At 42.0% G+C, this 72,089-nt stretch overlaps 1 long non-coding RNA gene and 1 other non-coding gene across 3 annotated transcripts, besides 2 other annotated features; both read left to right on the top strand.

Moving 5' to 3' along the window:
• The first annotated feature begins 1,609 nt into the window (after window positions 1–1,609).
• Window positions 1,610–7,986, top strand: LOC124904945 (uncharacterized). Of its 2 annotated transcripts, XR_007067688.1 has the most exons (3): window positions 1,610–2,898; window positions 3,564–3,690; window positions 7,111–7,986. It is a non-coding gene; the product is annotated as an uncharacterized LOC124904945 (long non-coding RNA). The 2 variants fall into 2 exon arrangements; XR_007067687.1 differs by lacking the exon at window positions 7,111–7,986 and having other exon boundaries at window positions 3,564–4,452.
• An 8,901-nt stretch (window positions 7,987–16,887) lies between these two features.
• MIR548AG2 (microRNA 548ag-2) lies at window positions 16,888–16,951 on the top strand. The gene has a single exon (NR_039653.1). It is a non-coding gene; the product is annotated as a microRNA 548ag-2 (primary transcript).
• Window positions 31,445–32,352: an enhancer, noted in NCBI's record as "OCT4-NANOG-H3K27ac-H3K4me1 hESC enhancer chr20:59154177-59155084 (GRCh37/hg19 assembly coordinates)". NCBI's record gives its function as "activates a minimal SCP1, AML or CMV promoter by ChIP-STARR-seq in primed H9 embryonic stem cells {active_cell/tissue: H9 hESC(primed)}" and the evidence as "EXISTENCE:reporter gene assay evidence [ECO:0000049][PMID:30033119]".
• Window positions 42,024–42,224: a silencer, noted in NCBI's record as "peak4292 fragment used in MPRA reporter construct". NCBI's record gives its function as "represses an SCP1 promoter by STARR-seq MPRAs in K562 erythroleukemia cells {active_cell/tissue: K562}" and the evidence as "EXISTENCE:reporter gene assay evidence [ECO:0000049][PMID:32103011]".

The following is a 72,089-nucleotide window of genomic DNA, read 5'->3' on the forward strand; positions in this document are numbered from 1 at the left end:
TCTGGGTGATCTAGTGTTGCGTGCATATATATTTACAATTGTTATATCATCTTGCTGAATTGACCCCTTTATCATTATCTAATGATATTCTTTATATCTTTTTATAGTTTTTGTCTTAGAAACTATTTTATCTGATATAAGTATAGCTACTCCTGCTCTTGTTTAATTTCCATTTGCATAGAATACCTTTTTCCATCCCTTTATTTTCAGTCTATGTGTGTCTTTATAGGTGAAGTGTGTTTCTTGTAGGCAACAGATAATTTGGTCTCGTTTTTTCATCCATTCAGCCAATGTTTGTCTTTTAATTGGAGAGTTTAATACATTTACATTCAATGTTATGATTGATAAGTAAGGACTTACTCCTGTCATTTTGTTATTTGTTTTCTGGTTGTCTTGTGGTCTTCTCTTTCTTCTTTCCTGTCCTCCTTTTAGTAAAGGTGATTTTCTCTAGTGGTATGTTTTAATTTCTTGCTATTTATTTTTTGGGTATCTGTTGTATGTATTATGATTTGAGGTTACCGTAAGACTTCCAAATAATATCTTATAACTGATTATTTTAAACTGATGGCAACTTAACACTGATTGCATAAACAGGCTAGCAAACAAGCAAAGAAAAAAATGAATAAACACTCTACACTTTAACTTTATCCCCTGCTTTTAACTCATTTTTGTTTCTATTTATATCTTATTGTACTGTCTGTGTCTTCAGACGTTATTGTAGTTATTGTTTTTGATTGGTTCATCTTTTATCCTTTCTACTCAAAATGTGAATAATTTACCCACCACAATTGCAGTGTTATAATATTCTGTGTTTTTCTGTGCACTTTCTATTATCAATGAGTTTTGCACCTTCAGATGATTTGTTATTGTTCATTAATGTCCCTTTCTTTTAGATTGAAAAACTCTCTTTAGCATTTCTTACAGGGCAGGTCTGGTGTTGATAAAAATCCCTCAGTTTTTGTTTGTTGGGGAAAGTCTTTATTTCTCCTTCATGTCTGAAGTATATTTTTGCTGGATATACAATTCTAGGATAAAAGTTTCTTTCTTTTTCCCTTTAGCACTTTATGTTATGCCATTCTATCCTGGTTTGCATGTTTGAAGCTCCATTTTGTAGTATTTTTTTCTTTTCTTTTGCTGCTTTTAGGATCTTTTTAAATTATTTACCCTTGGAAATTTGATTATTGAATGTCTTGAGGTAGTCTTCTTTGGGTTAAATCCTGGTTTTCTATAATCTTCATATTCTTAAATATTGATATCTTTCTCTAGGTTTGGGAATTTTTTGTTGTTATCCCTTTTAATAAAATTTCCATCCCTATATCTCCCTACCTCCTCTTTAAGGCCAATAATTCTTATATTTGCCCTTTTGAGGCTATTTCCTAGATCTTGTAGGTGTGCTTTACTCTTTTTTCTTTTTTGTTCTCTGACTATATATTTTCTAATAGCCTATCTTCCAGCTCATTAATTCTTTTTTCTGCTTGATCAATTCTGTTCTAAAGAGATTGTAATGCATTCTTCAGTATGTCAATTACATTTTTCAACTCCAGAATTTCTGTTTGATTCTTTTTAATTATTTTAATATCTTTGTTAAATGTATCTGTTAGTGTTCTGAATTTCTTCTTTGTGTTATCTTGAATTTCACGTGTTTCCCCAATATGGCTATTTCGAAGTGTCTGTCTGAAAGCTCACATATCTCTGTCTCTCCAGGATTGGCCCCCGATGGCTTGTTTAGTTCATTTGTTGAGATCATGTTTTCCTGAATGATCTTGATGCTTGTGGATATTCACTGGTCTCTAGGCATTGAATAGTTAAGTATTTATTACAGTCTTCACAGTCTGCACTTGTTTGTACCTATCCTGCTTAGAAAGGCTTTCCAGGCATTTGAATGGAGTTGGGTGTTGTAATCGAAACTGCAGTTTGATCACTGCAGTCATATCTGCATTAGAGGGCACCCCAAGCTCAGCAACGCTGTGGCTCTTGCAGACTCATAGAAGTACCACCTTGGTGGTCTTAGACAAGATCTGGAAGAATTTTCTGGGTTACCAGGCAGAGACTCTTGTTCTCTTCCCTTACTTTCTTTCAAACAAACGGAGTCTCTCTGTGCCAAGCTGCCTGGAGCTGGGGCATGGGTGAAACAAGCCACCACTTCTTGACCTCTGTGACCACCATCTCTGGGACTGCACTGCATCAGACCTGAAGCCAGCATGGTACTGGGTCTCACCCAAGGCCCATAGTAACCATTGCCTGGCTACTGCTGATGTTTTCTCAAGGCCCTAGGGCTCTACAATCAGCATATGGGAAAGCCAGCCAGGCTTGTGTCCTCCCCTTCAGAACAGCAAGTCCCCCCTAGCCCTGGGTAGGTCCAGAAATGGCATCTGAGAGCCAGGGTCTGGAGTCAGAAACCTTAGGGATCTAACTTGCTGTATTATACTAAGGCTGAGCTGGCACATAAGCCACAATACAACTTCTTTCCTACTCTTTCCTCCTCTTTCCACAAGTTGAGAAGTCTCTCCCTATGGCCACCACCAGCCCAGGCCTATGGCAAACACTGCCTGGCTACACTGATGTTCACTCAAGGCCCAAGGACTCTTCAGTCAGCTTGTGATGAATGCTGCCAGGCCTGAGTCTCTTCCTTTAGGGCAGTGGGCTCAATCCTGGCCTTGAGTAGGTTCAGAAATGTCACCTACAAGCCAAGGCCTTGAATCAGGAACCCCCATGTCCCTGCTTAGTCCTCTACCCTACTGTGGCTGAGTTGGTACCTAAGCTGCATGACAAAGTCCCCTTTACTCTTTGCTCTCCTTTTCTCAGGCAGAAGAAGCCTCTTCTCACAGCAACCATAGCATGGGAACGTGTGGATCACATTTAACCCAGCATGTCTCTGAGTCTTACCCAAGGCTCACAGTGAGTACTACCTGGGTATCACTGCTGATTATTTAGGGCCCAAGGGTTCTCTTGTCAGCAGATGATGAATCTTTCCAGAACTGGATCTTTTCCTTCAAAGCAGCAGTTTTCATTCTGCCCCAGAGAGTATCTAGAAATCCTGTCATCCAGGAGCTAGGGCTTGGAAAGTGGGCCTCAGGAGTCTAGCCGGTGCCCTGTCCTACCATGACTGAGCTAGTATCCAAGTTTTAAGAAAAAGTCTTCTTTATTCTTCCCTCTCCTCTCCTCAAGTGGAGGAAAGGAGCCTCTCCTGAAGCTGTGAGCTATGCTGCCTGGGATGGAGAAGTACAAGCACTTCCTTAGCCACCCTGGCTGGTGTCTCACTAGGTCACGTGTACCCCAACTTCACTGGCTCTGAGCCCAGCATAGCACCAAGACTTGCCCAGGAATTGCCGTCCTTGTGGCCTAGGTTGCCTTTCAAGTTTGTTTCGAACCCCAGATCAGGTTAGCTGTCAGGAACTCAGATTCTCACTGCTAGGACGATGATTTCCCTCTCACTAAGGCTAGTCTAAATGCTTTATCCATGACTGCTGGCCGAGTTCTGCCCATGTTGCTTTCCACTGAGCCAGGAGAACACTGAGGTCCAACATAAAGTCCTACAATCACTGCACTCTCTCTCTCCCAAGCACACAGATTCTGTCTCTGCGCCACACAGCCACTGCTGGGGGATGGAGGAGGGATGCTGTCAGCAATTCAAGACTGTAATTTCTACCCTCTTCAGTGCCTTTTTCTGTGATACACAGTTAAAATCAGGTACTATGATCACTCACTTGAGTTTTAGTTCTTATGAAGATGATATTTTTTGTGAATAGTTGTTCAATCTGATGTTCCTATGAGGAGGAGGATTGATGGAGGCTTCTATTCAACCGCCTTGCTTTCCCTCTCCCTAAATCTATTTTAAACATTTTATATTTCCATGTCTGTTGTAAATATGACCTTTCTTTGGTCACATTTTGTAACTGTTTTGGTCAATACATGGTAGAACTATTAATTTTTATTTTTCACTTTTGTAACTCAATATATTAGCGGACACTAGTTATTTTTATACTGTGGTTTTACTGGCCTTTTAAGATGCACAATGTGATCTGCAAAACTAATTTAATCTTCTATTCCTGATAATTGTACCATATTGATTTTTTTTTTATTTTATTGTAAGGGATAGATTTTCCAAATGCTGTAAGGTAGTAGTAGTAACAATGGGCATCATAGCTTTCCAGTTCATGTTCGAACTGAAAACATGGCACAATATGGCACAGATCAATCCAGGCCTAAAATTGGAAGTCAGATATGGCATCAACTGGCTGTGCATCAAGATTTAAGTATAGAGTATTATTTCCATTTTATTTGTAGTAACTGGAAATAGGGAACAATCAATATCAGATAACAATGGTTTGATTAAATTGTTGTGTAGCCATAAGATGAAAGTTTTTGTAGTCACTGTAAGTATGGCTTTCAAAGAATTTGTCATGGCACAGGTAAAATTTCTAGATTTGCAAGAAAAATTGAAATGTGAGCTATGACATAAGACCTTGAGTTCTAATCCTGTCCAGTCCTCAACAGCAGTCCACTTAACCCTCTGTGACTCAGTTTCCTTAACCCTCAGTTTCCTCATTTGTTAAAAGGGGATAATAATACTGTGTATAGTCTATGGTTTTCACAGCTATAAAATAACACACTGTGGGTATACCTGACACATAGTAGATGGTCATTAAATCATTAGTTGATAACTATTCTTACCATCCTGTAATATGCTTCAGGTCTATGACAGAAAATGCAGTAACCTGGAAATTGAATTTTGTTTTTCTTATTGGTGGACTTTGAGGCAATTCCAAATATTCTCCTTACATTTTCTTCAGTATTTTCCACAATGTAGCCTTATTTTTAAAAAAATATAATCTGAAAAATAAATAAAAGCAAAAGCAGATACTTTTACTGAGTGAAGGCTCTATGTCAGGAGGGGTCATGGGAGAAGAAGGAGATGGTTTTGAGTCAGAGGAAGGGGCTGGGACAAGGGGCAGAGTGCAGAGTGGAGAGGGTGAGGGAGACGTACAGTGTGGATGTTGAGGCTTTATTCACTGGATGGCCTGAGACTCAGCTTCCTGGCTTCAGGCACCCAATCCTGCACAGGGTGGGCAAGTCCAGCAGTTGAGCTCCAGAGGTCAGCAGGACTTCAAGGCACAGGTGGAGCTGAGCAGGGGTGTGATTAAAGCCCCAGATCTGGATGCCATGCCCCAGGCTTAGCATGGAGAGTATGGAGCTGCAGGATTCCAACTCCCCAAAAGCCAATAGATGGATATGCTGGATGATAATATTATCTGAATCTCTGTATTTATCCCATTGCTGACATTTTGTCTGTGACAGAATGCTTTATGTTCTTTTGAGATTTTTTTTGCATCCTTATTTGTCTTTTTCCTCTATTTATCTTCCCGTAGATGATTTCAGAAGTTTTTTCCCCTCTAAGAGTCATTCTGCTTTATTTTCACATTTCCATTAATTATTTATCAAATATATACTTTTATACAACCAGTTTCTTCATTTCTATTTGAATAGTCTTGTTTCTTTATAGCATGTTTTTCAGTTTTGCAGAATACTGCATTCTAAAAGGATATACCAAGTAAATTCACACATATCCAGTATTTATCCTGTTTCATCAGATATGGTTGCTTTGGAAACACAGGAAATGACGTGGCAGATGCATCAGAAATCTATTCGGCATCATTGCACTTAATGATTCAGATGCTGTGAAAAATGAGTTGCACTGATTGCAAAACCCAATCAACACATACAGCGTTGTTTTAACTGTATTTCTAAAATACTTAGTTCTTTTCGCGGTAATGATAAAACATTTTTATTGAAGAAAATATGTGGTGCAAAAAATAAATAAGAAAAAGTCGCTTATTATCCCAACATTCAAAGATAACCACTTTCATTATTTTATAAATTTGCTTTTTCCCATTCAAAAATACTTTGTTTGCGTAAATATGTGTTTGCAATTTTTACATAATCAGAAAGCATCCACAGTCTTTGAGAGATCTGTGTGCCAGATTGAATGAATGTTTCATACAGAGTTTCAGTCATAGAAATTTTGCTAGATCTTAAACTGGTTCAAAGAGAGTCCCCACCCCCTGCTCCTGAATAGCAGCTAGAGCAGTGCCTGGCTGATGGTCAGGATTCAGGAAATGTTTGATGGAAGAATGAATGAATGAACCATGACACTTAAATCAGTAAAAGCCATGCATGCTAGATATGATCAGTAATTTGTCAGTGCTGCCTTAAAAAGAGAGGCAACCCTTCAGAAAAAGCTGGCCTTTATCTTAGGAGAAAACATTAAGGTTAGTGAACAATGCTCGGACTTCCATAAAAGGCAGAGACAAAGGTTCTGAGGGTACCTCTGCTCCTGAATTTATGTCAGAGACGCCTGTGAGAACACTGAGAACAATGGTCTGGCTACTTATTGGGATGAGGAGTCCGAAAATATGAAGAACAAAATACAAAGTAATATCTCAATAAATTATCTGGCCTCAGCAGTTCTCCAAGCCAATTTGGAATCTGTTTGTTTGAAGCTACGGGGAACATCACAGCTTCTAAACTTAGGAAACAGTGCTGAGTTTTGGAAGCGGATCCGTCTTGACAGGCACGGTCCCTGCCTTGCTGGGATTCCAAAGAAGAATTGATGAAGTTGACAACTCACTTGGCCATTTGCTCCTGGAGGAGCTGGTCCTGCTGTACGGAGAAGATGAGCAAATGTAGACTACATTTGCTCAGAAGGAGGCTGCCGTGTGAAGGCTTTGGGGTTAGACTGACCGGGGTCACATTCAGTGATGTGTGACTTTGGACACATCTCTTGACACAGTCATACCTCAATATTCCCATCCATGAGACAGGATGTGCCCTTACGGCTCAGGCAGGATTCACGGGTGACGTATGGTTTGTAGGGCACATAGCACATTCTTCAAAGACCAGTTCCTTCCTTCCCCTGAAACTCCTCTGTTTCACTTCGCAGTGGTGGCTGGGTTAGGGAAACTTCCTCGAGAGCTTGTGCTTTGTGATTTAAACCATGAACTCTTGCAGACCTTCCAAATTGTTTTGCTTTGCAGGTACAACAAGATAGATAGATTAGGTTTAATTTTGTTTACAGCAAATAATGTGATGACTTTTTTTTTTTTTTTACAGTGGGTTTCAAAGCCACTTCAAACTGCCTGCAAATGGTGGACCCCAATCAAAGAGTTAGTGAAGTTTTTCCTTAAAATAAGACTCCCAACACATCCCTCACTCTGTGTGGGGATTAGGAGTCTTAGTAGAAACTGCGTATGACATTCAGCCAGCCACGCTAGATTCAGAGAGATTTCACAGCAGTTGAACTCTCTCCTCCTGACATCTATGCCTGAAAGCACAGATATCCTAGCTGGTTAAAGGGCAGTATGCATTGCTTCTTCCAGGAAAAGGCCAACACCTCCCACTGTTGAAAGTATCTTCACACTCTCAATTCATCCTAATGCAAACTAGGACGGTGGCAGAGAATGCCAACAGCCCGGCCGTCTTCCTGGAAAACTGGTCTGCATGGAAGGAGCATGATCTCCCCTCTTGTCAGAAGGGCTCATGGAGGTCAAAGGTACTTGGAGTTTGTGAGGTTCCCATGATCCTGTGTAAAGCAGGATGCGAGTTCATTCCCAGTAAACCAAGCCTGAAGGCATTCTGTGCCCTGTGTCTCCCTGCCAAGACAAGAGAGCTGAAGCCACGTGGTGGTATGGGTGGGCTGCTGGCCATGGCTGAACCAGTTGTCATCAGTGCCATGGTCTTCATCATTGTCTTCGAAGCAGTCGTTCATGTAACCAACTCTACATCAGATACTCTAGTGTTTTGCAAAATGCTTGGGCTCGAAAGCCCAACTCCTGGTTAGAGTCCTGCCTTTGTCACCTGCTGACTATGTGACCTCAGGCAAGCTACTTACCCTCTCTGTGCAGCAATGCACTCATCTGCAAAATGGGCAAAGTAATAGTAAGTACTTAATTGGGCTGCTATGATGGAATAAATGATACGAAGCCCACAGAACATTTAAAAAGAGGCAATACACTAAACAGTGATGATTTCTATAATCTCACACAATCTTATAATAGCCCCATGAGTTAAAGGCTATTTTTATTCCCATTTAAAAGGTACGTGCTTAACACACTTGATTCTAGGGACTGGGGATCCACTTAAGAATCACACCAACAGTCTTTGTCCTCATGGACTTTTCATTCTAATCCATGAGAACAATCATCAACAGGAAGGCAGATGAGCTCATGGCACAATTTCAGCTCTTAAGAGGTGCCAGGAAGGAAGGTGGGGCAGGCGGTCTCCTGGGGAGTCACAGGAAGGGGGACCCATCCAACAGTGCAGTCAGAGGAGGAATCTGAGGGTCATCCATGGGGCTATCAGCAACGAGTGAGCTCCAGGTGACAGGAGTGACAGAGGAAACAGCACATCCTCTGTCCAGGTCAGGGGGGCCCTGGGGCTGAGCTTGGGGACCCAGGGGAGAGTCTTGGAAAATAAATGGGGACACAGGCCAGGAGCAGATCAGAGAGTTCCCACCCAGGCCACAGCATGCAGAGTTTATTCTGTGAGTGATGGGAAGCCACTGGAGGGTTTGAGCCATGGTCAGGGGTGTTAAAAAGAACCCCGTGTTTTCTTGGGAATGGAGGGCCTGAGTGATGCCTGCACCAATAATGGTGGACCCTGGAGAGGGAAGAAAGACTCAGGATTGAAGACACATCTTAGCTGCAGAACTGAAAGGTCTTGGCCTTTACTGGATGCAGACAGGAAGGAAAGGTGAGGCTTCCAGAGTCTTCCCAGCTTTTTGCCTTCAGCAGGTGAAACACTTCTGATCTCCTCCACGATGGCCTTTGCTCTTGTTAGAGGTTTCAGCCACAATCCAGGATTGTGTGAAAGAGTTGATATATATGTAACAAAACATTTTGTAATGCCCCTTCTCTATCCTGAGATGAAATCTATAGGTAATGCTCAATACCTATTACGTGTAATTTAAAAAAAAAAAATTAAAGCCCTAACTGTGATGTAAGGAAGAAATGAAAGGAACATAATAGGTATTCAATATTTAAATGCTTGGTATGAGGGCATGAGAATTTTAAAATGCACCCCCCCCATATCAAAATCACCTCCCTGGGATGTAACACCCCACTGGGAACGGTTGATGCCAATGAAGGATAAAACAGCAAAGCAGGAAACCCAGGGGGGTGAGTACCGCATCTGATCACATTCAGGGCAATGAAAGCCATTGCAGCAGCAGCTTCCACAGCTCTGGGTTGCCCAGGCCTCCCTGCTCACTTGCTTTAGTGGAGGAATGGCTGCCTCCGACCAATTAGTGTATTGAACGTGTTCTGTGCCCCGCAGGATGTGTGGATGACAGGCATGGCCGTGGCTGAGAGCATTGGAGAGGTTTGTTCACAGCGCTGCTCTCAACCTGCATCCTCTCCTCAACTGAATGTGGAGGGTTGAAGAGTAGAATGTAGCTCTTCCCACCACCCTGGAGCCTCCCTTGTGTAACAGGGAGCTCCCACATTTTCAAGATAGAAAGACACAGTCCTCTAATGCCCACCCATGCTGGGGGCTTCCCCTGTGTTCTGTCAGCTGGGTCACAGAGAGACTCAGTCAACAAGACTCCATCCAAAACATCCACCCGGGTCTCTGCCCACTCAGGAACATTGTTCCCCTGATTTTCTCAGAAAACCTTAACTTTTTGGGTTTCTTTTTTAAAACCTTGTATCAAACATCCCTTTTGTTCTCAGTCAATTCACATGTGTTTATTCAGGTTCCCGTGTTGTCTTGTTGATTATGTTCTGCTTAGCAAATGTTTACTGAGTGCTTATTCTGGAGGAATAAGGCAAGCACGGACCCAGGAGCAAATAAGGAGATGTCTCCTCACTCAAGGGGGGTCACAATTCACAGGCCAATCCTGGCAGGAATGTGCAGCACAAGGAAGGATGGCTGAGCGCTGAGTGCCGGCCGGGCTCTCCAGGTACCAGCTCCCACATGGGATGTGCCTGTTCCTGTGAGCAGGTTTGCCCCCTTCCCATCCCGACACAGGATGGCAAGTCTTTTGGGGTTGGGATCAAGGAAGCAAGTGTTATTTTTATACATATATATATATGTATATATATATTTTTTTTTTTTTATTATACTTTAAGTTCTAGGGTACATGTGTACAACGTGCAGGTTTGTTACATATGTGTACATGTGCCATGTTGGTGTGCTGCACCCATTAAGTCGTCATTTACACTAGGTATATCTCCTAATGCTATCCCTCCCCGCTCCCCTAACCCCACAACAGGGCCCCAGTGTGTGATGTTCCCCTTCCTGTGTCCATGTGTTCTCATTGTTCAATTCCCACCTATGAGTGAGAACATGCAGTGTTTGTTTTTTTGTCCTTGCGATAGTTCAAGGAAGCAAGTTTTAAATGAAGTGGCCTTGCTCTTTCTTCCTCTCCCTCCCTCCCTCCCTTCCTGTTTTCCTTCCTTCCTCCTTCCTTTATTTTTTCCTTAGAAGCATAATTGAGTTTATCAGATTCTTCAGCTCATATCATCTTTACCAATTCATGAAAGTCTATTTTTATTTTATTATCTCTATCATCTAAGAACCCCGCCTCTGTCCCTCTTCTCCTTTTCAACACCCCCTCTAATGTGTTGGATGCATGCCCATAAACTGGCCATGCAGCCTTATCAAATATAGGGGATTATTGTGCTGGGGCATTGTGCTCTAAATCTCATTTTGTTTCTGATATTTTTCAATCAGCACAACATCTTAGAACAATACGACATTGCTGCTGCGTGCATATCTATTCTGCTGCTCCTAACTGCTGCATAGCATTGCCTGGTATATATCCTCTACATTACATAACCCCAAAAATGGATCTCTAGTTCACCTTCAATTCTCTAGCACCCCAAACAATGTGGACGGAGCACCTGTGTGACTTTTTAAGAACCTGTCTGTGACAGCCAGTTTACATGTGATCCCAGGACAGGGGACAAGGGAGCAAATTCCATCTCAACTGGAGCAGGTGGCCCGGAGGGAGCAGGCATGAATGTTGTTGCAGCTGCTTTCGCCTCATACTCATGCTATGCTGTGTCTGTTTACTTGTGTGATCCCTGCCCTCCCAAGATGAAAATGTAAAATTCCATGAGAACACTGACTTCAGTGGTTCACAGTGGATAAAGAAAGAAACTTCAATTCTTTAGAAAGCAGGGATCCCTCTAATAAGTGCCATTTTTAGGAGCTGAGCTCTAAATCTCATTTTGTTTCTTCAAAGAAATGCCCCAGTACAATAACCCCATATATTTGATAAGGCTGCATGACTTGTTTATGGGTATGCGTCCAACATATTAGAGGGGGTGATGAAAAGGAGAAAAGGAACAGAGGCGGAGTTCTTGGATGATAGAGATAATAAAAAAAGACTTTCGTTAATTGGCAAAGATGATATGGGCTGAAGAATCTGATAAACTAAGAGAATAAACATGAGAGGATCCTGGTGTGTTGCTCTGATCTCCAATGTCTATCTTTGAAGAAATGAAGGAAGAAATGCATGAGGGATCTGGGGAACACTTGTAGAGGAGGCGAAACCTTGAGAAAAGCCAGCTGCACTCCTGAGTCCACCTCCTTGGAAAGCATTCTTGGAGCTGACCTTGCCCTCCTTCACCCACACCCACCCACCCTGCAGCACAGAGCGCAGAGAGCCCCGTGGGCTGGCCTTGTGCAATCCTCTCTCCTTTGTGAGGAGGGGAGCCCCTGACCACCAGATCTTCTTCTGACACATCTCTTGTGACTCCAGCATAACCTCCCACCGAAGCACGGAGCCTTTGGGCCAGTTAGTGCCCCTGCACTTAGGGAATTTTAAAAGAGCTGTTTGCATGTGTTTTCCAGGTTGCCAGGAGCAAAGCTACTGAGGCCCTGAAGAGCTCATCAGGTGATGACAGCGCCTGCTGGGATGTCAGGGAAAAGAGGAGCTGGGGCCACTGGGCCTCTCTGACAAACAGAAAGCCAGGCCTGAAACCCGAGTAGCGTTTGTATCCACCTCCCTCAGTCCATGTGTGGCCGCCTGGCCGGCTGCTGTCTTAGTTCCTCCACGTGGCACTTGTTGAGCACCTGTCTCTGGCTGGAATGCCGGGTGCCAGAAGAAACTCTGCAAGTAAAACTCAACCATCCCAGGACACTGGAAAATCACCACTGTGATGGGCCAACTCTGGTTCCCAGTGACATTGTAAGTTGCTCCCGAATCGCCTTTTCCAAGGCTTAATCGGCTGAAGTCGATGTGCAGAAACTCATCAACAGAACTTTCAGAAAGGAGAAGCGAAAATGGGCTGCCCCGAAGATGAGGTCTTGCACCTCGCCAAGTGGCTCCTAAAAGGCCACTTATTGGAAGGATCCCTGTCTTCTAAAGAATTGAAATTTCTTGGCCGGGCATGTTGGCTCACGCCTGTAATCCCAGCAATTTGGGAGGCCAAAGCGGGTGGGTCACCTGAGGTCAGGAGTTCAAGACCAGCCTGGCCAACATGGTGAAACCCCATCTCTACTAAAAATACAAAAATTACCCGGGCATGCTGGCAGGCACCTGTAATCCTAGCTAAGGAGGCTGAGACAAGAGAATTGCTTGAATCTGGGAGGCGGAGGTTGCACTGAACCGAGATTGTGCCATTGCACTCCAGCCCGGGCTAAACTCTGTCTCAAAAAAAAAAAAAAAAAATTTATCCACTGTGAACAACCAAAGTCACCATTATCATGGAATTTTACATTTTTCATTTTGAGGGGGTGGGGCAGGGATCACACAACTAAACAGACACAGAATAAAAGGAGTATGACAGGAAAACGGCCGCAGCAAAAAGCTAAGCAGGATCCAATGCTAGAGGGTGACAGGCGGCCACTGTCCCAGGACGTCTAGGGAAGACTCCTTCAGAAAGGCGAGGTTGGAGCAGAGGCTGGGAGCTGAGAGAGTAAGCCACGAATCTAGGGCAAGATGCCCCAGAAAGGAGAAGAGATGTGCAAAGATTGGAATGTCAGGTACTGGAAGGAAGCCAACACCGCTCGACAGGATGAGGGAGAGGGGCCGGCAGGGCAGGGAGGGGTCAGGGGCAGCCAGATCACTGGGAGCCTGTGGACCATGGCTTGGGTGTCGGATAGGGTTTGATGAACAGCCCACTGAGGGTCCCGAGAAGAGGGTGATGCTGGACTAGCTGCTGAGTAGTGGGATGGCTGTAATAGCATGAGAACATTTCAGGGAGCTGTGGAAGCACAGGGCACAGATGATGGTAGCTCACACTAAGGTGGGGAGAGCAGTTGGATGTAGACGACTTTTGAGGATAAATCTGATTTCAAGAGAGGAGGAGATAGGATGTCTTCATTTCTGCAGAATCTGCTTTTAGAGACAAACAGCAAAACAAGGCCAGCTAGATGGTTCTGTAACTTGAAAGGTAAATCTCTGGATGCTGGGGTCCATGGCCCAGATCATCCCTTCAAGACCAAGCCCCTGATGTCCCTCTGCAGGGCTTCTGGCTGCTGTCAGCTGACAGCTATATTTCTCTAGGCATTGCACCTCCCCAAGACAATGGCCTCACCCTAGCCTATATCCCCTCCCCGGGACAACACAGGCTCAGTGGCTGGTCTACTCAGTGGTAAAAAGGCCCAGCCATGCTGCCTCAATTTGAATGAAAAAGAAGTGCCTTCCATCTCCAGGGTCCCCTTGGAGATTGGCGAGGCCTCCTGGGCAACTGCACTGCACTTTAGCTTCTCCCTTTGCCCAGCCCTTCTCCTCCACTGTCGGGTGTTGCTGAGAACACTCCCTGTGAACCTGCCACAGGAAAATATCCACCTCCCAGTCTGTTTTCCTGAAACCTGACTTCAGATATAATCAACTCCTCAGCGGCTACAATGCAGGTAGAGGCCCATCTAATTACATCTTCTGATGGAAGGTGTTGGTGGGGAGCAGGGGGAGATTCACATTTCAAATGGCAAAATCTAAAAAAAGAGGAAAAGCATCTCATAGCTATAAATGAATAAGAAGCACCTAAGATAAGTTTTCAGATGTGATTCAGTGGTAGAGAAGAACAAGCTGTAGAACTTTCTAGTACATGGCTAGCAGGGCTGAGTAAATAGGATGACTTGTAACAGAGCCAAAAGTGTTTGGCCATCACAAAGCTCTTTGACAAGATCTGAAGTCCAGATATTTGGCCACTCATTTCTGAGTCATGAAAATCCTAAATGTGGTTGAATGTTCCTGTCCTTTATCCCTGCTCCCAGGAGCATCTTCCTTGTTCCTTTTGTAGTATTCTTCAGGGACTGACTCTCCACCCCCGAAAAATGGTGTGCCCTGTATCACCAAACCATGTGGGCAGTGTGGCCTCATTGGGTCTGGGGGTCTTGTTGTCCTGTAAGTGGGCTGGGGAGCTCTTGGGAGACTGAACATGCCAAGCAAATGAGAGTCCTGCTGATCACAGTGGCATGGATGTCCCCAAATACTCGGTGGAGAGCAGGAAGAAGGAGTTGTTCATAGAGATGTTATTTTCAATAACAGAGAATAGAGGGGGGCAAGAGGACAGGTAAGAAGCACCTGTCAGTGACAAGGGATGGGAGAGCATGGGGAGAACACAGATATCAAGGAAAATCAAAGATCTGCAGGGAAAGCATTAATGCTGAAACCCAAAGCCGCCTCCTCCAGCTTGTGGCTCCCAGCAGAGAGCAGGTCAGTTTCACACCACTTTTCTTCTCTAAGCAGCAGTGATCACTGGTGCTAGAGCCCTTGACAATGGCTTGTCCAGGGGAGGCCCTGCCCTTGGCCTTAGACGAGACCCCCAAGTGCTATTTGGAAAGCTGGGGATTTGGGTTTCACATCCAGGAGAAAGGGCCCTGTTCAATGGCCATAGTTGGATTAATGCTTAGGGCTGTGGTGATGGAGGGGAGGAGCCAGCAGTGTGCCTGACAGAGCAAATCACCCGCCTCAAGGGATTCTGAAGGAAAGGAGAGAGCCGTTAAAGAAAGCACGGGCAGCATAGCCTGTGCTGGAGTCTCCTGGGATCCAGACCAGGAACACACATTTTTAACAAGATCCCCAGATGATTCTGGGGCACACCACGTTCGAGAACCGCTAGATGAAGGGCTCTCTCCCATCTTGTGAGTCTTCACCTCTTCCCATAAAAAACCGAGATTGTTTTGTTCTTCTCTCTCTGCTCTCCCTATTAGGATTACCTTAAGCCACGGATTTTTGTCATAATTTCTATCCAAGGTACACCACCCCTTTGAGAATTTAACCAACGAACGAAACCCCCAAATTCCATTTCAAATCTTTCTTATTTATTTGCTTCAGGAAGGTAGGCCCCAATTGGCCATTAAGAAAGTGTGGTGTCATTTACTTAACGGGTCCTCCGGATTTATCTAGCTGGCTTTCCAGTTAAATGCAACCAGAGGTTTTCATTCAATGTCACAGTACATTAAGCTAACAGTTTCATTTCTTCCCAGACCTAAAGGAACAATGTATTTATTAAAGCATTTTGATCCTTTGGAGACAGATTAATCAGAAGCTTGTGTCAGTTTTGTATGATAAAATGAGTCAATAAGCAGAAATGGGCATTGACATTACATAAACTGAACACGAGTGGTACAATGCATATTTGTGGTGTCACAGAGAAAAATTAGGAAAAATTTTGCAGTATTCCATTATCATTATTAAACGATTACATCTCAGTTTTCAGGCTGTGTGCAGGTGGGGGTGTGTTTGTTTGTATGTATTTGTTATGGGACAGATCTATTTTTTAAAAAAGAATAGTGGATGAATTTGAACATGGACTTTGGAACTAAAGGCTAATGCTGTAAGACGTTTCTCCTTAGCTTTGCCATGGCTTTGACGGCCACAGTTTCAGTCACAGTGTCAAAGCAACCACAGACAACACCTAAACAGATAGGTGAGGCTACTTTCCAATAAAACTTTATCATACTGAAAATAATAAGCAGTCAGCACATTGGCCTAGAGAAATGAAACAAACAAAAGAAGCTGACATCTGTTTGTCTCCAAAGGAACAATCTGGTTTTGGATCTCCTTATCACAAGTCTGTTTATTCACTGGCAGTCTATTTTCACCTTGGATTTTAGTATTTTTTAGTATTTTGAGTATTTCAGTATTTAGCATTTAGTATTAGTTCAACTTTCAGGAATTAATTCGGGAAATAGGTTTTTTGTGTTACACTTCTTGTAATTAGAGACTCTTCTGGGCAGATGTTTCATTCTAATGTACCCCTGTCCTTCTGGGAAATCATAGAGATGGTAGTTTACAGCCAACGGCTTCATAGTGGAGAACGGTCATTTGTTTTAAACACTAGTCAGTCCCTGACATTTTTCTCACTTTTTAAAAAATTAAACAATTTGAGTAAAATTTAATTGTGTTAAAATGGAGATTAGCATGATCATTTAATATAAGTAGGGAAAGGTCTTTTATTTTGACTAGGGAACTCTGAAATTCAATAAATGACAAAGCTAATTAGATACCAAGGGCGAGTGTCTGATTTGTTAATCCTGTAACTGAAATGAGACTTGCTGGGAACACTATCAAACTGGCGGTTTTGAACTTCCAAAAAGCGCATTCCTCCTGTTCCTAACTTAAGGAAAAACAAATTCAGACCGAGTGTTACTATAGAAAGCCGAATCTCTCTCTTGTTCTGCTAATAATGAATTATTATTCATGCTCGAAGCCAAAATTATTAACCTCTTAAATTATATGCATCAAAAGGAGATGACTCTATCTAAAACCAGGAACAAAATTAGATATGGGTGATAGTGTCTCTGGCTGTCTAATGACAACCCGCTCCCTTCCTAATTTAATTAGCCCACTCTCCGGAAGCAGGAATCACCAAGCTGAAGAGCTGTGTGTGAAGGCTTCTCCGTAAATGTGAGTCAAACAACGTATTCGGTTGGTGCAAAGGTAATTGTGGTTTCTGCCATTGAAAGTAAAGGCAAGAACCTCAATTACCTTTGCAGCGACCTAATACACGCCCACCATGGGTTTCCTCCTGGGGACACACAGCTGTTTAGCAGCCCAGCCTTCGCTTTTAGTTAGGAGCTCAGGGAAGGAAGTAGGAGAAGGCTGGGAGAAACAGAAAGAGAGAGTTTAATCCATCTGGAATTCAGGCAGCCCCTTCCCTTTCTATGGATAAACCACACTGGTCCTCCCTCTGCAGGTTGAGGCGGAATCTGTGCACCAACGAATAGTGACAACAAATATCTGGCTCGCAAAACGCTTTCACAGATATACTGTTGAAGGCCCATGAACACTTCATCCAGGAGTTATTATTGTGCCTAAGTTACAGAGGGAGAAAAAGAGGCTTAGAGAGTTTGGGGAGTTTTTGGGGGACCATAAAGAAAATCCCAGAAAATCTAACGCAGCTGGGTGCAAAGACACTGGGTACATTTTAATCACAATTGGGTTTGGCCAAGCGCTCCCTGGGTTCAAGTGTGCTGGTGACAATGACTTAACAGAGTCTGCCTGCTCATTTGCTTGTTTTCCAGGCAATTGCTTTCATGGTGTCAGCAGCTCTCACATCAGCGCTCTGGGCCTTTCTTTTTCCTCTTGGTTACAAGGCTGGATGCATTACTGTCCTGGACTAAATTGGAGTTGCTTAGCAAGCAGGAAGACAAGGGCGGGGAGGGTTCCTATCCAGCCAGCAGCTCTCAGTGCTTGCCAGAACACAGCACCAGCCTTTTAACCTGAGACGGTGTCGTTGTTGGAAGCCTTGGATTGAAGCCACTTCCAACAGCACACCATCTCCTGATCACAGGAAGCATCTGTGGGCTAAGGACTGAAGCCTCTTTGGCACAAAAGTCACAAAAATGCTCTCCAGTTATGATGTGCGAAAGTTCTATATTTTGTGCAATATAAAGCAACAGACATAGGAACAGGTTTACTGAGACACAATCTCTTTGAAGAACAAGTTCCTGAAAGAAAGCTGAAAGTTTGCCATCAAGCAAACCAGCAGAATTTGTGTTTTTATAGAAATTACATATCTGGGCAGAACCCGAGGAAGAGCAGCAAAGTCACTGCATCCCTTGGCTCCTCCCAACGGGGCTGGTTGGCAAATTAAAAACGAGATGAGGAAGGGTTGGGACACCACATACTCCATCTGTTCCTCACAGTGCAGGGCTAATATATGACCAGGCTTTGGTGGGAAAACAGCCCAGGCACACGCTGCCTGTCATGTCCCTCTGTGGGCAGAGGCCAACAAGGATCCAGACCTCTGGACTGGAAAGGCAGATGTGGAAGAAGTGGAAGAACTGTGACATCCTCCAGCGTTTTGTCCTACAGGGCTGGCTGTCTCTTTCCCCTGTTCAGTGCCCATGGATCAGACACAGGCTCTGTATTGACGACGCTGTGAGCACGTAGGCTTCATCATCATGTCAACAGGTCCCTCTTTCCTCAGCTTTTCTTCTTTATTTGCTGTAAGAGCATAATTAAAACAATAAAATGCCTCCTGGATATTTAATGATGTGACACCAACACTGGTGATACATGGTGTTACAGATACTTATTAGAGACCACACGCTTTACACCCCTTTCTTTATGTCATTGGATACTTGAAAGGGCCCTCTGAGGAAGAGGGCGTATCATAATCATAGGACTAACCCATAGGACCCAGTTAGTCTGGAACCTGTTTCCACCTTTTGCCGTGACATAATGACACATTGTCCCTTTGTGCTCTTAAAAGCACCCCAGTTTGAAAAACAACATGCATGGTTACCCTATTGTGGCCACACTTTGTGTGCCAGGAAGTTGAAGACCAGAGGGGATAATTGCCCAGAGATTCACAGGGTAAGAGGGGCCAGGCTTGCAGTTTAGCTCAGGGGTTCCTGGTGTCACAAGCAAGACCCTGAGCCGGGAATTGTGCTCCCCTGCATGTCCCATGAGGGCGTGTGAAGCAGGGTGGCTTGCAGACGATTGTAGACATCCAGGAAGGCCCACCTGCAGATGGCGAAAGACAAGCCAGAGGGTCCTGAGAATCCACATTTCAACAGAACTAAATAAAAAGCAAATGACAATTTTGAGAAATTGTGATAGCGTGCAAAACACGAGCAGCACCCACCTGCACGGCCTCATCCTTGCCGTCCCCCCATCTGGCTCTGCACTGGGCTCGGGGCTGGATTCAGCCATAGGGGAGCTACACCTGCTCAGACTACCAGCCAGGTGGAGAAATGGGGGGGAAAAGTGTTTTAAAGGCTGTTCCTCTTTCACAAAACACAAAGTCCTACTTAGGAGAAAATAAAACTTTTGATGGACTTCCTTAGGTTTCTTTTATGGTTTTGTCTTCTTTAATTTTGAATTGTGTATGGATGAGTGAGGGGTCCTGTGTTCTTTCCCTACAGTGCACATTCTGTAGGTCTTCATGAAACCCAACCTGTATCTCAGTGAAGGGAGAAAATCCTAACAAGAGGAATTTGTACTCCACAGAAGGTTGCGTCTGCGTCAACTCAAGTCAGTTGGTGAAGGCTCCTCAGCCCATCAACAGTGAGCATGGTAGAGCTCTGTGTGCCCCAGCTGCTCTGGCTCAGTCTGAGGACTGCTGATCCAATGGCCGCACTCAGCGGGACACGTAGCCGACCAAAGGGTGTGGAGGAGGCTCCCTCAGGGTGGGGCCCCAATGAGAAAGGCTATCCTTTAAGACAGGACACATAAAATAACAGAGTTATCAGTGGCAATGGGGCATCTTGCCTTGGAGTTTGTATGTTTGAGTCCATAACTGGCCTTTGAACAAGGCAGGGTCTCCTGCTTTAGATTGTACCTGCCTAATTCAAGACAAATCCAGCTGAGGTGTGTCAGGGCCTCCTGCTTCCCAGCTGGGGCAGTGACTACACAAATACAGGTTGCAGTTTGCCAACTTGTGCAAAACTATGTGACTTTCAACTACATTTTAACTAGGAGAAATTGGCAACGTTTTGAATTCTGTGCCTAAACCTGGAGTTGACTTACTGTTCCACTTGGCATTAACGCTGCATCATTCAAATGCATGGGAACACCTACTCTGAGAGACGCTATACATTTTTAAGGTGTTCTATCTGGAAATGTCAACACAGAACTACATGGATTTTCTCTAAGTAATTAATTTATTACCTTGACTATTGCTCAGGAAAAAGCAAACACTAGAAAGGAGCTGATTAAAAACAATTTCTTCTCAAGAAAACATTGAGAAGCCAGAAAGAGAACTCGATGCATTCCTTGAGCCACTAAGAACAATCCACATGATCTGTCAGACACTACCAGGACACCCCAAGTGTTTCCCAGGGAGGGTTTCTCTGGACAAGTCTGAAGGGCCTCTGGGGTGTCCACCATTGCTCTGACACATGCATATGTGATTTCCCGCAGGATCCCTGACATGCCACTCCTGTCTCAAGACCCCAGATGATAGACACAACTTCTTTAGCTGCTGCTTTCAGCTGAGCTCCAGGTCCACAAATCTAAGCTCATGTTAATTTGGAAACAGAATGTGTGATAGTTCATTTCCATAGGTCCACTCTGCTGGGCCGCAGCACCCAGATATTTGGTCAAAGGTTATTCTGTATGTTTCATGAGGGTGTTTTGAAGGGGATTAGTATTTAAATCGCTAGAGTTGGAGTAAAGCAGATATTACCCTCCATAATATGGGTGGGCCTAATCCAGTCAGTAGTGGCTTTCATAGAACAAAGTTTGGTGTCTACCCTGGGCAAGGAGGAATTCTGCCAGCAGATGGCCTTTGGCTCAAACTGCAAGTCTTTCCTGAGTCTCCAGCCTGCTGGCCTATTGTATAAGATTTTGGACTCTCTAAGCTTCCACAATTGAGTGAGACAATCCCTTAAAATACATTTCCCTGTCTCTCTCCCTCTCTTTCTTTCAAGGTAGAGTATGGCAAGAGGAAGGAGTTACCAACTTTGCAAAAAAAGTCAGGAAAGTCTCACATGAGTCTAGAATGTGCTTATTAGACAGGGAGGAAGACATCCCAAGCCAGGATACTGAGGCATGATTAGGAAGCTGTGAGACCTTTGGTGGTTGATAGGTGGGGAGAAGGTGGAAGAAATTGTAGAAGTTAAGGCATGAAAATCAGCTGAAGCAAGATCTTGGCAATCCTTATATGTAGAAGACAAACTCATCCTAATTTGCACTGGAGTTTTCTGTTTTTAGCCCTGAAAATCCCATGAACGAGAAGCCCCTTGTACCTGAAACTGTCTTGGTTTTAAAGCAGCATCCCACATCCCGGGCCCCTGTCCCCGATTCCTGGGGCACTTGGCCACCCCATCTCCATGTGATGTGTATTCAGTCAACAATCTTTATGAAGTACCTACTGTGTACAAGAAACTATGGATATAGGCCCAATCCCTGCTCTTTTGTTGCTGACATCTACAGACTTCTAAAATTATCTGTTTATGGGTGTATGGGAAAAATGAAAGGAATCCCATGGGGAGGAGAGTAGTGTGAGGTGAGGCAAAGACAAGTGCACTGCCTCTGAAGATCATGGCAAGGATTTAGGTTTTTATTCCCAAGGAACTAGGAAGACAAGAAGGGTGTTAAGCAGGGATGTGACGTAGATACTTATCAGTGTTGTGGGTGGGAGTGCTGCCCAGTGCCCCTGTCCCAGTAAGCAGGAGGGGAAAGGGCCCTTTGAGTGGCCTTTGCATGGAATGATGGGTGATGAGATCCACACTCACTTCCCCAGTGTAGGGAAGGCTGTGGGGAGGATGGAGAAGAGCGTCCTGGTGTGTGTGACATGGATGAACCCAAACCTGGAGGTGATGAGGCCCCGATCTCGGACTTGCTGGACCGGGGCTCTGAGCCAGCCAACCTTCTCGGGGCTTCATATATTCCACACAGAGGACAAGGCAATGGAGCCAAGCAGGCCTGGGTCTAATTCTAGCCTGGCCACCTCTTGCCTGTGTTGGTTCACATTTCTGACCCTCAGCATTCTCCCCTACCCCACAGCCCTGCTGAGAAGCCCAGACTAGTATATGTGGAGACCACCTACACAGCAGCTCTCCTTCTGCAATCCTTCAACACACCGCTGTTTTATCATCAGTAACAAAATGGCCCCTATGTGGCCTCTCACCACGTTCTTCTATGGCATTATCTGACATGAGGCTTCCAATACTTTGCTGAGTTTTAAACAGATGATTATCCTCATTTTGCAGGAGGGAGTGAAAACTGTGGCCCTTGGTAGGTAAGTATCTGTCTGGGTCTTGGGCGTAGCAAGATGGGAAGCCCCCAGTTTAGCTCTAACATCAAAGCCTGGGCACCTTTCCAGAGACTAACCATGTCTCATGATAGAATCCATGGAAATAATTTGCAGGGTTTCAGCTACACAGGGGATGAATCTCATTTTCTAGCCACCATAGGTTTTTCCCTGTGTGTGTGGAAAGATGCAAAGCCAACTGGAGCAAACCATCCATGCTGTACTGGGGCTGGAAGAGTTCTTCATGGCAATCAGTAGATTCAGGGCAGGGGACCCTGGCCCTACACAAAGCATTTCTTCAGAAACAACCTCCCTCTGAGTGTCTTTCTCAAAGGCAAAGGTTGGAAGGGCAAGAACCCACGTACTTACTACATCCCCTTTTTGCCTCTAAACATTCATGAGGACTTTTATTTAAAAGAATTTGGAATTGAAGGCAGGTATTCAACCCAAAATGTGTGCATGAATGCTCATAATAACACTATTCACAAGACCCAAAAGGTGGGAACCAAAGGGTTCATCACCTGATGAAGGGATCAACAGTGTGGTGTGTCGGTAGGACAGAATAATGGCCATGAACAGGAATAACGTCCCAGTGCATGCACATCATGGGTAAGCCTCGGAAACATCATGCTGAGTGCAGTAAGCTGGAGGCAAGGGGCCACATAATGCACGATTTCATTTATAGCAAATGTCCAGAATAGGCAAAGCTTTAGAGTCAGAGAGTAGATTAGTAGTTGCCAATGGCTAAGGTAGAGGGAGGATTAGGGAGTGACTGCTTAAGGGATACAGAGTTTCCGTTTAGGGTGATGAAAGTGTTCCGAAACTGAATAAACATGATCGTTGCACAACAATGGGAATGTACTAAATGTTTCTAATGGAAATTTTATATTATGTGTATTTTACCACAATGAAGATAAAAGAGTATTGGCCCGAGGTCCAGGGTAACTCTGAATATCCAAGGCCATTTTTTATGTATCTCTGAACTGGGTTGATTGCATAATTTAATTTTTAATTTTTGTTTTTCTTTACATTAAAAACCCATCTGTGAACCTCAGGCCTATTTTCCTTTGAAAATGACTAATTTCATATTTTATGCATGCACAATGAATGCTGATGAGTCTTCATTTGTCACCAGGCGCCTGTGACTGTCACAATGGTTCCCCTAATATACCTTGCAAAAGAGCCAATGGGATCACTAATAATGCTTGCACACAAAGGAGGCTCTTCCGCACGCCGCGTCCATCTGGCTTAGTGACCTCCTTTGTGCTGCAGGTGTGCCAGTGTGATTTATGCTCACACTTCATGCAGTCCTTTGCCAATCTAATTGCCTGGCCATTAAAGAGGATGAGAAAATTATGTAGACACCCAGACACATCCATCTCAGGATATATGGCCGATCAGCTGCTGGTGGCTAAAATAATGCAGATGCCTAATACCATTTTGAATATTAATATCCACCCCAACTTTCGGCAACATTATAATTTGGCAGTGCTCAGTGGCACTTCTGCCTTTCCAGCCAAATGACATTTGTCACACTCAAGTAGGAACAATTATTAATAATTTTCATTTCATTAGAAGCACTACAATAAAATGTCAACAGCCTTAAAAGTGCATCAGAAGTGTACAAATTAATTTTGATTTTCTGAAGTGTAATTACTTTTGTAAGTACCAGACTGTGTAATCACGTTAGGCGTTATTACTTGTGCAATCAATTATACTTAAATGCACTTATCTGTTTTCAAACACGATTTTCAGAGGTCACCTGTTGGTGGGGTTTTTTTTTTGAGATTATAATAGGAAGAGCCTATCATTCATATTGGACATGCAGTGACTAAAAGATAGGTAAGGCAGTGATAAGTTAAAATATAATAGCAAACGTTGTTTTAAAAGAGACCACTCCCTTCTTCCTATGAATTTTGGGCTTAATTGGTTCTACTTTAATTGTGGGTGGGGTATTACACACAGTGACTAAAAAATATTTTCACATGGGAAGAGAGTAGGGACGTAGTTCATATCTACTTTAGATTGTGGGTGTTAAAATCTTGGGTTCCCGTATCCGACTTTCTGCCTAGCTAGCCATGTACCATTGCTTGTGTACAATTTGTGAACCAAAAACTTGGGTTCCCGTATCTGACTTTCTGCCTAGCTAGCCGTGTACCATTGCCCCACGCCTTCAAGCTGCAGTCTGTTTCATTCCCATGCAGGTGATACAGTGCCCGCTTTACGGAGGCCATGGCCTTCTTTCCATCATTGGTTATTTCATCTTTATTGTGAAGCACAGTGCAGAGTAGATGCCTAATAAATATGTTTTGAATGAGTAAATAAGCGTTGTCATAAAAATTCAATGATAAGATGTAGATGTACTCATTAACTGTTAGCAAGTATTGTTGTTGTTAATCATCCCACTCAATCTAGTATTAATAATAATCATTAAAAGCTTAGAAAAATCAATGGATTCTCTTCATTTTGGCCAGGAGAAAGAGCAAACTCAATAAACCCATGGAAAGATTCTACCCACCACTAATCATTAAATACATGCAAAATAAAGGATGAAATGAATACTTTCACTGCCTAAATAGCCAAAAAAAAAAAAAAATCATTAACCTCCTGAGATGTCAAGGGGTGGGGACATGGGTACCTGTGCACACAGCTGGCAGCAGTGTAAATCAGCTCAATCCTTCTGAAGAGTGATTCGACCAAATGTATAAAAATTAAACATGTACAAACTCTGTGACCAAGGAATTCTACTTTTGGTGTCTAAGTTACAGCAATGACAACTAGGCAGACAAATATGTATAAACAAAAGATTCTTTTCAGTATTGTTTGTTTATAAAAGGAAATCACCATACATGCCTTTCAATAAGACACTACTAAATAAGTTATGATACATCCATAGAACATAATTCTATGTAGCCTTTAAGAAGAAGAATCTTTATGGATTGACATGTAAAATTTTCTAAGATACAGTCTTAAGTGATAGAACAAAATTACTATCCAACATATATAGCAGGTCTGTACAGCATTTTAAACAAATAATAGACTAGATGGCATAAACCTAAGAAGAAATCTAAAAAGTAAATTATAGATCAAACATAAACTGAGTTATGAAAAAATGTAAATTATATCTTTTGGGGGATGGGCATGAAAGGAAATGGTTGTTACTTATTTCTTAACATATTTTAAGGCTGGCATTATGTGTTTTGATTTTTTGTGTTCATAAGAAATTTAAATAAATGCAACAAACTTATTTAAAAATGGTTTTGAATGTGTGAGAGCTCTCTTGGTAAGTAACCAATCAAGTCAATAAATGAAGGATAGCCAAGTCCATCTGACTCAACCCCCTTTCTCATTTGGGCTGTGTTCCCAGGCTTGCCACTTAATTGGCTACTAGCTGGAATTGATTAGCAAATGTACCAGTATAAATGGAAGCCTCAGGAAAAGGGATTGTCAAGTTCATATAATTTATATGAAGTATCATTTTCTTAAATTTCAACATTCTCAGGAGCTTCCAGTAATATAATTCTAATAAGCAGGACTGATTGACTTTCCAAAAATATGGACAAAGTCAACAAAATTACGTCCTTGCCTCAGAATGATTTCTGTAGCTGTTAGCTAAATGGCTGCCAAAAAGTTATAATGAAATGTTGAAGGCCTGCTTCCATGGAGATGAAAATAATGACTCTAGCTCTTTGGAACTAGGAACGGAAGTGGTGTTTTGTTTTACTTTGTAGAATCAATTCCATTTGATGTCCATGAATGAGGCGTCCGTCTCACTTTTACTGTGTTGACTTTTAAGGATCTCATTTTAAAACATCATATCAGTAAGTAAAATTGTAATTATAAGAAAAATGATGAAATCATAGAATTAAAAAGTAAGCTCTATTTAAAAAAATTAATCTACTACTTTAAAATAAAAACTTGCATTGACCTGACAACTTGGTTAATGAGGGATTTGCCAAATTGTTTAGTTTTATCGCTTGCCAAGTGTGTAATTACTTTGCTTGGCACTTTTTAAAAATGTTATTATAAACTCTTCTTCCAAAGAAAATTATGCAACATAATTATTAACTCTAAAATTACACACACATTTATCTGCTAGTATTTGCTTTCATGCTTCAGCTGTCATTTAGACATCGGCTGCTTGAATCATGCACCTGTTCACAATGATGTTTTCAATGTGTTTCTACTAATTTCCCATTATATGGTAGAAAGCCAAACACTGGGAAAGATAAAGTAACAAAAACTGGGCTTTAATAGGAAATCACTTCTCACAAAATTGGAGACCGTGATCACATTCACATGGAAGGGGCCTTTTGGATCTGCATCCATCTAGGTCGTGCTACTCACGGCCTGTGCGATACATTTTCATCCATGGTGAATATTTCAACCAGAACCACACTTCAAACCTGGACACACAACGGCAAGCTGGCCTACATGCAGGTAGATTTTGTTCTTGCCTTCTCTTGGATGTTGTCTTTGAAAAGGGCAAAAAGAATACCTTTTGTTTAATAGACAGAAGGAAGATGTCCATGGGAAAAAGCTTCATGAAAATGAAAACCTGTATTTAAAGGTGGTCTTGACTCAGATTTCCTGCTTTGATTTCCTTCCATCTAATGCATCTGCTGTCTGCTAACCAGGAAGCTCCCAGAGCTAGGCCTCACGACTGCCCAGCCTCCACACCTGCACAATACTCTGCTCCGAAGATGCCCGTCAGCTATTCATAAGTCGGCTGAATTACTGTATTCTCTTTTCACTTCAGCTCATCAGTGAAACAGAATGGAGGGACTCTATGGGCTGAACTGTGTTCCCCCAAATTCATATGTTGAAGTCCTAACCCCTAGTCCCTCAGAGTGTGGCTGTAGTTGCAGAAAGGACCTTGAAGGAGGTGATAAGGGTTAAATGAGGTCATTAGGTTAGGCCCTATTCCAATTATCACTGGTGTTCTTGTAAGAAGAGCAGATTAGAACAGAAACATATACAGAGAAAAGACCATGTGATGACATAGGGAAGAGACGGTCTCTGCAAGCCAAGGAGCAAGGCTTCAGAGGCACCTGCCCTGGAGATACCTTGATCTCAGCTTTCAAGCTCCAGAACTACGAAAAATTAAATCTCTATTGTTTAAGCCCCCCAGTCAATGGCTCTTTGTTATGGTAGCCCTAGAAAATGAATACTTTGCTCTACTTTATAGAGACCTCTTTATGAGAAGCTGTGGGATAAGTTGAACTAACTCCATGGAACCATCACTCAGAATTCCAAGACAGAAGAGAATGGATTTAACTGTGGCAGCATGGTGGAAATCATCCATAAAGCAGTGCCAGCTCCCAAACTCCTGGAGATTCTGGTTGCCTGGATGACCATCCCCAAGGAAAATGGGAAATGCATAGCCCATGGATCAGGGTGATATGGTTTGGCTCTGTGTCCCCACCCAAATCTCATGTCAAATTGACTCCCAATGTTGAGGAGGGACCTAGTAGGAGGTGACTGGACCATGGGGGTGGATTTCCTTTTGCTGTACTCACAATAGTGAGCTCTCATGAGTACTAGTTGTTTAAAAGTATGTAGCACATCCCCCCTTTGCTGTCTCTCTCCTGCTTTGCCATGTGAAATTTGTGCCTGCTTCCCCTTTGCCTTCTGCCATGATTGTAAGTTTCCAGAGGCCTCACAGCCATGCTTGCTGTATAGCCTGCGGAACTGTGAGTCAACTCAGCCTCTTTTCTTTATAAATTACCCAGTCTCAGGTAGTTTTTTATAGCAGTGTGAGAACAAACTAACACATGGGGCAACCACAGCTTTTTTTGTAAGAGAATGTGCTCACCTGGACAACTTAGACAGCTTTGTGGTCATATACTGATCCCTCTCCATGGATCAAACCTCTCAAAATGTCAAACTTCCCAAAATGTCAGATTAAAGATCTGCTGAAATTTTCTGGAAATTTTATAATTATTGGGCACAAAAGAATTCTAAAAATGCACAAATCTATGCACATTGGTCTTGGCCTCCCAAGACTTGAGAAGCAACCGTTATCTTCTTCTAAAGTATCAAGCTCCAGATGTTGGATTAGTTGCCCTCCTTTTGCAGAAGTGTGATGGGAGGTCAAACTCCAGCCCCAGGAGTGTTCCATGTCGACTGATCATCTGAGGCTGAACAGGAAAGTATTTGCACTGAAACAGGTTTTACTGAATCTTTAGATATTGAACGAGGATGTATATCACTCAAACAAAATAAAAAAAGCAAACAGTATTAGAATTCTTGAGGCACAGTGCTGAGTTATTTTTACTTTTACGGAACCTACACTTCCTAAATTGATTGCTTCGTTTGCCTCTGATTTAGCAGTAGAGATTCATATTTACTTCTCTGGGGGAAAAGGACACAAAGAGGCTTTGAAAACATAACCTTTTCTTTCCTGTGACAAGTGCGAGTTTATCAATACAGACCCACTGTGACCAGGCTCTCTTGTGTTTTCTAAGATATTATTTTGCTTTTTTGCTGTATGCCTCCACAGATAATCCAATGAAAATCACATGCAAATCTGCATGGTGCATTCTTAGAAAACATTTTTAGGTCCCATTTGAAGAAAGAGAGAGACATATTTTCACTTTTACACCTTCTGTTCCCAAATGAAAACATTGACTTGAAAGCCAGCCTTGCAAACAGCTTTCCACTTAAACAATAAAAATGCACAGAAATCCTTCCAGTGCTACCAGAAGTTATGTATCCGCTATGTAGTTCAGGTGTTTGTAGCCATATAGGATATATGAAAATACATAAAATAAAATCAAAGAACTATATTACTTTTCATATTCAAACTGATGTAGTAAATAAAAATATCAAGATTTTCTATTAAAATATTCCCTTAGCACTTACAGAAAAACCAAATTAGCGACAAAGAAAAAGATAATTCTGCTTATTTGCCGTTAGGTAATGAAAGCAGACTGATGTAAGAAAATCATACATCTCTCTACGTTGTATTCACAAGGGGGACCTGCATTTTTCCAGAAAGAAGTCACCCTTTTAACTGTAGGCAAATGTTAACAGTGACAGTACTGGTTCATAGGAATAGTGGAATATTCAAATAGCGAGTCTTAGGGCCTCATCATTGGAGATCTGAGAGTGACTACAAACTATAAACCATGAGTGTGCATTTCACTTTGCCAAATATGTTATTTTTTTAGAGATTAACTGGAAAAAAAGATAAAGTCAGGCACATATTAATTTCTGAATTCAAATAAAGTGGTATAACACTATACCTGGAACAACCTCATTTTAATTTCCACTTGGTTAGACAACATGCTCTTAGACTTGCACCTTACAGTTCTCTTTTATTATAGCTCAAATCTCACGATGAGCAGAGAGATCATGCTGCTCATCAGATAGAGCTGCTCTAATATCATCCCAGCTCTGGAGATGTCTCGCATTAACACTTCACAAGACTCATCAGTTTCTGCTATCTAGTTCAACTCAGGAACAAAAAGATATACCATTTCTTTTAGTTCATATTTAATAAATTTACTGTAAAACTCACTGTCTAAAAGAATGCAGAAATTATATCATGTGCTTATAATTCCTGGAAAACTTTTTTTTAAAATCAGCATCATATACTTCAAGTTACAGATGGAGAATAAATGGAGTCTGGGATGCGACAGGAGCATTTGCAGCTGCTTTTTCTCAAAAGCAACATTTTCTGAAATTTTTCTGATTTTCTAAATTGTTGTGATCACACAGTTTTCAGGTAAGACAACAAACCTTCCTTTTCACTAATAACTTTTCCTTTAGGAGAAACAATTCTGGGGATATATTATCCCATTGTTGCCAGAAAGGGGTCCCAATCCAGACCCCAAGAGAGGGTTTTCGGATCTCGCACAAGAAAGAATTCAAGGCAAATCCATGCAGCCTTGTGAAGGCAAGTTTATTAAGAAACTTAATAAACTAAGTTGAAAGCAAGTTTTTTAAGAAAGTAAAGGAATAAAAGAATAGGTACTCCATAGACAGAGCAGCAGCATGGGCTGTTCAGCTGCTTATACTTATTGTTACTTCTTGATTATATGCTGAACAAGGGGCAGATTATTCATGAGTTTTCCAGAAAAGGGGTGGGCAAGTCCTGGAACCCGAGGATTCTTCCCCTTTCTGGACCATACAGGGTAACTTCCTGATGTTGCCATGGCATTTGGAAACTGTTATGGCACTGGTGGGAGTGTCTTTGAGCAGCTAATGCATTATAATTAGCATATAATGAACAGTGAAGAAGACTATAGGTCACTTTCATTTCCTTCTTGGTTTTGGTCGGTTTCTTTACTGAAACCTTTTTTATCAGCAAGGTCTTTGTGACCTGTATCCTGTGCTGACCTCCTATCTCATCCTGTGACTTAGAATGCCTAACCTCCTTGGAACACATCCCAGTAGGGCTCAGCCTTATTTTACCCAGCCCCTAATCAAGATGGAGTCGCTCATGTTTAAATACCTCTGACACGAAGAGAAATTACCACAGTGAAGTTCCATGGTATCAGAGAGGGGTGTGAGAATGAGAAAAATCTCATCAAGATGGTGCCCAAGTCCCTGGGATGGAGAGGAGTACTTTAACCTATCGACAAAAGAACCAAACTCTGTAAAATAGTAAAGAGATTTATTCTGAGCCAAATATGAGTGACCAAAGCCCATGATGCAGCCCCAGGAGCCTCAGGAGGTCCTGAGAACATGTGTCCAAGGCGGCTGGGTTCACCTTGATTTTATACATTTTAGGGGGGCAGAAGTTACAGGCAGACATAAATCAATCCATGTAAGGTGTACAGTGGTTCAGTTTGGAAAGGCAGAACAACTCGAAGTGAGGTGGGGCAGGGAACTTTTAGGTCATAGTAAGGGAGGAGACCCCCTCTCATATTGCCTTATGCCCAATTTCTGCCTCCAAAGAAAGAAGAAGTAAAAACTAAAAGGCAGGAATGAAATCCACAGGCAGACAGGCTGGCGCTGCACCCTGGGCCTGGTAGTTAAAGATCGACCCCTGACCTAACCGGTTATGTTATCTATAGATTCCAGACATTGTATGGAAAAGCATTGTAAAAATCCCTGTCCTGTCCTGTTCCATTCTGATTACTGGTGCTTGCAGCCCCCAGTCACGTATCCCCGCTTGCTCAATCAATCACAACCCTCTCACGCAGACCCCCTTAGAGTTGTGAGCCCTTAAAAAGGACAGTAATTGCTCACTCAGGGAGCTCGGCTCTTCAAACAGGAGTCTTGCCGATGCTCCTGGCCGAATAAACTCCTTCCTTCTTTAACTCGGTGTCTGAGGAGTTTTGTCTGTATCTTGTCCTGCTACAATAGGTGGATTCAAAGATTTTCTGATTGGTAATTGCTTGAAATAGTTAAGTTATTATCTAAAGACCTGGAATCAATAAAAAAAGAAGTGTCTGGGTTAAGATAAGGGGTTGTGGAGATCAAGGTTTTTATTATGCAGATGAAGCCTCTGGGTAGCCAGCTTCAGATAGAATAGAAGGTAACTGTCTCTTATCAGAATTAAAAGGTACCAGACTCTTAGTTAAGTCTCTCCTGGTCCCAGAAAGACCTGAAAAGGGAAGAGGATTCTCTACAGAATGTAGATTTTCCCCACAAGAGACAGCTTTGCAGGGCCATTTCAAAATATGCCCAAGAAATGTATTTTGGGGTAAAATACTTTGATATCTTTTAGGGCCTGCCATCTGTCATGTGATGCTATACTAGAGTCAGGTTGGAATTTGATATTTTATTGCTACAAACAGTCTGTTTTGTCAGCCTTAAGATCTCTTTTTTAATGTTAATGCTGGTCAGTTGTGCCTGAATTCCAAAGAAAGGAGGGCATAATGAGGCATGTCCAACCCATCCTTTCTATCATGGCCTGAACTAGTTGTCAGGTTTACTTTGGAATGCCCTTGGCCAAGAGTGGGGCCCATTCTGTTGGTTAGGAGGTCTCCAATTTTATTTTTGGCTTATAAAGTCAAAGATGGACAGAAAGTACGCTAGAGGAGTGGGAGGGCTGTGCAATGCCTTGAGGTCTGAAACAGGCATCAGGAGGATCCTCTCTTTGCTGTCCCAGAGAAGAGTCTTCTAAACATCATCCCTTGTCACTGAACCCACTGAGTTCAGGAAATGAACCAAGTGAGGAAATGTGGAGTGAGGAAATATGGAGTAAGCAGACCCCCACTGGATAATACTTTTTGTCCATTTAGTGCCTTGCTCCTTGTCAGATTCAAAACAGCTTCCTCAATAGGGTCAATGATCCACTCAGCCTGAACCAGGATGTGTGATGAAGTGCAGGCTTTTGCATCTGCATATGAATCACTTAAACTTGTTCACCCACTGCTTAGCAGGAAATGGACTTTCCAATTAACACTCACTTTGCTCTCCCCAGTTAACTAGCTGCCTCTGCGTCCCTCTCATGAGAACACTCAGTTTTCAGAGTTCAGAGCCTTCCGCTTTCCTCCCCCCATGGCGGTGTCTGGGGTGGACAGGAGCTCCTGGCAGTGGGGAGAGGACACTGCTAAGGTGTGTGTGAGTCCTGAGCCACCCCTGGGTCTTGGCTGCCTGGGGAATTGCTGTCTCTTGTGCTTGGCCAGGCCGCTGTCCTGTCCCCACTCCTCTTTGACTGCTGAGGCTACAGCCAAAGAACTCTCAGCTGATTTTGCTCCACTTCCTAGAGCCTAGCCATCCTTCCCTTGGCCCACTTCATGGGCCCCTTTGGGTCTGGCTGGGGCTCATTTTCACTTCCTCGCTGGGTGGGTTACTCTGCACGTGTCACAGCATCGCTTCTGAATGTCTGCCACCCTCCTGGGACCCGTGGAGACCCCAAGGGGAACCTTGACCCTCCTTCTGCCTCACTTTGCCACTCAGATGACTTAGTGTGGATGTGGCCACTTCTCCTGGGGCCAGGGACACCTGTGAAATGGTGTTCTTATAGAATGCCCAGTGGGGATTACATTCTCTATATCAAGGCAGCCTAATTTGGTGGGAGAGATCATGGATTTAGATTTCTAATTGCCTGTCTTGGAATCTGACTGCTTACAAATCTCTAAGAACTTGGCCTAATTGCTTAAATGTATAATGCCTCAGTTTCCTCACTTGCAAATTGAGAATGATGAAAATAGTAGCTTCTATCTCTTGGATTAGTACTCTTGCAGCACTTAGAGCAGTGAATACCATGTTAAGCCACAGAAAAATTACTGGCTGTCATTATTAATATAACCTTGAATTTATTGTGGTTAATGAAGTACAGTGAGAAAGTAAATGTCTTATTGCTGAGCCAATAAGATTCCGAAGATACTTCAAAGATGTGCCACTACTATGACTATTTGCTATGTGCCAGGTATGGTGATAACCGAATTATAATGCCTAGAAACTGGTCTAATTTAGACCAATTCTACAGCTAGGGAAAAAATAGATTAGAGAAATTGTGTTACCTGCCCTGAGTAGAGAAATTAATCTTAATTTTAATTTGTAATTGTCTCAGTATCTTCAAATTAAGTTGTGGCTAACTTAATGCACATGTATGTATTCATTTATTGAATATACACATGTATTCATAAATATGTACATATATACATATGTATTCAAACTGGTATTCTGCACCGTTTATACTGATGTGTAGAATATAAATGGAAGTTTTAAAAATAAACATATTTCCAAAAGATTATAAAGTACAATGGCATGTGTACAAGTTATCTCTTACTGTGTAATAAGTGATCCCCAAATATAATAAATGATCCCCTCTAGCCTTAGAATGTCAGAACAACAAACATTATCTCATATGGCTTCTGAAGGTCGGGAACCTAGGAGCAGTTTAGTGAGTTGATTCTGGCTGAGGATCTTCATTCAGTGGCTGCATACCTGTTGTTAGCCAGGGCTGATGTTATCTGAAGGTGAGACTGGGGCTCGAGAAGCCACTCGCAAGAGTCTCACTCACTTGTATATGGACTGGAGGCCTCAGTTTCCCCCCATATGGGCCTCTGCACAGGACTTCTGGAGGGCTGTCATGGAATAGCAGCTGGCTTTCCCTAGACAGTGATCCAAGAGGGACAGAGCATGAAAAACAGAGCAGCAGTTTGTGATCTAATCCCACAAGTCCCCAGTGGCTTCTTTTGTTTCTTAGAAGTGAGTCCATAAGTCCAGCTCATACTGAAGGGGAGGAGAGTTAGGCTCTGCCTCTTGAAAAGAAGATATGGATGAATTTGTGGATGTTTTAATATTGCTGCACACTGCGTCCACTTCCTACCCCCCTGCAGCAAAAGAGTGCTGTGGTTTGCAGAGCTGCTTCCCTGGGATGCTTTGGGTGCAGCTTCAGGCAGTGGGTGTTTTCTATGCACATTATTGCCAGCAGCCACCACCAAAGGAAGGGTGCACACTTGGAGAGCTGCTGTGAAGGAGGCACCTTGCTTTCCACCATCTATGCATGCCCAAAGCGTTCATACTGTGAAATGATCGAAAACATTAAGGGGCATAATTTATCTGGAGGGAGTGTGCAGAAAAGCCAAATGATCCTTTGGTAGTAAAAGCCTTCTTCTTTGGCCTTCAATCAGTCATGTTGGCTTATGTTCATTCCCTATGAGTGCTTCTCTAAGAGGTTTTCTCTAAATATTTAACCTTTCTATGGCTTTAGATCTCTTTCCATCATCAAAGTCTTCATCTTTGCAGTTACCTGCATCTGAAATGCTGTCACTGTCTCCTTACGGGGGCTGACTCTTCATTGTACAGTCTTGGTTTAAATGCTACCTCCTCAGAGTCCCCTTGCCAGACCAGTCTATCCCCAAAGAACCTACGATCTTTTAGATTATAGATTATGCTTTGGTTTTATTTTCCTTGATAGAACTCAGCACACTTTGCGCTTACATGACCATTTGCAGGTTTGTTTGTCTATTGTCTATCCACCTTGTTAGAGTGTAAGTACGATAAAGGTGGTTTTGTTGCAAATATTCATGTTTTGGATGCTTTTAGTTCCCATTGATACACACCTATATACACATATGTGTATGTGTGTGTGTGTGTGCAGTCAGGCATTTCTACAGAATATAGATGAGAAAATTGGAAGTAGGGGGAAGACTATGCAGACCTTGTCAATTCCAATTATATTTCCCAGAACTTGTAGCTAAAAGATAATAAAATCCAGCATCTCTGTTAGCACTCAGAATTGTTAATTCATGAGCAAGCAATTTAGATGAATTTTAGATGAGAAATTGAATTTTCAGCCGCACAGCAGGAAAATAATCACTTACTATAGTTGAAAATAGTTATCACTGATTAGTGTTCCTGTGTTTGATGTGGTAGCTCTTCTGCTGTGTGCAGCATGGGGTGAAGTAGCCAGGTCTGTAGACAAGACTTTTAATCAATGAAACAAAGCCATGTGTAAAAGCGTCTACATGGAAAGGCACTGAGGGCAGGTACAAGATGCTTCTTCGACTGTGAAGAAGAGAAATGTGCTGCTGGCCAGGCCTGGGCACCAAGGTTAGAACACTTCAATAAGGAAGTTAAATTCTTATTGGAAGAAGACCACGAACAGGGTACAGTCTCTACACAGGCTTAGCTGCATATCTACGGACAGATGAATGTCCAGATCATTTTTCTATCCTTCTAATAGCTCCTGCATGAAGCCAAAATACTCAGCTGAAAAGTGAGAATTTTAACCATCAACATAAAAATAAGCTTCTATGTATTGAAAATATGTATAATTGGCATTTTGCTGAACTGTGGAATAGCAGACTGGGGTTTTCAGTGTGTATCGTGAGCCCACTGCACACCTGCTGTGAGTGGCCCTAGAAACTCAACAATTAAATCCTAATCTCTATGACTGTGGGTTTTTCTCTTGAAACACACTGTGGTCAGTGCTTCTAGTCCATCTGCAAACTAAGCAATGAGAGTTGCTATATACACACATGCACCCCATATATTCTGTAAAATATGTGTATGGGCAGTGAGTCATTACATAGAACCCAGGCTTTCAGAACTTCTGTTAATCTCTGTAGGATTTAGGGAGTTTGAACAATACACTGCATTTTTCTAGAGAATGTCTGTGCAAAACTCATTCCATAGAGAGGACACAATGAGATCCTTCTAAATGGGTGAATTAAGGAAGAGCGTAGGCATCAATGACTCATTGACAGTTTGGTGCATAATTATGACTCGGGGTTGCTCCAGGCATTTGCATCATCTATTAGACAATAAGCCCACATGGCTTCTTAAAGTGCTCAATCATCATCCATAAATGGCCATAACATTTCTCAGCTTTATAAGCACAGTGAACTTGGTTGCTTTTAAAAATACATACACCACAGAAATTTATTTGGAAAATTGACAGTTTGTCTCAAGCTTGTTCAATTCTAATATTTATTGCAGCATGTAACCAGCTTATAAATAATTGATTGTATTTCCTATAAATTTATTTGCCTCAGGAAAATACAAAATTTAGTTTAAATATCCCAAATCTGTGATTGCTTTTAGATTATAAATGTTCCCTCTGCTACGAAATACACATGAATCATCATGTTCTAGCAAAAAATATTACATAGTCATAATGCAGCCTCCAAAGGTGACTGATGACTGCTCATCATAGTTGCTACTGAGAAGTATTCGGCATCAAATGATTCATCAGTCATATTCCAGAGTCTGTTTAACTATCAGGGATAGAAGCATCTAAAACGTACAGCAAAGACTTTACATCAAGTATACCTCCCACATTTACCCTGCCTTAAAAACTATTTAGAATCCAAATGTGAAACAGAATGTGTGAGCACACATAATTATCCGTGCCTATTTTCACATTTACATAGCTTCTATAAAAACCACTTCTATCTCTTTTACATGCACTTAATTAAGTCTGCCATCTTGCTGGCCTGTAATGTTTGACATGCTCAACTGAAAGCAAATGACAAAAATGCTAAATGACATTTCCATTTTCTTATTTAAAAGATTTATTGTTCAACACTATCTGTGTGTGGCATTTCTTCACTTGCTTATAAATATTTTACAAATTTCGATAGCTTCAAATTTAAAAGACTGATTAGCTACATTAACAACCCAAATAATTGAAGAACAGTATACTTAAAGTTCCGGGCATTAAATTTTTATTTTTGATCATCGTTGGATTTGAATTGTATAAAATTAAGCATTGTATGCAAATCTAGCTCTGCAGGGGAAATTTAGCCACGTTGCTTTTTAAGAGCAGCCAAACTTGGTTGCCCTAAGAGTATCTGAAAAAAATTAATTATTGAGAACTTACCACTAGTAAAAACATTTTGGAAACTGCCTTTCTCCTTTCTTTTTTCTCCCTCCATTTCTAGGGTCACTGGCTATTCCCTCCTGCTGGGAACACTCCTCCCCCAAGTAACCGCATAACTCACTTCCAAGTCCTCTCCAAATATTCGCACAAACTTTCACCTTCAAATGTGCCCTATGGAGATTGTGCTATTTAAAATGGTAACCAGCCTCCTTTGTTAACCCTTCCCCAGGCCTCCTGATTTATTTTGCCCGCTATATTTTTTTTCCTGGCCCTTATCACTTTCTGACACATGATATAAAGTGTTTCTTTTCAAGATATTATTATTTCTGGACCGTCTTCCCCTACAGGGAGCCAAGCTCCATGAGGGCATCTGTTTTGTTCATCTCTGTACCCCCCAACCACTAGGATGGTGTTTGTCTCCAGGTAAATACTAGCAAACCAGGGGCAACCTTTGCATTAATCCAAACACCTGGACAATTTGCTAGAATAGCCTACTTTATTGATGTTTCTTTCTTTGGACTGCTTGGATGTCTTACACACATTTTTTGATTGAGAACAAAAATTGGGAACTCGAACCTTTGGTTACGAGTAATTCACTTCTGCACTTTCCACCCCTCAGAGGGCACACAGCCATCTCAGAAATGTTGCTACTAACCCTTTGGTAAATGAATTTCTACCCAAACACTGAAAGCTGTTTAGTTACGCTAAAACATTAGATGTGATTAAAATCAATTTTTATATTTAATGTTCTAAAATGGAATTTGGGCACTACTCTCAGACCTTTTACAAAAGAGAACATTTTTCCCCTCTTGTTATTGTAGGAAGATCTGGAACTAGAACTAATCATTTTCAAATTGTTCTCATGGCACTGAAAATACAATTCTCCTTCCCACGGCTGCTTCTATTGTGAGTGGCCAATGAAAAACATCGCCCCTCAATTCCTTTCTTCTTTCCACATTTTCATCCATAATCCAACCTCTTAAAACGTGTGAATTAGGATATATGCTTAGCATAAGGTCAAGATAAACTCCGTATAAAATGACTACCTTTAGAAGTATTTTAAATATGCTATTATAGAATATTCCACTTTAAGGGATTTTTTCATTTATAGATAAATGGGTCCATTTGAGGAACCTGAAATTATGATTTTGCTTTCCCACAAAACTTTCTTTAATCCTGTTGCTAGCCAGCTGACCTGAAAAGATAGTATCCTAAATCTACCTTAAACTCCTTCCATGTCTGTTTAATTCTGATTCCTTCTTCTGCAACCCAGCATTTGCAGTCTCTAGAGGAAAATAAAAGTCAATCAAATTTAAAAGTGCTGAGGCTGCCCGGAGATGACCTGTGTGTGCTTCCCCACCCAGCCCACTTTCTTGGAGCCTCCCCAGGGGTCCCTGGGGACCTGGGCTGTTGGACCCTGCTGTCTGGTGTCAGCGGTGAGGTGTAGCAGATCCACAGTGGACGTACCTGATCCGCCTTCACTGCCCCCTCCTTGTAGTTGCCTATGAGAAGCTTCTGGTCCTGTTGGCTTGATGCTGTGGCCATTTTTCTCCCTCGTTATCTCTGACATATTGGTGGGCATTATTTAACAAGCATATGGTGCTAATTTTGTGTCAAGCACAGCTCTAAGCACTTTACAAAGATGACCCCATTGAAGACCTCATAAAACAGCCCCATGAGGCCGGCACTGTGGGGATGCCCATTATACAAAGGAGGAAAGGGAGGTGAGGACGGGGTGAGGGATTTGGCCTCCCCCAGCTGATCATGGAGCCAGAATGGGAAGCCACAACAGATGTCCACTGTTTTCCTGCCAGCAGCAGCCCCTCCTGATTCTGGAGGGGAGCAGGAAGGGCGTAATTACACTCTGGCTGATAGCTAAGATCACGCTGGGAATTCCACGGAGAGAGACCCTGGCACTCCTTCTTTGGACAGTGGCCCCAGGCCAACCGTGTCCTAATAAGGGCCTGACTACAGCAGCTTACCTAAAGTCAAAGAGAGAGCAACTGGGAGAGGTTTGCAAAGGTGGCTGTTTAAATGGGGGAAGGCAGAAGGGGAGCAAGGCTAGCTGGCAATTCATGAACACTTCCCATTTGTTATCTCATCTAATTCGGCCAGGCCTGTGGATAATGAAGTGGTATCATTGTTATTCCCTTTTACCTAAATACACAAAATCTGAAGCTCAGAAGAAGTTGAATGAATTGTGCTAGGTTATATGGCTAACACGGGGTTTCTCAGGCCTGGCATGATGGACATTTGAGGGAGAATGTTCTTTGTGGTGTGCACTGCCCCGGGCATCACGGGACGTTTAGCACAGGCCCTGGCCTCTCCCAGTCGATAGATGCCAGTAGTATCACCAGGTTGTGACAACCAAGTCTCTGGACATTGACAAGTGTCCTCTGGGAGGCCAAATCTGGATACCCTACCCTCAAAGCTTGAGCTCTTAGCTATGATGCCTCCCCATGTAACCCTGGAGATGACCCCATGACTCTGGCTTTAGTGATAAAGGGTTGAACTAGATCTCTTTCAATCACCTTATGGCCCTAATGGCCTTCATTCAAGAAGCGTATAACCTGGTAGAAGACACAAGGTGAGTACAAAATCAGTTGTCAGCATCTTCTCCATTGTTTTAATTCCTGTCCTCACCCACCTCGATGGCCCCAGGAAACACTGAACTGAAAAAGTAGAAGGTATGGATGGATGGCTTCCACAGAACTTCTCTGTTTTGGAGAAGCAAGCACATTTTTTCCCCTTTTATTATTTATTTTATTATTATTTATTATTTTATTTATTTTTGACACACAATAATTGCACATATTTATGGGATACAGAGTGATATTTTGAAATGTGCACACAACGTATAATGTTTTAAGGAGTCAACTACCTCTGGCCTCTGTGAATTCAGGCCATCAAAGTCCTGGCCAGCTCTATGCCCACACGCCCTGGGGCAGCCTTTTCCCTTGCAGGGCTGAAAGGATTCCCTGGTCCTGAATTGGTCTTGATGGCTCCACTAGCAATGGTTTCCCAGACAGGAAGGCCTCTATGAGCCACGGGCCTGTTCTGAAAGTCACATTTCTGTGACACCCAGACGTTTTCAGTAAAGGGCCCGCCTGCTGGCTCTGACTGATGGGAGGTATTCTCCCATACCTCTACATATTCAAAAGATGAAACTAAATACATGAGGATTAAGTACTTCAGTGAAACAGAAATTACAATTATAATATATTCTTTAACAGAAGTGAACAGGTGGTGTTTTAAATCTATCCAAGATTAACCCATATTCAACACTTTAAGCACCCAGGCTGTCATAATAAATGTTGTCTAATTATATATTCTTGGGAGTGCATTTTATGTTGGGTTTTTAAATTGGAATTTGTATCCAGCTGAAGTTATCTACACAGTGCAGTTTTTGTGTATAGCAAAGTGAGGATTCAAAATATTAAGTATTTTTTGAGTAACTTCACTTCACTTTGAGGTCTCTGTGTAGCTGTTCTCCAGAAAGGAATGTAGTCAAGAACAGTGAATTATAAGAGCTTAGTGTTTTCCACCTTTTGAAGGCCTAGTTGCATCCACATAAACTTTTGGTTAGTTCAGGGTAGCAATGGTATTTATAACCCTAGATTTTCCTAAAATTCAGCCCATTCTCCATGTTTGGTGACTTTATTCAAGGTTTCACTCTCACATAGTTGAATTCTACTGGTTTTAACTTTAAACACACGCAGTCATTTGCATCCCTAGAGTAAAGATGTCCAGACCTTCCTCATTTTTGCCTTACAAAAATGCAAAACAGTGGCACATGGGCCCCCTACCACCAAAATTATAACAGCCACAATGCAACTTACATTTTGGTGGAGGTAATAGGGTAATGTAATGTTTTACTGGTTCCTACTATCTTAGGGGATTTCATTAGCTACAATTCAGGCCGTGAGATGCAACCATTTGAGCCCAGCTCATAAAAAGAATACAAGTATTTCTGAAGCCTTTCCATTACATTACTCTAACAATCCATTCCCATCATCCTAACAATGCATTTCCTCTCATGAGCATCAGTGGAGGGAATAGTAAAGGGAGCTTGTTGAGCTCAATTCCAAGGTCTGATTCACTGTTCCTGCTGCCCTGTCAGCCCCTGCTCTTGGAATCTAGATGCATGGACTCTTAGATTCCACTCTACTATGGAAGTTCAAATCTTTCCTAGAAAGGGGCCTGGGGACTTCCGTTTCCATAGTCATATCTTCCTCAGGAGCATAATTTCCATGACACATGACCCTCCAACCGTCCTGCACATGGTGCTTCTCTGAACTGCTACACTGATCCAGAAGCCAAAACCAGGCATTCTCACCATCTCCTACCCTCTCCTCACCCAAAGAAGGCACTTCGTATGTATGGTAGAGTTTCATCAGTATTTAGAGGGACTGAGAAAGAAATCAAGTTGCAAGAACACACACTCTGATTTTTTTCATGCAGGGTAATGCAGCCTCTTCCCCCAAATTTGGATCTAGGCTTTTTTGTTGGGGGGGGGGGGGGGTACAGCCAAGCCCATCAGGGAGCTCAGAGCTAAAAGGCAGTGCTCTATTTGAGAAAGGACACTATTTAGAAGACTGTGGAAGCAATATTTCCCTTGTTGAGCAGAAATGTTTTATTCTTTCTGTAAGTTCTTGGAATATGAGGCCTCACATGACTAGAGGAGCTATTTTAAATATCACAGGAGCTGTTCAGAAAATGGCCTTGCCCAACTCAGGACCAAGGACAGCTCTCAAACCCTTAGAACCAAGGACAGCGTTAAAGGCCTCCCCAGGTGTTCAGCATCACAAACAAAACACATTTCCGTATTATATACATTTTGCATATTAAAGAGAGAAATAGCAGAGGCAAATACGCTCTAAGGCCAAAGGCAATTCTGTTTCTCACATAAGGAAATTCAGGGTACTAGCAAACTATATTTGCCTCTAATTTGATGGACAGAAGCAGAGAAATACTGGCCAGGTGAAGTTTTAATTTTCAGTGGTCTCCTTGGGCCAGCCACTGCAATCTTTCCTCCTACTGTTAGGAACATCTCCATACTCCTGAGCTCCAGGGCCTGCAAATCTCCAACACCACTGACCCCTCTCAAATGGCAAAGCCTTTCCCAGGGTGGAACCCCTGGAATGGTGTTTGTGGTTTACTTTAAAAGGTGTGAACAAATGTCCTTGATAAATTATGTGTTACTTGAAGTTAAATTCATCTTGTTTTTGCAATGGTATTGCCTAGATTGCCTAGAGCCTTTAGCACAACAATTGCATTTGGATTCTTCAAGAGGGGGAATAGAATACCCAGCATTTCTCAAAAGTTTTTAACAGAAAAGCTTTATGGGGGTAAATGCACCATTCAAGACTAGAGTTGTGAGGATACACTTGTGAAAATGCTGGATTTGGAAGGAACATGCTCTTGGAGGCAAGACTCTGTCTCCTCCCCAAGGAAGAGGAGAACTGATCTACTCATGTCGGTCTTGCTCCCATACACACCAGCAGGTCGTACCCACACACCTGGTGCCTGTGATGGTCCCAGGATATCCTGATGTGTCCCATCTTCTCTTGTTTCTTCTCCACTCCAGGTTATTACTCCTGCATCTCCACATCATCTGCTCCTATCTCTTTGGAACAGCCTTAGCATTCTTTCTCTTTGCCTGGGTCTTGGGGTAGAGAAGTTTCCACAAAGAGGACAGAAGTTCTTAGCCAAAAGCAATTCAACATCCTGGCTTGTCAGCAGTGGGAAAAAATCCTGAGGGTGGAAGAACTTCAAGCATTTACTGGGACTCCTGTCTGTCCATCTGCAATTCCCTTCCTAGTGTCATTAAGAGAAGAGGTTTCATGCCTGATGCATCTGTGTTCATTCAAATTTCAGCCCTGCCTCTTACTGTCTTTGGCATGTTTGGGTAAGTCGCTTAACATCTCTGAGCCTCAACACCTCTTCTGGAAATTAGAGATGATGATAATAATAATACTTATTGCTTATATATTGCTGTGAGTATTTCATGAGATAATGTATGTCATAGTCTTAATCAGTGTCTGGCACATAAAATATGGGGAATACACATTCTCTGATATTACTATTTTTCGTGAATGTTGTTGTTTTTGTTGTTATAATTCGTATGCCCAATTGATTCCAGTGCATAATCTAGAGAATGAGATCCACTTAAACCCCCCATAAGCATCCATCCTCAGAACCTCACCTCCCTGGGCCAGGCAGCAGAATGAATGTGCCCCTTCCCTTGAAATCAGAGTCTGCTGTCTCCCCAGGAGGTGCCTGCGTGGAGCTCTGCCTCTTCAGATTAAATGCTGCTGTTGGCAGTGAAACACACAGATTTATTTAGTCATCATATTTGTTGGGTTGCTCTACTGAAAAATGATGGCTCCTAATTAACATATCAACACATGAATCATTTCTGGAGTTCTAGCTGCACAAACTGCCCAGCTGCTGGTCATTTCTCCCAGAAAACAATCAAGGGAAATATACCAAGCTGTGGTTCTCCACCTCGTCCTCTATCCTCCCCCACCCATGCCCACGTCTCCCCTGCTGTTCCCATGAGCATGACAGGCTCCATGGGACAGGAGAGGTGCCAGCTGAGAGCAGGCTGGGGGCTGCAGGGAATGACTTGGTCTTTTCATGACAATTGTTCTCAACCAGATTAGAGGACTCTAACGGAGGCAGGGGTACGGTTTCAAGAGATCATTCATCTTGAATACAGAATTGAGTCTTTTATTACTGAGGAACAGTTTCCAGGTATCTAAATCATAGAATTGGCTCAAAAGTCTCTCCCTCTCTTCCCAAGCACGTGAACCAAGTCCTCATCTTGGCCTGTGAGTACTGTCTCCACAGGCATCAGTCGCCAACCAACAGGCAGGACTTCACAAGACGGAGACAGCCAATCTGGGCTGGAATGGGCTCATGGTTGGGGTAGTGGGGAAGGGTATCTTAACACTAAGTAAGATTGTGTTTCTGCCTGTGTCTCAAAATGTTCATTCCTACATGTGTGGCAATTAGAAAAGACACATGTGTTTGAATTCCCGTTCTAACAATTAAATTGTTCAAGTCTTCTAGTACCCAGGAAAGACATAAGGCAAGCCCAGACTTTCATTCAGTCTCACCTACAATCTAGGCACACACTGCTTGCTGTTTTGATCATCTCATAGTTAAATATGTGAAGACAATCACAAGCCATAAGGACCATTGTTTTTTTCTGCCGCAGATTCCTCCCAGTGCTTGAGGACTTGCTAAATCGTATACGTACCTAATTTCCATCTCCAGATTCTACAATAGGTATGTCTTATTTTAAGCCAGTAGACTTATTTTGTCTTATTTTGTGGCACTCTAGTTTTCAGCACATTCAGCTCCAATGCCAATCGTAACCTTGAAGGACACAATCGTGAATGCCATCATCGCAAATGTTGGAATCCTGAAAAATTTAAATCCCTAGAGTCTAAAATCCCTAACATCTAAAACCCTTCCAAATCACCAACCTGAAAGATTAAAGTCTCAGATGGTGAAATTCTGAAAGTTGAATTGTGCAGAAGGGATTCATGTGCTTTCATTGGTACGCAGGATCGCTGCGTTGAGTTAGTTGCATCGTGTTAGGTGAAACTATTGTTTTATTGTTTCAGAGACAACTTGTTGTTGTCTTTATTTGGAAATTGAGTATGGTTTAAGGAGAGGCATATGGGAGCCAAGTAAATAAGGTGTGGACTTGTGGGCTTTATTCCACATGTCGACTTGACTGGAATAAGGAATGCCTAGAAACCTGTAAAACATTATTTGAGGTGAGTCTGTGAGAGTGTTTCCAGAGGAGACTGGTGTGTGAGTCTGAGTGGGCTGATGAGAAAGATCTGCCCTCATTGTTGGTGGGCATCATCCCATCTGCTGGAGACCTGGAGAGAACAAAGACGGAAGGCAAGAAGACAGATGGGTCTCTTTGTCTGAGAGCTGGGACAGACTTTTCTTCTGCTACCTTGGACATCACAACTCCAGGGTCACTTGTCTTTGGATTCTGGGACGTCTACCAGCACCCCCAGGTCCTGAGGCTTTTGGCCTTGGGCTGAGAGGTACATCATTGCCTTTCCTGGTTCTGAGGCCTCAGACTGACTGAACCAGGAAGCTCTCAGCATCCCAGCATCCCAGCTTGCAAACAGCTTGTCGTGGAATTTCTCAGCCACCATAATTGTATGAGCCAATTCTCGTAATAAATCTCCCCTTCTATATCTATGTCTATATACATATATTATCAGTATCATCTCTCTGACAACTCTGGCTAATTTGGTGTTGGGGAAGCTGAATATCCTTCCTTCTTACTGTATCCTTCACAACATAATGGAAGAAATCTGTGAAATTGTTCCCTTGAAAAAAGGCTGTGATAAGTTTAGTGTACGAGGCTACCTAAGGTGAAAGATAAAATATTAAAAGCTAGTTATTATTGGTGCTGCAAAAGCAGAAAGTCTCTCTTATTTGCAATGGCCATGCAATAATCAGACTTTCCAATGAACGAGCACATACTTATAAAATGTGCAGGCCAGGCACAGTGGCTTACGCCCATAGTCCCAGCACTTTGGGAGACTGAGGTGGGCAGATCACCTGAGGTCAGGAGTTTGAAACCAGCCTGCCCAACATGGTGAAACCACATCTCTACTAAAAATACCAAAAATTAGCTGGGCATGGTTTCAGGGGCCTGTAATCCCAGCTACTTGGGAGGCTGAGGCAGGTGAATTGCTTGAACCTGGGAGGCAGAAGTTTCAGTGAGCTGAGATCACGCCATTGCACTCCAGCCTGAATGACAAGAGTGAAACTCTGTCTCAAAAAAAAAAAAAAAAAACATGTAGATCACAACCACTCTCCAAATACAAGTGCACCAAGTGTTTGGAAGATCATAGAAGTGAAAATGCAGGTGAAAAATACAAGAAATATTTTCTGCCAAATTATTCAATTATGTATGGCTACTTCCCTTTCACACATAGCACCAACCTACTATGCTCCGTATTTCATCTTCGCATCATTTCCAACATTGAAGGTATAAATTCTGTAAAGAGTTTTAGAGAGCTCTAATTCATATTACGCATTTTTGCAAATTGACTCCATGGAAGTACCTTACACAAAGTTGACTTTGTATGTAAGCATTGTGCATGTGTGTGAAATTAATTAATTTTAATTAATTAACAAAGAGATGTCCTTTTAAATAATAAGAGATGGCTTTTGTACATTTGCATTTGTGAAAGATAATATTGCTTGACATTCCTTTAACATTTCTTTAGCCATCTGCACATGTGGTGGTAACTCATCTCAGTTTTTGATCAATCTCCTCAAAAGACACAGGTTATCTGTCATATTTCAGATAACCACAGTCATGAACCTGCGTGCATGCAGTCACCAATCATTGTCATACACATTCATACATCTTGCTTTTTGATCTATTTCTTTATGAACAGAGCTTGCCTGCTCATCACTGTTATACCCATGTGAATGTCTTTAGTATACCTGAGTGTTTATGCTTGCAAAAATATGTGTTATTCTTGTCGATTTTATTGCATAAAGTGGCCAATCAAGTATTCTGCCCTATTTTTATGCTTCTAAAAAATATTCCCTTTTAAAAATGTAAATAAATGTTCTCTTTAAGGATTTAGTTTAAATTTTTTCCAGAATTGTATTTTGAGGATTTTGATCTTTCAAGAGTGTAATTTTCAGGATTATAGACCTTAGGGGTTTCCGATTTTTCAGGATTTCAACACTCAAGATTGTGATGTTCAGGATTGTGTCTTTTGGGATTATGGCCCAAACCTATTAAACCCATATAGACTTTTCAATATACATGTTACAGTATGTATGTCATTGCTATGATGAGCAACACATCTGATAAATGTGGGCAATATCTTTATCAACTATAACTAAAAAATCAAAACTTCTATTGTAACTTTTAAGCTATACTTATATTGTCCTATATACTCTGATTGTCTGTGTATATTGTGTTCTATTAGAAGATAAACAATATTGGGCTTCACAGTTCCTGTTATTGAAAACTCCAAGAGGTCCTGAAAAAATATTTAAAATAAATTTTTAAGAGATGATGACTTACATTTTTAAAAAAGGATTTGTTCTTGAGTAACATATAAACAGTACAGAACACTTCATACACCACTTTACACAACAAAATAGGTGATAATTCAGGACCTCTTGGAGTTTTCATGATTCCAGTTATTGAAAACTCCAATTGCTGCTCCTTGGTGAATCCCTGGGATTTATTGCAGGGTCAGTAAATAATGATTGACACATGCATACATACATATACCTTACATATATATTATGTATATGTATCAGTTAGTCAAATATTATTTGAATGGATAAATGAATAAATACTAAGATAGGGACTTTGAGATAGACGTTTGGATTTTATTAGCTTATGTGCAATCTTTTCTGGTCTTCTTCAACCACTAAGAGTTTCAGAACACAAGCATGTGGCATCTATAGACCTTGACTACTGTCTATCACCACACATGCAATGCATGGTCAAACCATAAAGAAATAATTTTTTTACTGCAGGTCTCAACCCTGGCTGCACACTGGGATCACCTAGGAAGCTTTTGGGAAGGATGAAGATGTAATTATGATGCTGGTTGCACAATTCTATAAGTATGCTAAAAACCGTTGAATTGTATACTTAAAGCAGGGGAAATTGATGATATGTAAATTATATCTCAGTAAAGCAGTTAAAACAAAGTGAATCCCTCACCCAGAGATTCAAATTCAACTTGTCCCGAATGCAGCTGATAAACTCTCCCCAGGTGGTTCTAATGTGCAGCCACGGCTGACGACCACTAGTTCATAATCAGTTCAGAACTCTATGGCCAATCAATTCCTTCAGACACCTGGAATCCTGGACCAGCTACAGGGACAACTGATTATTCTATTTGTGTAGACCTGGCTACCCAGGGACCCACCTCAAATGCCACATATTATCAATAACACCTTAACTCTATTGTTCCCAAACCCAACCAAACAATATACAAAACAGGGAGATCCTGTATACAAAGCAGACATCCGTTGGTTCACCTACCAACCTTCCGCATCACTGTCCCCTATGTTGGTGCCTGGAAATCTGAATTTGTAAAGGCTCCATAGAGTCTGAGTTCCCTGACCAACATTCATGGGGCTACGTTAATGTCTTGTGTTAAAATTCCAGTACCCAAGTTCTCAAGTAAACAGCAAATATTACTAGGAGGCGCATGTCCCAAAATAGTTTGGGGGAACTATTTGCACTCAAAGTCACAAGGCTGATAAATGATAATTAATGTAGTCATGTCATAAGGGAGAGTGACATTCGTGTGAGAACAGCTAGAGAGTGAGATTAGCTCCTGTTACTTCTTGGCTGGCTGACCATGGGTGATGTCTTCTAATCCATCGGCACTCCCTTTCCTCCCCTCTCCTGCTATGGAAAAAGGGCTGACCCTCCTTGGGCTGAGGTCAACTCTCCCGTCATTGTTCTGAAGCCCTTGCTTTCACAGAAAACTAAGATTCTCAATTAGATTTTATTCCCTTTTATAACCTCAACTTCTCAGTTGCCATTCTTTCTTTCAGTTCTTAAATATGCTTCTCTCTCGTCTTAATAACAAACAGGCAAAATCCTCAGGACTCCAACCTCCCACTTCCCTCTCCTGGCCAGCCATGTCCTATCCATGTCTCCATTTTGCATTCACCCTTGACTGGACTCCACCAGTTTCTGCTATTGCTTGGCTAACACATGACTTGTTCCTGGGCCATCCATGCCAGCACAGCCCCAGCATGGACCCCACCTCCCAATCTGCCTTCCTCGTGCTCTCCTAGCTGGTTTTCCACTGTGGGCATTCTCAAGGCTCTGTTCTTACCCTCTAGTTCTTATTTGCCCTACCCTTTGTCTTTGTTAGTATTTGCCCTACTGTTCCTCTTTCTTTCCTAGAAGTTTTCATCTACTTCGATGCTTCAAATTGCTACATATAAACTGAAGGCTCCCAGAAGATTGCTCCCTACCAGATCTATTCAACAGAACACTCAACAACCCTAGCTTTCAAGTCTCTCTCAAATTCAATATACCCAAGCTGAAATCACGATCTCCCCTATAGGATCTCTGTCCGTCGTCTCCAGGTTGGTGACTAGTGTCATGCCCCATCCAGTGGGTTAGCTCAAACCCTAGCCATCACCCTTGGTCTTTCCCCTCTTCATCCCCCTTAAGCAAAGTTCCCCACATCTTAAAGGATTTTTACCCTCAAGTATTTCTCACATCCCTTTGGTGCACTGTATCTCTGCAACCTCATATTATTCCAAATTGTCTATCTAAAGTGCAATTCCTGTCACCACTTTCTCTTAAACCCATAAATGATCCTCCACGGATCAGGGGATAAAAACAACAATTCCCGGAGCCTCGTTAAAGCCCCTGGATAATCTCACCCTCTCCATCTCCCCAGCAGTGGTCATGACTCACTCCCCTTTTTCTTTACTCTCCAGCCACACTAGTCTCTGTCCTCCATGGAGGGAAATGAGTATCGTTTTCTTTGGATGCTGTGTTCTCAATGCCCGGCACAGTTGCTGCCACATCACAGGCACTGGCAAAATATCTGTTGATCAAATGAATCTGAATTCCCTAAGCCTCAGTTTGCCCATTTATAATTTGGGGCTAGTGATAGCAGCTAATATTTAGAATGACTTTATGAAGATGCTACACGATAGCACTGCCAATATACTCAGCAGAGTCTAGCACATCACTGGGGCACCGAACAAAGATAATTATTTAAGTGATGATGATGATCCTGTGGTCCAATCTCCTTGGGAGGCTGAGTCAGGAGGATTGCTTGAGCCTAGAATTCAAAAGTGCAGTGAGCTAGGATCACACCACTGCACTCCAGTCTGAGCGACAGTCTCAAAAAAATGATGATACTGATTAAGAAGAAAAATTGATCAGGTGCACACATTCATAGGACAAAACCCAATTTATACTAGATGATCAATTAATGTTATTGGAAGCAGAAGCAGAATCTTACAGGGTTTGTGAATATCACCCCCATATTTGTATATTTGAGAGGAAAAAAAAGCAGTCCATTTTGATATGGAAAAGAACAGATTTGGCATATAAAGGATACCCCAGCTCTGGTTCAAATGGTCTTTGTGACCCCTGGCAAGTTGCTTACCCTTTGTGGGCCTCCATTTCCTTGAACACTAAATGGGTGTATTGGTCTGAAGAGGTATCCAAATTCTCCAAAGTCTTCTAGGAGTGAACCCTTAATCCTGGGTAGGGCTGACCATGACTGGGGATGGGGCAGTCAGGGCCTCACCCCTGCTTCATTCAGAGCAGCTCCCATTTTATGTTTCTATGTTAAATTCTGGAACAAAATGTTCTGTGTCTAAAAACCCAATGGTGATACGTAAAATGTGGGATTGAGGGGATGTTTGCTTCAGTCACGATTCTTTGTGGTGCAAGCCAAAGAAAGCCCCACCCAAGCCGGCCTCAACAGGAAGAAAATGTCCACTCACAAGATGTCCCCCCAGGCTCAGGTTCATGTCTCCGTGGCTCCTGCGCCTGCTTCTTCCCCAGCCTGTCTCTCGCCAGCTGCAGCTGTGGCATCCACTGACGCCTGTCCCCTAATCCTCCTACCCACGGGAGGCTGGCCGCCTCATCAGGCAACGTCTGTGAAGGAGCCAGTCCTGGCACCGCAATCCCAGGGTGACCCCAAGTCACGTGTCCATCCGTGATCCAGCCACGGAGCCCTGGGGAGCACAAGGTGCTGCTCACGTCAGCTTGGGGTTCTGCTCCCCACTTTAGGGCTGAGGATTGAGCCTCATGTGGGTTATGTGACCTGAGGGTGTGAGGAACGGGGCTCCTCAAGAGAAATTAGAAAATGGTGACTAGACAGTTAAAGAAATGCTGCGAGTGAAACCAAAGCTCAAACATTCTGATGCCTGGACGACTTTAAATCCTCAGAAGAATCTCAATTCCCTCAGGCAACTTCAGTGGAAATTGCTGCTTCAGCTCCAGCTACCAAATAAAGCCTCCCCCTGACCCACAAACACCTCTGGACTATCTCTTGGGCTAAAAAATTTAAATTTAAATCTCCAGGCCCTCGGAAAAAGCCAACTGGCCTTCTCTTAACTCAAACCTCGCTAACAGAATAGTCAGGAAATGAACAAAGCCCTCCGGAGTGCTGCTGTCTGCAGAATTCCGACTGTCACATCTTCCCTTCTCCGGGCTGTTTGCTCTGACTCTTATCCGCTCTATCTTGAAGAGCTTGACAAGTTCCCTATCCATTCAAGCAGCTCCCTCGCCATTACATACTTGCTGACCTAGAATATTAGTCTTTTGTGTGCTACTATATCAAAAGCTTTCTTGAAGTCCAAGTAAATTATAGCCAGGCTTCCTCCTGTTGACTCAGTGCTGTTTCCTTGAAAAATTCTATCAGATCAACCACGCTTGGTTTTTCCTTGGTGAGTCCACGCCGACTACCTGTAATTAAGCCAGGGCGAGCGCAGCCCCTGCCCGATGCGCCGAGAGCATGTTCCGCTTTGGCTCCCTCTGAAGCCAAGATGAAGTCAAGCAAGCTCGCGAGTAGCGTGGAGACCTCTGTGGCCCCTTCTCCAGGGATGAGCCAAGCAGCTCTAGTTCCTCTTACGTTTTTATCATGCATTTAAAAGAGCGTCCTCAAAAATCGTAATTTCAGTTGAAGCGGGAGAAAGCTCACGGAATTTGGAAGCTGAAGCCTTCAATCCAAATCCCTCCTCTGCCTTTTAGTAGCTGTGTGCATGGCTCTAAAGGAATACCTGGGGCTGCGTAATTTATAAAGAAAAGAGGTTGATTTTGGCTCACGGTTCTAAAGTCTGTACAGGAAGTGTGGTGCTGGCATCTGCTTCCAGTGAGGGCCTCAGGAAGCTTCCAATTATGGCGAAAGGTGAAGGGAGAAAAACGCGTATCACTTGGCGAAAGAGGGAGCTGGAGGAGAGGGAGATCCTAAGCTCTTTTAAACAACGAGCTCTCATGTGAACTCATCACCACTCATGACCATGGGAGAGGGCACAGGCCATTCCTGGGGGATCTGCCCCCATGATCCAAACACCTCCCACCAGGCCCCGCCTCCCACATTGGGGATCACATTTCAACGTGAGATGTGGAGGGGACCATGATCCAAACACCTCCCACCAGGCCCCGCCTCCCACATTGGGGATCACATTTCAGCGTGAGATGTAGAGGGGACATACATCCCAACCGTGTCACATCGTCATTCTGGGCAAGTCCCCAAATGTCTCTGAACCTCAGTTTTCTGACTGTCAAGTGGCACTGATAATGACACCTGGTGTGTGGGGTCATTCACAGAATTGATGAATTAATGAAGTTATGCAAAGCATCTCATCAAGTCATTCATTCAACAGTCTGCCACATTATAGGGACTCAATCAATGGTGTCATTTACTTATTTCTGCAAGTCAGATACTTCCCTAGGCCATTTCAAATCTTATTTCCCATTGCCATTTTTTTCACTGCATATAACCTTAAATATCCCATCCCCTCCTCCATTTTGTGTCATGTTTAATGGAGAGAACATTTATTCCACAATCTTTGTATTTGCTAGGAAAGAACTGCCCAAACCCTTTGGTTTTACTCTCCACCCCTTATCCTCAGGGAGGAACAAGGTTTTCTGAAAAATGAGTTTGGATCTTGGCATATTCAGGTCAAGCCCTCTTTCTCTTTGTAATCTGCCTCCCTACAGCAGCAGGAAGGTTTGGGTCTACTCTTGTTTTGCCCAGAGTGGTCTCGATTTTTTTTTTTTTTTTTTTTTTTTTTTTTTTTTTTTTTTTGAGGCAGAGTCTGGCTCTGTCGCCCAGGCAGGAGTGCAGTGGCTAGATCTCTGCTCACTACAAGCTCCACCTCCCAGGTTCACGCCATTCTCCTGTCTCAGCCTTCCGAGTAGCTGGGACTACAGGTGCCCACCACCATGCCCGGCTAATTTTTTTGTATTTTTAGTAGAGACGGGGTTTCACCATGTTCGCCAGGATGGTCTCGATCTCCTGACCTCGTGATTCGCCGGCCTCGGCCTCCCAAAGTGCTGGGATTACAAGCGTGAGCCACCACACCCGGCCTGGTCTCGATTTTTGATCTTTTTCTGGAATAATTCTTACTAGCACCTTCTTTTGGTCTCAGTGTGCCCCATTTGGGGTGGTAAACTCCAGTCACCTTGTATCTTTGTCATGCATTAGAAGTGTCTCTGTCTCTGGCACAGGGGGCAGCTATCCAGTTGTGTCTGCGACAAGGCAGGCAAGTTGGCTTAACTCAGGGGTGGCTAGTACTCTGCCTACTAGGATTCTGTAAAAAAGGAGACCTTATTTTTTTTTTAAGTCTCTAGCTGCCCACCTCCTGTATAGCTCCTTGTTGGGGTAGGACTCAGGCAGAAGAGAATGCTAGCAATCCTCCTACCCTGTCTGGAATTCATGTCCTCCAATTCCTATCTTATCCTACTCCTTAGTTAGACTAAATAAAACACTACCCATGATGTCTTTCCTACACCATGCCACCATTCTCCATGAGCTTGGAGTAGCATCTACTTCCTCTGAACTCCCAGGGGTCCTTCTCTGTACCTCCAGGTGATACTTGTCCATTTATCCAGCACAGCTATACTCACTCATTCATATACAGTTACATTCGTTCACTTGCTCTTTCAGGGCCAGTCCTGCCGTAGTCCACTTGTATATTCTCTACAGTCATCATGAGTATTTTGCTGATGGGATACAGTGGAAAACAATTTTTTTATGTGAATGAATAAGTGAATGAATTGATTTGGTTTCCAGGACTCGTGATTACAGCAGTACACATTACCACTAGCCTAGTCCTTGAGTAGCAGGCTGGTGCTTCATTCTAGTCCATCCGGGGGACTTGCAATTGTGCCTACCTGCAGCTCTGAAGTTTATAAAAGTTAGACTTATGAATAAATACCATGGACAAGGACTAACTGTTTTAAAGATTGCTAACTACAGAAAATGCTCTGTGTTCATTAGGAGTTGTTAGCTGGGAGTGATAGCAGCCCAGCTCCATCTAGCTAACCAAAGAGGGTGTATCGGTTGACAGTGCATCCAGGGAGTATTGTGCAAGAGAAGGATGGGAGGTAATTGGATGTCAGGAGTAACTGGACGTGAGGATTTGGAGGCTGCCAGGATGCACACCCCTTCATTGGTCCCCACATCCTTTGGCCTCACTCTTTCTCATCAGATTCTCTTTCTCCAAATGGAGGGGAGAATAGCTACCAGCTGCCCCAGGTTTTAAGGTGTCTGCCACTCAGTCACAGGAGAGACTGCTCAGGTCCTAGCAGTGTAGGAAAGACTCTGATTGTCCCAACCAGTGTTGCACCCACTTCCATACTATTACCTGCAGCAGAGGGTGGGCGCTGGGAAGGAAGTAAAAGGAGCTTGGGGAGGGCCTGGCAGCTCTAGTGGGGACCAAGCAGATAGGAGAGGGGTGGGTGTGGAGGAGCAGTTCTCAGAAGAAGGAGGGTCTGGGGAAATGGAACAAGGGATGCCAACAAGAGATTCTTCAATAACAGCATTTACGCCATTGTACTCTTCAGTGCCGTGCACTGGGCATTTACCCTGGAGTGCTGGGGGTGAAGGGGGGCAAGGAGGACAAGAAGGAGACAGAAAAGCACAAAGCTAAGGAGGTAAGAACCGATACCTATTGAAAATGAATGGCCCTGAGAGCAGTGGGTCTTGGAAATGACAGGGTAAATCAGGACCCTCACTAGGACATAACTAAGGCCACCTGAGGGTGAATATGTCATCATCCTTACAAGTTTGCATTACAGCCTCTCAATCAGCCGGTGTTGCAAGACATTAGGCCTGGAAGCCCAAAACTGAACCTCATAGACACCACCTCATGTTATTCAAGCCCTCCCATGTCCCTTTGCACAACTTGGTCGAATGCACCAAAAGCTATCGTTTGTGTAGACAGCACCATGCACTCCACGCAGGGCCTTCCTGTATCAGTCCATTTGGGATCTGACTCCATGTAATGGGCAGGAAGAGCAGGCATCATTAGCCCCATTTTACAGACAGGGAAACCAAGGCTCTGGAGATGAATGACTTGCAGAGAGACAGAGCACAGGAGAACCACATGGTGTGGAAGAAAAAACCCATATCTTTCCATCTGGATAGGTACAATAATGCTAATGGAATGAATCAGTGAATAAGAAAAACATGGATTTTGGAATCACCTATTAGCTGGACAACTTTGGACAGGCTACTCGGTTCTCCCTCCTTGGAGCCTCGGTTTCTCCAACACCAAATGATGGAAATGGCATCTAATTAGCAGGATGGGGTGATGCCCAGAGAGGGTGGGCATCAAATGCCTGGGTCACTCAGGCTCAATACTGGTGGCTTCAGGTTTAAGTGATAGAAACTGGATCAAAATCCAGGTCTTCCACCTAGTGGACCTGTTGTTTCCACTTCGCTCTTCCTCTTGCATTTTATCCTTCTTGCAAGCAATGAGAGTCTGATTCTGCAGTGAGGCTTTAGATCAGAATAATCATGGTGTCTGATTCCATGCACCTGAAAACATCTCACCCACCCCCCTGCACCCTCCTCTTACCATCACCTGTTGAGGGACAGTACACAGACCCCAAGACCATTTCTTTCCTGGCCAAAGACAAATCTCAGAAGTTGTGTGCATGGTTTATTGCTGTGGACCCTGGACCAGAAACACCAGCTATGCAGTGTTGAGCCCTGAGAATGTGGCAACATGATTCCCAGGCAGCACATAATTTCATCCTGACAACGGTTTTCAAAAGAAGTTACCATTTTTATCTTGATTTTTTAGATTATATAACTAGTAACCAGCCAAGGTACAGTGTGAACCCTGACATTCAATTCAACCAGCTGTGTTTTAAGCACTCTGCCATTCTGTGTCCAAGGACTTTGTGTCCTGGGACAATAGACATTTGGGTGCCAACCAGGGTGGACTCTACTAATAAGGAAGAGCCATTCTATGCTTTGGTGCTGGTGGGTAGGGGCAGTAGAGAGCCTCTATAATGACTGAATTGAGTGTCCTGTCTGCAAGGAGGGAGGGGGACGGCTCAGAAGGTAGTTAAAATCCTAGCTGAAACTGTAAAAATGAGGCTGGTCTTTCTTGTACATCGAATACATGGGCTTAAGCTTCTTTCTTGTCACACGTTACATCTAATCATTCAAGCTCTGATGTTTGCATGTGGCTGGTCACACTCAACTTACCCTTGCTACACCTGTATGTTGTTTCTAATCAATGGCCATGTCACCAAAAACTTGAAAATGTTTATAAATTTAATCCATAGCTAAACGGTATTTAAAATGGGCAATACCGTGGCAAGAAATTATTTTTAAATAATCCCTATAGTGATAATTTTAGAAAGTGATAAATTCGGCCATTATAAAATGCATGCCTTGTAATATATATAGTGCAGCTTCATAAACACACATGAAAAGTGCTTAATAAATATATGTGTTGAATGAACAAAGGAAAACATGAATGCTTTAAATTTTCTTATTCAAATTGCTCACCCTGTTTTCCAACGTCTACTAAGATTTTCACACGTACCATTTTTTTCAAATCTAATAAAAGTTCTTATTTATGGTTTGAGTCACTCTGTCTTTGCAAAAGTGAGATCTGTTGGTATCTTAAAGAAACATATATGCTCCTTGGAAACAAAATGAATCTCTTAATCTGAACACCAAGTGTTAAGTCATGACAGCCTAGAAAAAAAAAGAAAGAAAAAAGAAAAAATACACATAGCACTAAAATCAGTACTAAGGATACTTCAGTGAAGGCAAATTCCACTGCATGTGACATTATCTTCTGTCTTATGAATGGCAGCCAGACCTTGAACATGGAACAGAGGCACAGATGATTTATAGATTGCTAGCGTTGTTTATTGTCGTGTGAGGAATTCTCTCTGCATAGTTGGATTATCGCACTTCTTGTTGAGTAAAGGTTCAAGACATCATCTCAGAATCATAATATCAGTCAGGCTGAGCTGAATTCATATAGAAATTCAGTTACCATCAAATTTGCAATTGTAAATATTTTGAGAAAGAATTGGGTGAAATGAGTGGCACCGTTTTTCATGATCTGCGTGAACTAATGTGTCCTGTGCTGCAGGACAAAGTCTGTGGTAAGAGGATTCCAAATGAAACCCGCAGCAAGTGTCTCTACCACCCTTCCAGAAGTGTCACGTGGTGTGAGGTTTGCTAGCACCGTGTCCAAAAGCCACCTAAGCTGACAGCTGACACCTAAGCCCACCGCATGACAGGTTCCCTAAGCCTAGAACAGTTTCTCAACTGTGACACTGTCAGCATTTGGGCTCAGACGACCCTTTCTGGGGGCCGTCCTGTGCGCTGTAGGATATGAACCTGCGTCCCTGGCTTTCATTCGCCAGATGCCGGCAGCAGCTGCCCTGCACTTGCGGCAATCAAAACTGTCTCCAGCCATTTCCAAATGACCCTAGGGGCAGAATCGCCCAAGGTAAGACCGGCTGGTTTAGTCACACATCTTTTCACCCTGTTCTGGTGTCACTGGACATTGGGCCTCAGCATCGGCTGTCCCAAAACGAAGGCAGAGTACAAATATAAAAGCACCCTGAACCAATGAGTCTGCACTCAGCAAGCAGGGTTTTCTCTGTTCCTGTGCAGGTAAATGGGACCGTGGAGGTAACTCCAGATCACCCAGGTGCCCCTCTTCTTCCTCACTGCCTGCCTCTGAAACAAGGACATTCTCTGTGCCACACAAGTTGCCAAAGATCTCCTGGGACCCAGCACTTAGCACGTGTTGAGGCTATAAATGCTTAGTACTCATGCCAGGTGAGCTTGCTCACTGTGATCTCCCAGCACCCAGCACAGACGTTGGCACTTATGGGTACTCTGCAAACCTTCTCTGAATGAATGCGGCACCTGCAGGGAGTCAGGGACCCTTTAAGATCCTCTTTTGTCCCTTCATCACTTTGCCTTGACAATTGTGTTAAGCCAGGATGAATGAAAAGTCAAGAAATTTTGAAAACTACTTTCCATTTATTCCTTCCTTTAACCTGGTGATTCTCAATCTATCAGTCATCTGTGGTGAGAAAGCTTTTTTTTTTTTTTGAACAATTTCCAATCCTTCATGGATCAGTACTTTTCAGAAATACAATCAATCAATCGATTACTATAAAATAGAATGGTAAAGTAAAGCCATAAAAACACAAGCCCATTTTAAATATTAGTAGATTCAAAAGAAACAAAACACTCAGTCAATTTGTTATAATAGTTCCTAAACTCCTACTCTGAATTTCTGTGCCTATCTCCCTTGGATGGTAAAAAACAGTTTGCAGATCCCAGCAGGTCGGGGACCACACTTAAGTAGTCTTGCTTTAACTGACTTTGCTAGTTTGGGACATCAAACTAGCCAATGTCTCCAGTACTTTTGATTAATGGCCATGTATGGCCCCAATCAAGATCCAGGTTTCTGTTTGGTGTGCAGAAGACTAGGATCCTTTTTTTTTCTTGATATCTGAAATTTTTCAACCATAGAAAAGTTTAAATGACAGTAATAATAACAGTAAAATAAACATGCAGGGAGGTACTCTTCCTACAGATTCAGCAATTGTTAATATTTTATCATACCCTCCCCCAGCCAGCCCCCTGCATCCCAGGAAACTCCTCAGTCCCAGGCAAACTGTGATGGTTGATCACACGCTCCCTACTTAATCTAGATTATTCCTCCCACCTCCTTTTCCACGTTCAGGCGGGACATCTCACATTCTGGACCTACCTGACTGTTTCCTTGGCATTTGATTCAAGGCAAATATTCCTGAAAAGAACACCATGGAGGTGAAGCTGCCCACCTCTCACCACCCTGCCAGGGCACACCAGGACTTCCCACAGTTGGGAAGCTAAGCTTGATCACTTGATTAAGGTGGTGTCCATTGCAAAGGCACATTTTCCTTTGGTAATTAATAAGTAATCATGGATATCATGCATCTTCTTTTCCCATCAACCTATCAGTCCAGTGGCTTTTTGGGTCCATTGATAATCCCTGCCTGAATCAATGATTACAATTAGAGTTACAAACTGGTTATTTTTTAATTCTATCACACTATTTGTGTATATTTGCCCACACTCATCTATTAAAAAAGCTCCCCTTTTGTTCTCTTCCTCATACCCCTTATATTTAAAAATACATCAGTATGGGCTTATAAATATCAGTTTTATTCACTACTATAAACTGTTACCATATTTTTCCTTATTTTTGGTGCTCAAATTTGTCCCCCATTGACCAGTGGGAAGCCCTGAAGTCCAGCTCCTATTCACGTTGGACGTGCCACATTGGGCTTTGAGCACTTTTCTACTTCCTGTCACATATAAAAGTTCTAAGTATGCCTCGTGCTTTTCCTGCCCTGGGCCCAGAATGCATTCCTTCACAGAGTCCAGGTAACTTATACGGTAAATGGCTTTAGGAAGCAAGACCTGGCACTGTGTGTGCTCACTACAACTGGGTGCCATTGCTTCTAGGCCCTTCCAGTTGTCAAAGTGAAGAATTTTTTTTGTCTTTTAGGCCACAAATGTATACCGTTATCTCCAATTTCACTTAAACACCAGAGGTTTTTCTTCAATTCCCCCATTTTATATTTTCATCTCCCATCTCTTGCAATAAAAACTCTCTTTAAACAACATCAATATTTGTAGTCATTTGCTAAATATTATGATACATTCAAAGTAATTTCAGAATTACACCATCACATCACTACGGTCATCCCACCTCCTGAGTAAACAGCATAGGATGTCTGGGTCATTCTTTTAGCCTTAGAATATTTTCCACTGAGGTGTCTAGTTAGAAAGCTATATGCAAGACTTACTCAAAATAATTAATTCTCTGCATGTTATGTTATCAAATTGACTTACAGTTAGATTTATTTGGGAATATATATGAATATATAACATTACATATTATATTTTATGTTAATATATATTATAGGATATCTATATTATGTTATCAAATTGACCTACAGTTAGATTTATTTAGAAGTGTATATATATGAATATATAAATATATATATTCTTGGGATTTTCTTTTGTATCACTAATAGGTCTTTGGATATGTAAAATCTCTATGGAATTCAAAAGTGAAACCAAATACAAGTGTATACTCAAAGACTTTCTTTCTATTCCACCTCTTTACCATTTTGATTACCTTCTCCTTTTATTTTACTGGCTTTTTATTTTGCAAAATTAAGCAAATGTATATTTGCACAGGTACACATGCTACACACATACATGAGCAAACACACTTACTTTTTTTCTACTTATACGGAAGCTAAAAACTATATATGATATTTTACATCTTGCTTTTCCTTAACAACGTACCCTAGAAGTGACCCAATTTCAGTTCATAGAGATCTTTTTGTATTTTATAAATTTTTGTTTTGTGTTTATTTTAATTTTTTTAAAATTCTTTTAAGCTAGAGGCATCATGTTACCTGACTACAAACTATGCTACAAGGCTATAGTAACCAAAACAGTATGCATGGTACTGGTATAAAAACAGATACATAGACCAATGGGACAGAAAAGAGAGCCCAGAAATAACACTGCATATCTATAACCATCTGCTCTTCAACAAGTTAAAAAAGCAATGAGGAAAGGACTCTCTATTCAATAAATGGTGCTGGGACAGCTGGCTAGCCATATGCAGAAGATTGAAACAGGACCCCTTCCTTACACCATATAGAAAAATCACCTCAAGATGATTTAATGATGGATTAAAGACTTAATGTAAAACCTGAAACTGTAAAAACCCTAGAAGATAACCTAGGAAATACCATCATGGACATAGGACCTGACAAAGACTTCGCAACGAAGATGCCAAAAGCAATTGAGACAAAAATAAAAATTGACAAATAGGACCTAACCAAACTAAAGAGCTTCTGCACAGCAAAAGAAACTATCAACAGAGTAAACAGTCAACCTGCAAAATGGAAGAAAATATTTGCAAACTATGCATCCAACAAAACTCTAATATCCAGAATCTATAAGAGACTTAAACAAATCAACAAGTGAAAAATAAACAACCCCATTAAAAAGTGGGCAAAGGACATGATTACACACTTTTCAGAAAAAAGGCATATGTGTGTCAAACAAGCATATGAAAAAAAATGCTTGACATCACTAATTGTTATAGAAATGCACATCAAAACCAGAATGAGATACCACCTCATACCAGACAGAATGGCTATTATTAAAGTCAAAACAAAAACAAAAACAAAAGTTGCTGGTGAGATTGAGGTTGCAGAGAAAAGGGAACACTTATACACTGCTGGTGGGAATGTAAATTAGTTCAGCCATTGTGGAAATCAGTTTAGTGATTTCTTAAAGAACCCAGCAATCCATTATTGGGTATATACTCAAAGGAATATAAATCATTCTACCATAAAGACACATGCACATGTAAGTTCATTATAGTACTGTTTGTAATAGCAAAGACATGGAATCAACCTAAATGCCCATTAACAGTAGACTGGATAAAGGCAATGTGGTGTGGTGTGTATACACCATGGAAATACCATGCAGCCATATAAAATAATGAGATTATGTTCTTTGTAGCAACATGCGTGGAGCTGAAGGCCATTATCCTAAGTGAACTATCACAGGAACAGAAAACCAAATACTGCATGTTCTCACTTATAAGTGGGAGCTAAACACTGAGTACATACGAACCTAGGAAGGGAACAACAGACACCAGAATCTACTTGAGGGTGAAGAGGGGGAAGAGGGTGACTGTGCTTATTACCTGTGTGGCAAAATATCTGATCACCAAATCCCTGTGACATGCAATTTACCTGTATAACAAACTGACACACTGGTATATAGGTAAACAGACCAGTTTATATAGGTAAATTAACATACCTGAACCTAAATTGATGGTAAAAAGAATCTTATTATGTTAATTTGCCTAGTACTGTGTGGTAGCAGATATATCATAATTTATTCATCCAGTCTCCTCTGGGTGGGCATCTGGGTTAGTTATTTCTAAACATAAAATTGTCAAATAACATACAAATGCCTGGGCACACATTGTTTTATATTGTGAAGGTATATCTCGAGGATAAATTCCTAGAAGTGGAATAGCTGGGTCAAGGGAAAAATATATATTTGATTTTAATAGACATTGTCAACTCCCCCTCATCCGGGTTGTGTGTGGGATGGAAAGGCGGCCTTCTCTTGTGCAAGTCGCCTGGCGCGTGAAGTCTGTCCCACCAAGGGGAGCTCCTTCTTTTGTATTTACACGTCCCCATGCCCTCGAGCTCAAAATCCCCACTTTCCGACTGGTAGGCTGACTCAGTACTAATAGGGGAGGTTTTCTTAAGATTAAAATTTTCTTTCTTTCTTTCTTTTTTTTTTTTTGAGATGAAATCTCACTCTGTCACCCAGGCTGGATGGAGTGCAGTGGCACGATCTCGGCTCACTGCAAACTTCTCCTCCTGGATTCAAGCGATTCTCATGCCTCAGCCTCCTGAGTAGCTGGGACTACAGGCGCCCGTCACCAAGCCCGGGTAATTTTTGTATTTTTAGTAGAGATGGGGGTTTCTGTTGGCCAGGCTGGTCTCAAACTCCTGACCTCAGTTCATCTGCCCGCCAAGGCCTCCCAAAGTGCTAGGATTACAGGCATGAGCCACCACGCCCGGCCGAGTAAAAGTTTCTTAACCCAACCTTGGAGCATGTTTCAATGGCCTGGAATGGGGATGTTAAAAAGATATTTTTAAAATTAAAATCCCAGGAGATTTCATTTTTCTGTCAGGGTCAGAATCACTGTGGCCTACAGCAGTGGTTCTCAAACTTGGCTGCACATTGGACTCACTCAGCAAGTTACGAAACGTGGTGATGCCAGGTTCTCACCTTGAGAGATGCAGACGTCATTGGCCACCAGGGTCACCTGCGCATCAGCGTTTTTGCAGACTGAGAAGCAGTTCGAACGTGCAGTCCAGTGGAAGAATCCCTGCCCTACACCAAAGCTCCATACAGCATTATTGCACAGAGCAGGGGATTGATCAAATGGACTTTCTCGCTTTGCTTTACTCAGCGCCTCCTCTTCTGCCTGTCATAGGGACCTCGTGGGGTCTTGATTCTGTCTAATGTTGCCTAGTGAGTCCGTTGTCAAGGTTAAGATCATTCTTTCCATGGTTGTGATTAGCGGTTATGTACATCTTCACTAGGATGCCCTGAGGACCCCAACACACACACTACTGAGAGCTCCTGCAGGTCTTCCATCCAAGAGCTACCTCCTTGGGCTTAGCACTATTTTCTCATTAAGGCCATCCCTTGCCTTTCTTTTCATTCCTTGTATTCCATACCATTAAATTTTATGTATAGTATAGATGGACAATATCAGACAAATTATAGATCCATGTATGTATAGTCTGTACAATTTTGATATATTCAATTTTATTTAATGGATATGATGTGCCATATTATATCAATTATATATATATTTATAATTGAATAAAATGTAAAAAAATTGAAATATACATATATACTTATATATTAATTGTTTGCATTCCTTACATTCCATTAAGTTCTATATATCATTATATTAATTTTGCAACAATAATATATTATATATATAATTTCTATAATAGTGTCATAGATAATATAATTTATATAATAATATGATATATGGCCGGGCACACGGTGGCCCAAGCCTGTAATCCCAGCACTTTGGGAGGCCGAGGGAGGCGGATCATGAGGTCAGGAGTTTGAGACCATCCTGGCCAACATGGTGAAACCCCGTCTCTACCAAAGATACAAAAAAGTTAGCTGGGCGTAGTGGCCTGCTACTCGGGAGGCTGAGGCAGGAGAATCACTGAACCTGGGAGGCAGAGGTTGCAGTGCGTTGAGATCAGGCCACTGCACTCCAGTCTGGGCGACGGAGCAAGACTCCATCTCAAAAATAATAATAATAATATATAATATTATATATTACATATATAATGTAAGGGATGTATATAGATATGCTTCTATACACGCTGCAGTCTACTTCTATTTCTTACCTCTAGCAATTTTTGTCATTAAAGCAATTCTCCATTCACTTTTCTACCATCTCTATTGTTTCTGCTCCATACCCTACATGGGCAAAGGATGTGGTCAGGAAATTCAGAAAAGAAATCTAAACAGTCAGCAACTGCAAAAAATGGTTGCTCCATCTCAGAAGTAGTCAGGGACCCACAGGTGAAAACAGTAATTTTGGCGCACGATACTGACAACGAGAATTGAAGATGGACGTCTCTGAGAGCGGGGAGCATTTGAGCATAGGGCAGTGTCCAGTGCCGTTCAGGGTTAGTTAAATTGGCACACATGTGTGCAGGACAGATTATTGACATGTTGCAGATTGAAGTGTATGTATGCTCCAACCCAGCCATCCAATCCCTAGAAAGCCTCTGAAGGAAGATACTTTATGTTCTCAATAGCAATTATTTGCTGGAAGAGAAAAATGAATAGAAGAGAATGAAGAAAGAATACATTTTATGCTCTGCTTTTCATGATGTTGAGAACTTCTATCCTGAGCACGAATGTATTACTGTGTAAGTTTAAAAATAAATAAATTTATAGAGAGGTGGCTAATGGACTATTGCTAATAATTCAGAAAAGAAGAAATAAAAATTATTTCTTAAAAATCAAAAAACAACACTAGTTAAAAAATGTAAATGAAGATATTTAAAAATATGACTGAACAAAGGCTAAAATATATTTGTATTTATATGTTAATATAATATATACGTATAATTAAATATATTTATAACTTGTAAAAGTTTGAGGCAGTTGTGGTAGGGAGAAGGACGTTTAACAATTGTTTGTGAAAATTTAAATGGATACCATATACCTGCCGGGCCACGTAGAAATACAAATTAAAATGTTTAAAAATGCCCATAGCTTTCCTCCCAGAAATTTATCTTCTAAGATTAGAGCCTAAGAAATAATTATAGAATATAACATGTACAAAGATTTATGTTAGAAGATATATGCTGCATTATTATTTATAATAGAAACAAATGGGAACTACCGAATATTCTTTATTAAGTTGGTTAAACACACAATGGCATTATATTATGATTAAATACTACACTATAAATCATTAGGGATAATATAAGAAATATGTATTACATTGGAAAATGCATACAGTATTTTTTTTTAAAGAAAAGAGCTATAGAGCTGAAGTAGTAGGATAATCTATTAGTAATCCATGGTCATCTATAGGGAAAGGGATCATGGGTGGCTTCTATTTTACTGTTTGTGGCCTCTGAATACAAATATAATATTTGCATTCAGGATAAAAGTATAAAATTTCAAAACAAACTAGGAAGCAGAAATCAACCTTCTTAGTCATCAAGCTTCCCCACAGGTGTCACCCAGGCTGGCTTTAGCTCATTTACCCCAAGGAAAGTCCTGGTGCTGAGCAGGGAGGAACAGGGGGATGAGAGGAGCCCCAGCCTCAGAGAATCCAAGAGAATGCTCCACACCTCTGAGACACCTAGGGTCGTCCTCCTTTTAATTTTGCAGTGTGTATGTGGGGCTGCTTGTGAGTGGGAATTATAGGCATATGTACAATTTGGTGCATAATATGTTTCAGTTAAGGGCTGGAGAAGAAAAAAAGACAAGATTTACTTTCTCTAGTTTCAGAGATACCAGGAGATAAGGATGATGGAATCTGGAGTAATAGGTAAGGAATGAAGGCCTTTCAAAAGATAGACTGAATCTTCAGGATGGCTCCCAAACCTGAGGTTTCTCTCATGAGACTCTTGCCAGTTACTCCAGCCCAGGAGCCCTCTTTCTGGTCCAGAGGTCCTTCTGTCCCTTCACCAGGAGCAGCGAGACTCCTGTCCTTGGTATTGGCCATAGAAATCCTCAAGCAGAAGACCAGAGCTGCTTCTGCCCTCTTGCCTGTCTCTGACCCCAACCCTCATAAGCCCTTTCCTTTGAACTCGTTTTAATGGCATCTTTGTTCATCCCTAAATGACCATCTTTTCTTGCCCTCTTTCTTGTCAACACGTTTTGTGCCTTGTTGTTTATAGTCCCCTAAATGTCTAGGGATGGCAGGACCCAGGGGAAGGAATTGGGCTTGGGACAGGGCAGCCTGAACCCATGCCACGTCCCCTGTCACCAGCCCCAGGATGTCAAGGTCAATTAATCTCTGCTACACATTTTCGTCACCAGGGAAATGGGGATATGGTGTTGCTTTGCAGGACTGTTTTAGGAATTGGAGATAAAGCATAGTGCTTGGATGATAAGTCATATTTATTGTTATGATCACTATTTCCGGATGAATGTCCCTTGGGAAGTTCAATACAGTGCCCAATGCTAGAAGCAAGTCTGACTGTATCAACTATTCCAGGAAGATGTTTCCCCAAATGCGATCCATGGAACATGTTAAGGGCTGTTGCCTTGGGGCACTGGGAGAATTATAATTCCAGCTTTCACTTTTTAAAATGTATTTTACACATGTTTGTAAACTGACACCAAATGTAGTTGTTCCTGTCACTACATGACAACCTATATTAGAAAAATAATCGAATGCTCACAGAAGGCTATTTGCCAGGTTCTATTCAAATGCTTTATATATTTAATCCTTTAGGACTACTATTGTTCCCATCTTACAGATAAAACGGTTGAGGTACAGAGTTGTTAAAGCGTTTTCCCTGGCACACAGACACTACATGACAGAGCCAAGATTTGGATAGAGGCATCCAGCTCATGCCCACCACACTCCATTACATCTCAGTTGCCCAGCAGCGAACCTCATGGATTCCAGACGGCATTGACCAATGACCCTCAAGTGGATGCTGCCTGCTGATTGACCACTGCTCTGCATTGTGTGTTTTGTCTGAATATTTCAACATATGTTTGTGGCATTATTCAACATTTATGGTGTCTTAAATATTTATACTGCACAAATTGGTTCCCCACAGACCTAAGGCTGGAGGGAGGCAGTTTTATCTAAACAACAGCAATTGCAAATGACAAAAATTCTTGAGGTTCTCTGGAACATCTACAGTGAAAACTTCTAAGTGAAGAGAATTATGTACAGGTTCATTTTCAAAAATATCAAGAGAAGATCGATGAATAAGCAACATCCAAGGTAAAGGCTGTTTTGGAGGAGCTTAATTTTGCTCCTGAATATTGTGAAAAGTATAGTTTACATGCTTTTTGTCATATAGAGACAGTCATATAGAGTCTGTCATGGAGAGGCAGAATGTTTATAGTCTTCTCAAATTAAAACAAAATTTAGAAATAGATTTATTTCATCCTGTAATGCATATGAGAATAACACTTAGCAACATCATTTCTTTTTTCTTTTTTTTTTTTTTAACCATGGCTCATTTGTATATGTGTGCACTTGACAAGAGGTCTTGGGAAAGAGGTGCATCACTGTTATTAAATATAGAGAGCTTTGAAACAATTATTAGTGTGGTCAGCCCCATTTTGCTAGCTATGCCAGAATGATCATTTTGCTAGCTATGCCAGAATGAACCAACCTGCAAATTCTGCCACTGAGAAATAGAATTTAATTGTGCAAATACAAGAGGAACTTAGCCAAACAGACTACTAAGTTCCAAATAACTTTAGATAACCTTCTTTATTTATTTATTTATTTATTTATTTATTTATTATACTTTAAGTTTTAGGGTACATGTGCACATTGTGCAGGTTAGTTACATATGTATACATGTGCCATGCTGGTACGCTGCACCCACCAACTCGTCATCTAGCATTAGGTATATCTCCCAATGCTATCCCTCCCCCCTCCCCCCACCCCACCACAGTCCCCAGAGTGTGATATTCCCCTTCCTGTGTCCATGTGTTCTCATTGTTCAATTCCCACCTATGAGTGAGAATATGCGGTGTTTGGTTTTTTGTTCTTGCAATAGTTTACTGAGAATGATGATTTCCAATTTCATCCATGTCCCTACAAAGGACACGAACTCATCATTTTTTATGGCTGCATAGTATTCCATGGTGTATATGTGCCACATTTTCTTAATCCAGTCTATCATTGTTGGACATTTGGGTTGGTTCCAAGTCTTTGCTATTGTGAATAATGCCGCAATAAACATATGTGTGCATGTGTCTTTATAGCAGCATGATTTATAGTCCTTTGGGTATATACCCAGTAATGGGATGGCTGGGTCAAATGGTATTTCTAGTTCTAGATCCCTGAGGAATCTCCACACTGACTTCCACAATGGTTGAACTAGTTGACAGTCCCACCAACAGTGTAAAAGTGTTCCTATTTCTCCACATCCTCTCCAGCACCTGTCGTTTCCTGACTTTTTAATGATTGCCATTCTAACTGGTGTGAGATGGTATCTCATTGTGGTTTTGATTTGCATTTCTCTGATGGCCAGTGATGATGAGCATTTTTTCATGTGTTTTTTTGGCTGCATAAATGTCTTCTTTTGAGAAGTGTCTGTTCATGTCCTTCGCCCACTTTTTGATGGGGTTGTTTGTTTTTTTCTTGTAAATTTGTTGGAGTTCATTGTAGATTCTGGATATTAGCCCTTTGTCAGATGAGTAGGTTGCGAAAATTTTCTCCCATTTTGTAGGTTGCCTGTTCACTCTGATGGTAGTTTCTTTTGCTGTGCAGAAGCTCTTTAGTTTAATTAGATCCCATTTGTCAATTTTGGCTTTTGTTGCTATTGCTTTTGGTGTTTTAGACATGAAGTCCTTGCCCATGCCTATGCCCTGAATGGTAATGCCTAGGTTTTCTTCTAGGGTTTTTATGGTTTTAGGTCTAACGTTTAAGTCTTTAATCCATCTTGAATTGATTTTTGTATAAGATGTAAGGAAGGGATCCAGTTTCAGCTTTCTACATATGGCTAGCCAGTTTTCCCAGCACCATTTATTAAATAGGGAATCCTTTCCCCATTGCTTGTTTTTCTCAGGTTTGTCAAAGATCAGATAGTTGTAGATATGCGCCGCTATTTCTGAGGGCTCTGTTCTGTTCCATTGATCTATATCTCTGTTTTGGTACCAGTACCATGCTGTTTTGGTTACCGTAGCCTTATAGTATAGTTTGAAGTCAGGTAGTGTGACGCCTCCAGCTTTGTTCTTTTGGCTTAGGATTGCCTTGGCGATGCGGGCTCTTTTTTGGTTCCATATGAACTTTAAAGTAGTTTTTTCCAATTCTGTGAAGAAAGTCATTGGTAGCTTGATGGGGATGGCATTGAATCTGTAAATTACCTTGGGCAGTATGGCCATTTTCACGATATTGATTCTTCCTACCCATGAGCATGGAATGTTCTTCCATTTGTTTGTATCCTCTTTTATTTCCTTGAGCAGTGGTTTGTAGTTCTCCTTGAAGAGGTCCTTCACATCCCTTGTAAGTTGGATTCCTAGGTATTTTATTCTCTTTGAAGCAATTGTGAATGGGAGTTCACTCATGATTTGGCTCTCTGTTTGTCTGTTGTTGGTGTATAAGAATGCTTGTGACTTTTGTACATTGATTTTGTATCCTGAGACTTTGCTGAAGTTGCCAATCTGCTTAAGGAGATTTTGGGCTGAGACAATGGGGTTTTCCAGATATACAATCATGTCGTCTGCAAACAGGGACAATTTGACTTCCTCTTTTCCTAATTGAATACCCTTTATTTCCTTCTCCTGCCTAATTGCCCTGGCCAGAACTTCCAACACTATGTTGAATAGTAGTGGTGAGAGAGGGCATCCCTTTCTTGTGCCAGTTTTCATAGGGAATGCTTCCAGTTTTTGCTCATTCAGTATGATATTGGCTGTGGGTTTGTCATAGATAGCTCTTATTATTTTGAAATACATCCCATCAATACCTAATTTATTGAGAGTTTTTAGCATGAAGGGTTGTTGAATTTTGTCAAAGGCTTTTTCTGCATCTATTGAGATAATCATGTGGTTTTTGTCTTTGGCTCTGTTTATATGCTGGATTACATTTATTGATTTGCGTATATTGAACCAGCCTTGCATCCCAGGGATGAAGCCCACTTGATCATGGTGGATAAGCTTTTTGATGTGCTGCTGGATTCGTTTTGCCAGAATTTTATTGAGGATTTTTGCATCAATGTTCATCAAGGATATTGGTCTAAAATTCTCTTTTTTGGTTGTGTCTCTGCCAGGCTTTGGTATCAGAATGATGCTGGCCTCATAAAATGAGTTAGGGAGGATTCCCTCTTTTTCTATTGATTGGAATAGTTTCAGAAGGAATGGTACCAGTTCCTCCTTGTACCTCTGGTAGAATTTGGCTGTGAATCCATCTGGTCCTGGACTCTTTTTGGTTGGTAAACTATTGATTATTGCCACAATTTCAGCTCCTGTTATTGGTCTATTCAGAGATTCAACTTCTTCCTGGTTTAGTCTTGGGAGAGTGTATGTGTCGAGGAATTTATCCATTTCTTCTAGATTTTCTAGTTTATTTGTGTAGAGGTGTTTGTAGTATTCTCTGATGGTAGTTTGTATTTCTGTGGGATCGGTGGTGATATCCCCTTTATCATTTTTTATTGTGTCTATTTGATTCTTCTCTCTTTTTTTCTTTATTAGTCTTGCTAGCGGTCTATCAATTTTGTTGATCCTTTCAAAAAACCAGCTCCTGGATTCATTACTTTTTTGAAGGGTTTTTGTGTCTCTATTTCCTTCAGTTCTGCTCTGATTTTAGTTATTTCTTGCCTTCTGCTAGCTTTTGAATGTGTTTGCTCTTGCTTTTCTAGTTCTTTTAATTGTGATGTTAGGGTGTCAATTTTGGATCTTTCCTGCTTTCTCTTGTGGGCATTTAGTGCTATAAATTTCCCTCTACACACTGCTTTGAATGCGTCCCAGAGATTCTGGTAAGCAACATCATTTCTAATTTTAAGGAGCTATGTGTTTTAGAAGAGAACCCCAAAAGCAACGCTTAATAAAACATTTTTGGAGCATGTCCTCTTTTATAACAAAAATGCAAAACCTAAAATATTACTTTATGTTGATATATTTTATTCTCACTAACTTAGGCATAAGCAGATTTCTCTAATTCGTTTTTTTGTTCTGTAATAAAGCAAAGTGCATATAAATCAAATTTTTACCATTTATTTAAGTAATTAATTCACCTTTGAGAACTTTTTTGGTGCTGTCTACTATAATCTAAGCCCACATTTATATTTCATGAGCTCCTCTTGGTGTTCTATCCATATATCATAATTTTAAAATGTTTCATGGTCAAGTAGGTTTAGAAAATGCTGATCTAGAACTATCTAAAAATGTTTTCTTGCCTTGTAAAAAAGAGGTAAAATTTTTGTTAGCTGAGAACAATTCCACCATCTGTTTTGATGATGTCTGGCTACCAATGGCATGAAATGCCCCATAGATATAAAAATGATTAAGAAAACTCCCTCCAAAGAAAATGATGCCCTTGGGTTTTACCCTTAGGTAGATCAGAAGCCACTGGAAGGTTTGGGCAGGGGAGAAACAAGGGCTGACTTATGTTTTGAAAGAGACCTCTGGCTGTGTTGGAAGGGCATGTGGGAGGGCACGTCCAAGCACAAGGGAGGCGGCAACAACCACTGAGGCAGGAGAGGATGGCAGCTCGGTCCAGGGGAGGGAGCAGGGAAGTGGTGAGAAGCAGGCAGGTGATGGGGATGGTTTGAAGTGTAGGATTGGCTGCAAATTGAATGTGAGGCTTCAGAGGGAGAGTGGAGT

The sequence above is a fragment of the Homo sapiens genome, chromosome 20 (genome assembly GCF_000001405.40).
Source record: "Homo sapiens chromosome 20, GRCh38.p14 Primary Assembly".
Lineage (NCBI taxonomy): Eukaryota > Metazoa > Chordata > Mammalia > Primates > Hominidae > Homo > Homo sapiens.